Raw genomic sequence first — 72,089 nt, 5'->3', positions numbered from 1 at the left:
CCCGGATTGAGAGATATGAAGTCTCCAATAAGTTCTACAGCTGCAAAATGGAGGAGAATAGTTCTGTTAGTGAACATATACTCAAAATGTCTGGGTACCACAACCACTTGACTCGGCTGGGAGTTAATCTTCCTGATGATAGTGTCATTGACAGAGTTCTTCAATCACTGCCACCAAGCTACAAGAGATTCATGATGAACTATAATATGCAAGGGATGGATAAGACTATTCCCGAGCTCTTCGCAATGCTAAAGGCTGCGGAGGTAGAAATCAAGAAAGAGCATCAAGTGTTGATGGTCAACAAGACCAGTAGTTTCAAGAAAAAGGGTAAAGTGAAGAAGGGAACTTCAAGAAGAAGAACAAGCCAGTTGCTGCTCAATTGAAGAAACCCAAGTCTGGACCTAAGCCGGAAATGAGTGCTTCTACTGACTGGTCACTTGAAGCGGAACTGCCCCAAGTATTTGGTGGAGAAGAAGGATGGAAAAGTGAAAGGTATATTTGATATACATGTTATTGATGTGTACCTTACTAATGCTTGCAGTAGCGCCTGAGTATTTGATACTGGTTCTGTTGCTAATATTTGCAACTCGAAACAGGGGCTACGGATTAAGCGAAGATTGGCTAAGGACGAGGTGACGATGCGAGCGGGAAATGGTTCTAAAGTCGATGTGATCGTCGTTGGCACGCTACCTCTACATCTACCTTCGGGATTAGTTTTAGACCTAATTAATTGTTATTTGGTGCCAGCGTTGAGCATGAACATTATATCTGGATCTTGTTTGATGCAAGACGGTTATTCATTTAAATCAGAGAATAATGGTTGTTCTATTTATATGAGTAATATCTTTTATGGTCATGCACCCTTGATGAGTGATCTATTTTTACTAAATCTTGATAGTAGTGATACACATGTTCATATTATTGAAGCCAAAAGATGCAAAGTTGATAATGATAGTGCAACTTATTTGTGGCACTGCCGCTTGGGTCATATTGGTGTAAAGCGCATGAAGAAACTCCATTCTGATGGACTTCTGGAATCACTTGATTATGAATCACTTGGTACTTGTGAACCATGCCTCATGGGCAAGATGACTAAAACCCCGTTCTCCGGAACAATGGAGCGAGCAACAGAGTTATTGGAAATCATACATACTGATGTATGTGGTCCAATGAACATTGAGGCTCACGGCGGATATCGTTATTTTCTTACCTTCACAGATGATTTGAGCAAATATGGGTACATCTACTTAATGAAACATAAGTCTGAAACATTTGAAAAGTTCAAAGAATTTCAGAGTGAAGTGGAAAATCATCGTAACAAGAAAATCAAGTTTCTACGATCTGATCGTCGAGGTGAATATTTGAGTTATGAGTTTGGACTTCATTTGAAACAACGCGGAATAGTTTCGCAACTCACGCCACATGGAACACCACAACATAATGATGTGTCCGAATGTCATAACCGAACTTTATTAGATATGGTACGATCTATGATGTCTCTCACTGATTTACCGCTATCGTTTTGGGGTTATGCTTTAGAGACGACCACATTCACGTTAAATAGGGCACCATCAAAATCCGTTGAGACGAGACCTTATGAACTGTGATTTGTCAAGAAACCCATGTTGTTGTTTCTTAAAGTTTGGGGTTGCGATGCTTATGTGAAAAAGCTTCAACCTGATAAGCTCGAACCCAAATCGGAGAAATGTGTCTTCATATGATACCCAAAGGAAACTGTTGGGTACACCTTCTATCACAGATCCGAAGGCAAGATATTCATTGCTAAGAATGGGTCCTTTCTAGAGAAGAAATTTCTCTCGAAAGAAGTGAGTGGGAGGAATGTAGAACTTGATGAGGTAATTGTACCATCTCCTGAATTGGAAAGTAGTTCATCACAGAAATCAATTCTAGTGATTCCTACGCCAATTAGTGAGGAAGCTAATGATGATGATCATGAAACTTCAGATCAAGTTACTACCAAACCTCATAGGTCAACCAGAGTATGCTCCATACCAGAGTGGTACGGTAATCCTTTCTAGAAGTCATGTTACTAGACCATGATGAACCTACGAACTATGAGGAAGCGATGATGAGCCCAGATTCCGCGAAATGGCTTAAGGCCATGAAATCTGAGATGGGATCCATGTATGAGAACAAAGTATGGACTTTGATTGACTTTCCCGATGATTGGTGAGCCATTAAGAATAAATGGATCTTCAAGAGGAATACGGACGGTGATAGTAGTGTTACTATCTACAAAGCTCGAATTGTCGCAAAAAGGTTTTCGAGAAGTTCAAGGAGTTGACTACGATGAGACCTTCTCACCCGTAGTGATGCTTAAATTCGTCCGAATCATGTTAGCAATTGCTGCATTTTATGATTATGAAATTTGGCAAATGGATGTCAAAACTGCATTCCTTAATGGATATCTTAAAGAAGAGTTGTATATGATGCAACCAGAAGGTTTTGTAGATCCAAAAGGTGCTAACAAAGTGTGCAGCGATCCATTTATGGACTGGTGCAAGCCTCTCAGAGTTGGAATATACGCTTTGACAGTGTGATCAAAGCATATGGTTTTATACAGACTTTTGGAGAAGCCTATATTTACAAGAAAGTGAGTGGCAGCTCTGTAAGAATTCTGAGATTATATGTAGATGACATATTTCTGATCAGAAATGATACTGAATTTCTGAATAGCATAAAAGGATACTTGAATAAGAATTTTTCAATGCAGGACCTCGGTGAAGTTGCTTATATATTGGGCATCAAGATCTATAGAGATGGATCAAGATGCTTACTTGGACTTTCACAAAGCACATACCTTGATAAAGTTTTGAAGAAGTTCAAAATGGATCAAGCAAAGAAAGGATTCTTGCATGTGTTACAAGGTGTGAATTTGAGTCAGACTCAATGCCCGACCACTGCAGAAGATAGAGAGAAAATGAAAGTCATTCCCTATGCTTCAGCCATAGGATCTATCATGTATGCAATGCTGTGTACCAGACCTGATGTGTGCCTTGCTATCAGTTTAGCGGGGAGGTACCAAAGTAATCCAAGAGTGGATGACCGGACAGCGGTCAAGAACATCCTGAAATACCTGAAAAGGACTAGTGATATGTTTCTCGTTTATGGAGGTGACAAAGAGCTCGTCGTAAACGGTTACATCGATGCAAGCTTTGACGCTGATCCGGATGACTCTAAGTCACAAACCGGATACATATTTTTATTAAATGGTGGAGCTGTCAGTTGGTGCAGTTCCAAGCAGAGCGTCGTGGCAGGATCTACGTGTGAAGTGGAGTACATAGCTACTTTGGAAGTAGCAAATGAAGGAGTCTGGATGAAGAATTTCAGATCCGATCTAGGTGTCATACCTAGTGCATCGGGTCCAATGAAAATCTTTTGTGACAATACTGGTGAAATTGCCTTGGCAAAGGAATCCAGATTTCACAAGAGAACCAAGCACATCAAGAGGAGCTTCAATTCCATCCGCGATCAAGTCAAGGAGGGAGACATAGAGATTTGCAAGATACATACGGATCTGAATGTTGCAGACCCGTTAACTAAGCCTCTCTCACGAGCAAAACATGATCAGTACCAAGACTCCATGGTTGTTAGAATCATTACAATGTAATCTATATTATTGACTCTAGTGCAAGTGGGAGACTGAAGGAAATATGCCCTAGAGGCAATGATAAAGTTGTTATTTATATTTCCTTATATCATGATAAATGTTTGTTATTCATGCTAGAATTGTATTAACCGGGAACTTAGTACATGTGTGAATACATAGACAAACAGAGTGTCACTAGTATGCCTCTACTTGACTAGCTCGTTGAATCAATGATGGTTATGTTTCCGGACCATAGACAAGAGTTGCCACTTGATTAACGTGATCACATCATTAGAGAATGATGCGATTGACTTGACCCGTCCTTTAGCTTAGCATGATGATCGTTTAGTTTGTTGCTATTGCTTTCTCCATAACTTATACATGTTCCTATGACTATGAAATCATGCAAATCTCAATACCGGAGGAACACTTAGTGTGCTATCAAATGTCACAACATAACTAGGTGACTATAAAGATGCTCTAAAGGTGTCTCCAATGGTGTTTGTTGAGTTGGCATAGATCGAGATTAGCATTTGTCACTCCGAGTATCGGAGAGTTATCTCTTAGCCCTCTCGGTAATGCACATCACTATAAGCCTTGCAAGCAATGTAACTAATGAGTTAGTTGCTGGATGGTGCATTACGGAACGAGTAAAGAGACTTTTCGGTAACGAGATTGAACTAGGTATTGAGATACCGATGATCGAATCTCGGGCAAGTAACGTACCGATGACAAAGGGAACAACGTATGTTGTTGTGCGATTTGACCGATAAAGATCTTCATAGAATATGTAGGAACCAATATGAGCATCCAGGTTCCGCTATTGGTTATTGACCGGAGATGAGTCTCGGTCATGTCTACATAGTTCTCGAACCCGTAGGGTCTGCACGCTTAACGTTCGGTGACGATCGATATTATGAGTTTATGTGTTTTGATGTACCGAAGGTAGTTCGGAGTCCTGGATTTGATCACGGACATGACAAGGAGCCTCAAAATGGTCGAGACATAAAGATTGATATATTGCAAGCCTATGTTTGGACATCGGAATGATTCCGGATGAGTTTGGGCATTTTCCAGAGTACCGGGAGGTTATCGGAACCCCCCGGGGAGTATATGGGCCTTATTGGGCCTTAGTGGAATAGAGGAGAGGAAGGGAAAAGGTGGGAGGCGCGCCCCCCTAGCCCAATCCGAATTGGGTGGGGCCGGCCCCCCGTTCCTTCCTTCTCTCCTCCCCTTCCTTCTCTCCTACTCCTACTACTTGGAAGGGGGAATCCTACTCCCGGTGGGAGTAGGACTCCTCTAGGGCGCGCCATAGAGGGCCGCCACCCTCCACTCCTTTATATACGGGGGAGGGGGGCACCCCATAGACACACAAGTTGATCATTGTCCTAACCGTGTGCGGTGCCCCCCTACACCATAATCCACCTCGGTCATATCGTAGCAGTGCTTAGGCGAAGCCCTGTTCCGGTAGCTTCATCATCACCGTCATCACGCCGTCGTGCTGACGAAACTCTCCCTCGACACTCAGCTGGTTCTAGAGTTCGTGATACGTCACCGAGCTGAATGTGTGTAGATCTCGAAGGTGTCATACCTTCGGTGCTAGGATCGGTCGGATCGTGAAGATGTTCGACTACATCAACCGCATTGTCATAACGCTTCCGCTTACCGTCTGCCAGCAGATGGCAAAGATGCAAAGGTCTTTGCCGTCTGCTGGCAGATGGCAAAGCACGCCATTAACCCCCTAACGGACCTACGCTGCCACGTGTGCCGTCTAGGTCCTTTGTCATCTGCTGGCGGATGGCAAAGACCATTTCATCTTTGCCGTCCGCCAGCAGACGGCAAAGTCCCTTTGCCGTAGCTTATTCAGCCGGACCTTTTGCCGTCTGCTGGCTAACGGCAATGGTCTTTGCCGTCCGTGATCCATGCCTTTGCCGTCCGCCATGGCGGACGGCAAAGAAGCTGATTCCAGTAGTGAACCGCGTTGTCATAACGCTTCCGCTTACGGTCTACGAGGGTACGTAGACAAGACTCTTCCCGTCTCGTTGCTGTGCATCACCTAGATATATCTTGCGTGTGCGTATGAAAATTTTGAAATTACTGTGTTCCCCAACACCATGGCCTACCACGGCCGGCTGCTCTTGGGCAGCCATCACTAGTAGAAAAAGGGTCAATCGTGAAGCACATTAGTGCCGGTTTGTATTTGAGCCGGCACTAATGTATACATTAGTGCCGGTTCCAACGGCTAGCCGGGCCGCTTTCATTAGTACCGGTTCGTGGCGAACCTTTAGCACCGGTTCGTGCCATGAACCGGTACTAATGAGAGTGGTGGCAGGATGTTGTCAGAGTGGGGCCCCTCCAACACCTTTAGTACCGGTTCGTGCCACGAACCGGTACTAAAGGTCGTCCTATATAAACCCTTTGTCCACCAGCACTCTGTTCTTCCCCCTTTCCCCTCTCCGGCCCTCTCCTCTGTTCTTCCCTTCTTCCTCTCGAGTTCATCACAAAATTTGCCCAAAATTTGTCAAGATTTAAAGGCCCTCATCCATTCAAATGATCACAAAGGTTAGCAACTTTGTCCTTTCATCTCTCATTTCTAGATTAGCTCTTGCATTGGTTTATATAGTGATTAATGTGTGAGTTTAGTAATTTGGGAGGATATATATATATGTGCTAGTATTTGATTTATATGCAATTTGAGGTCAAAAATAACACTTAGTTTGCATATGTAGGTGTGGTTTACTTAGTGCCTTCTAAATCTCCATCGTAGCCACCGTCGATCGCCCGCACCGTCCCATCGCCGGCACCACCTTGTGGTGAGCCTCTTGTTCATGACATTTTATATAAAAATTGATGTGTGTGATTTGGATATATAGTTACTCGTATAATTATCTTACCCGTACGTTGTTTGTTATACATATAGTGCCATGGTTTTGATATCCGTCCCCGTCGGCCCTAGTCCTTGTTATGATTCGGATGTGGTATGTATATTCTCTTTTAAAACTAGTTGCATTTCGTGTTTATGACAAATTATGCCCATCAAGTTGACATAGAAATTTTTTCTAGGAGGTATCTGAACCTGAAATTCCAACCGACCCTATTGCCGAGAGGTTAAATTTAGTTGAAAGAGAAAACGAGTACTTGAAAGAAAAATTGAAAAGAATTGAGGGGGAGAAGATGGAATTGGAGTTGCATGTTGCCGATGTCGTCAATGATCACAAGATCAAGATGGAGAAAATGCGCTTGAAGATTAGAAAGATTAGAAAATATGCCATCGATAGTGAGGCTTGGTATCATTATGCTGTTGGATCCATTGTTACCTTAGTTGCGATCTTGATCGTATTTGTTGTTGCATTTAAATGCTTTAGCTAGAGAGTTATTTGTTTGTTGCATTTAAGTGTTGTATGAACTTTATGTATGAACTTGTATTAATTTGGTCTATTCGGTGTTGTGTAATGAAGATGAGCCGGCAATGGATGTACGATGACCGATGCTCTCCCCAGTTCGTTGAGGGCGTGCGTACTTTTCAGCTTGCAGCTGAGGCAAACAAGCGGGGGGATGGTTTTATGCCTTGTCCATGTGCTCGCTGTAAGAATGGTCACAATTACTCTACGTCAAGAACCATTCACGTCCACCTGTTTAAGACCGGTTTCATGCCCCATTATAATGTTTGGACCAAGCACGGAGAAAGAGGGGTTATGATGGAAGACAATGAAGAAGAAGAGCACGACGACGGCTATCCTGGCCATGGGTTCCCTGAATACGATGATACAACAATGGGGGAAGAAGCTGAGCCGGTAATGCGGGAAGAAGCTGAGCCGGCAATGCGGGAAGAAGCTGAAGAAGAGGCATCAGATGAGCCCGTTGATGATCTAGGTCGGGCCATTGCCGATGCAAAGAGAAACTGCGCAAGTGATTTGGAGAAGAAGAAGTTTCAGCGCATGTTACAGGATCACAAAAAATTGTTGTACCCGAATTGCGTAGGTGACAAGAAAAAGCTGGGCACCACACTGGAATTGCTGCAATGGAAGGCAGAGAATGGTGTATCTAACAAGGGATTTGGAAAGTTGCTGGTAATGATAAAGGATATGCTTCCAAAGGACAACGAATTGCCCGAGAGTACGTACGAAGCAAAGAAGGTTGTCTGCCCTCTAGGGTTAGAGGTGCAGAAGATACATGCATGCCCTAATGATTGCATCCTCTACCGCGGTGAGTACGAGGATTTGAACGCTTGCCCGGTATGTGGTGCATTGCGCTATAAGATCTGCCGTGATGACCCTGGTGATGTCGAGGGCCGGCGCCCCAGGAAGAAGATTCCTGCCAAGGTGATGTGGTATGCTCCTATAATACCACGGTTGAAACGTTTGTTCCAAAACAAAGAGCATGCCAAGGCGATGCGATGGCACAGAGAAGACCGTAAGAAAGACGGAAAGTTGAGAGTACCCGCTGACGGGTCGCAGTGGAGAAAAATCGAAAGAAAGTACGGGAAGGAGTTTGTAGATGACGCAAGGAGCGTATGGTTTGGTCTAAGCGCAGATGGCATTAATCCTTTTGGGGAGCAGAGCAGCAACCATAGCACCTGGCCTGTGACTCTATGTTTGTATAACCTTCCTCCTTGGTTGTGCATGAAGCGGAAGTTCATTATGATGCCAGTGCTCATCCAAGGCCCTAAGCAATCCGGCAACGACATTGATGTGTACCTAAGGCCATTAGTTGAAGAACTCTTACAACTGTGGAATGGAACAGGTGTACGTGCATGGGATGAGCACATGGGGGAAGAATTTGACCTAAAGGCGTTGTTGTTCGTGACCATCAATGATTGGCCTGCTCTCAGTAACCTTTCAGGACAGACAAACAAGGGATACCGCGCATGCACGCACTGTTTGGACGATACCGACAGTATATATTTGGCTAATTGTAAGAAGAATGTGTACCTGGGACATCGTCGATTTCTTCCGAGCAGTCATCCCGTAAGAAAGAAAGGCAAGCATTTCAAAGGTGAGGCAGATCACCGGACGAAGCCTCGCCACCGTACTGGTGCTGATGTACATGATATGGTCAAGGATTTGAAGGTGGTCTTTGGAAAGGGTCCTGGTGGACAACCTGTTCCGAATGACGCTGACGGACGCGCACCCATGTGGAAGAAGAAATCTATATTTTGGGACCTGCCCTATTGGAAAGACCTCGAGGTCCGCTCCGCAATCGACGTGATGCACGTGACGAAGAATCTTTGTGTGACCCTGCTTGGCTTCTTGGGCGTGTATGGGAAGACAAAAGATACACCTGAGGCACGGGAGGACCAGCAACGTATGCACGGAAAAGACGGCATACATCAGGGTCATGCAAGCTACGCTCTTACCAAAGAAGAGAAGGAAATCTTCTTTGAATGCCTGCTCAGTATTAAGGTACCGTCTGGCTTCTCGTCGAATATAAAGGGAATAATAAACATGGCAGAGAAAAAGTTCCAGAACCTAAAGTCTCATGACTGCCACGTGATTATGACGCAACTACTTCCGGTTGCATTGAGGGGGCTTCTACCGGAAAACGTTCGATTAGCCATTGTGAAGCTATGTGCATTTCTCAATGCAATCTCTCAGAAGGTAATCGATCCAGAAATCATACCAAGGTTACAGAATGATTTGGTGCAATGTCTTGTCAGTTTCGAGTTGGTGTTCCCACCATCCTTCTTCAACATCATGACGCACGTCCTAGTTCACCTATGCGAAGAGATTAACGTTTTGGGTCCTGTATTTCTACACAATATGTTCCCCTTTGAGAGGTTCATGGGAGTCTTAAAGAAATATGTTCATAACCGTGCTAGGCCAGAAGGAAGCATCTCCAAGGGCCGTCAAAATGAGGAGGTCATTGAGTTTTGTATTGACTTTATTCCTAACCTTAAGCCGATTGGTGTTCCTGAATCGCGGCATAAGGACAGACTGGATGGAAAAGGCACGCTAGGAGGGGAACAAATAATATGTATGGACGGACATTCTCTCACTGAAGCACACTACACAGTTCTACAGAATTCCGCCTTGGTGGCTCCGTATATGGATGAACACAAGAATTTGCTACGCTCCAAACACCCGGAGCGGTCTGATGACTGGATTACACGTGAACAAACCAGGAGTTTCGCCAGCTGGTTGCAAGCACGTACCATGCATGACACCTCTATTGAAGATGACCTGTACTTGCTGTCCCAGTTACCATCTTCGAATATAATGACTTTCAAAGGGTACGAGATAAATGGTAATACATTTTACACGATCGCCCAAGATAAGAAGAGCACCAACCAAAACAGTGGTGTCCGCTTTGATGCAGAAACCAAGACGGGAAAGGAAACATATTATGGTTACATACAGGACATATGGGAACTTGACTATCGACGTGGTTTGAAGGTCCCTTTGTTTCGGTGCAAATGGGTCAATATGACACGAGGCGGGGTAACGGAAGACCCGCAGTACGGAATGACAACAGTGGATCTCAACAATCTTGCGTATGCAGACGAACCATTCGTCCTAGCCAATGATGTGGCACAGGTTTTCTATGTGAAGGACATGTCTACCAAGCCAAGAAAAAGAAAAGATAAGGAAGCGAATGCATCGTACGATGAGTCAAAGCGGCACATAGTTCTTTCTGGGAAGAGAAACATCATGGGAGTGGATGACAAGACAGACAAGTCAGAAGATTATGAAAAGTTTGATGAAATTGCTCCATTCACAGTGAATATTGACCCGAGCATCCCGTTAAATGATGAAGATTTTCCATGGCTACGACGCAAAGGGACACACGCGAAGAAAAAGTTTCACACCCAAAGATCTGGGATGTGATCGGCTTAGCTATCATCACTTTCTTCTGTGTTTCACACCCAGGAGGGAATCTCTGTAATAGTTAGGGTAGCTAGTTATGTGTTTTGGCATTTGAAACGCGAAGAAATTTTATGTGCAAGCAAATTCTTTCATGCATTTATTGATTTTTTCAGCTAAATGACCCTGAAATTGAAAAGCATTTCAAATGAACTCAGAAAAGGATGAAAGTTGGCATGGTATCATAATTTCACCCACATAGCATGTGCAAAAAAGTAGAGAGGGTTACCGCAAAAACTGGATACACTTCGTGTACAAAATGGACAATCTGTTTTGAAGTATCAGGGTTTCGGACGAAAACTCATCCGTTACAAAGGCATTTCATTTTTAAATAACTTAAGCATTACCAAATTGAATATAATGATAAAACATACTAATATTAAACATAAGAAAAAAGAATCACTGGAAAATGTATTTTTAAAGTTAAGTTATTCACAAACTAGTGATTCACACAAATTTCAAATAATTCAAATAAAACAAAATAAATAAAGCAGAAAAGAAAAAACTAAATGAAAAAAGCCCACCTACCGGGCAACAGCGGCCTGCATACGACTAGAAACCCAACCTGTTGTTGGGCCAGGATGCAGACCCGCAAGCCCAATAGGCCCCACAGGGCAGAGTAGAAGAGGTAGGCCCAGAAGGCCTGCTTTAGAGAGGAGCTCGAGACAGCAGCGGCGGCGGGGCTTATAAGCAGGTGTGAGCGCCCTTCGGCTAGCGAGGTGGGACTAAACTTCTGCGCCCCTCGCCTGGCAGCGCACCCCCTTTAGTACCGGGTCGTGGCACGAACCGGTACTAAAGGGGGGGCCTTTAGTACCGGTTGGAGCCAGGAACCGGTACTAAAGTGGGGTGCTCCCCCCCCCCCCACTTGGGCTGGCCAAAACAGGCCTTTAGTACCGGTTGGTGGCTCCAACCGGTACTAAAGGTGTCCCCTATATAAGAAACACTTCGAAATTTTTCAGTTTCTCATCTCCCACTTCTCTCTGCCGCCGCCCCGTCACGCCGTCCCCGTCGACTCCGCGACGCCCTCGTCCTCGTCGCGTCGTCCCCGTCGACTCCGCGGCACCCCCGTCGCCGTCCCGGTCGCCGATCCCCTTGCTTCGCCGTCGCCGTCACCTTTGGATCGACCTCGCCCTCGCCGTCGCCGTCGCCTCGACCTTGCCCGCGCGCGCTGTGAGCCCCTCCCCCGGCCCCTCTCCTCCCTCCAATCGATCGTAGCGCACACCGGCGCCGGCGCCGACCGTAGCGCACACACACACACTACATGCACACACACACACACACACACTACACACACACTAGACGCGCACACACACACAATTTTTCTGTTTTTAGCTTTTAGTTTTTTCTGTTTTTCATACAAAGTTTTAGATGAATTAATTAATTAGATTAGATTAATGTCAAATAGTATGTAGAAATGTCAGTTATAATATATATAATGTCAAATGTTATAGAAATGTTAGTTATATAGAAATGTTAGAAATTTTGGAAATGTTAGTTTTAGCTAGCTAGATGAATTAGATTAATTTCAAATTGTTAGACGATGATCGATGTTTTTTTAGTTTCTTATATTTTTAGTTATAAAATTTAGAATTTGCATATATGAAATCATCACAATCCATCATTTAAAAAATGTTACTTTACTTTTGCGGCATATAGTATTTTGTTGTCGACGATGCCCGGCCCGCATCCTCGCCGTCGACACGTCCGCGACGACGTCTTGCTTCAGAGGACCCATGTCCGGGACTGGGCTCCGCCGGGCTGGCACTGGGAGGTGCTACCTTCAGGGGCGCGACGCTTGGTGAGGAACCCGGCCCCGGGTCCCGTCGTCGACCCTCATCTCCTTTGGTGGCATTCATGTGGGCCACTTTCGGTGCGGAGGGAGCCGGCCCCGCCGGAGGTGGTACGTCACCGTGTCAGGGGGGAGGACGAGCACGTCCATCGCTACATGGCTGCTATGGACGTCAGGTTCTCCAATACCTGGCAGGTTCTTTGGGGAGATCACCCGAGCTATGATCCAGTGATGGTTCCTTCTCTTTGGGTGTCCACCGCCCGCACCTCAGGAACCGCGAGTGGCCTAGATTACTCTGTACTATTCGATCTTTATTAGCTTGCTAGCTAGCTAGCTAGTGATGTATTCAATATTATATCTATTATTCGAGATGATGTATTCGAGATTATATCTATTATTCAAGACGATGTATTCGAGATTATATATATTATTCGAGATTATACTAAATTGTTTTATATTTCTTTTGGCATAGTTAAATAAAAGCTATGGCGGACAATACCGACAGAGAGAGAGAACAGACCATGCTCGATATCATACGCGGGCCAGATGATGATCAGAATGAAGAAGATTTTGACGGCTCCGAATTTCTAAACAACACCGGAGAGGGTGATATGATATTCGATCGCGACGACCGAGAAGATGAAGTCATGAACTACGATGAAGAACATGTTGATCCTGAAACAACAAACACCGGCGAGGTATATATATTTATATAAGCAGGAATCTGGTGATCATCGCATGTTTTAAATGAGTTGAAGATATATTAACGAATCGATCTTTCTTCTTTCAGCCATCCGGATCGAGCAAATCTTCAGGCAAAAGGACGAAACGAGGCCCGAACAAAAAGTTGAAGGAGGGCGTAAAGTACAATATCGAGGCAATCAGACCTAATGGAGAACCATTAGCGCCTAAGAAGATTGCGGACAAGTTCGTTCGTCAGTGCGGAGTTATTGTGAAGGACCAACTCCCGATCTCCCTTCAAGAATGGAGAAAGCCAGCAAATCCACGTCCAGATGTTACTTTTGTCGACGAGAATCAAAAAAATCTGCTTTGGGATACTCTCATGGAACATTTCACCTTACCAGATAATTTCACAGAAGCAGACATGCGGAAAGTCAAGGACGCTGCTCTTAGGAAGATGGCGGTTGCATTCAAGAACCACAAGAGAATGACGTGGGAGAAGTACGTCAAGGGAGGAAGGAAGACTCCAGTATTCGAGGGGATACTAGAGAATCAAAGTGCTCATTGGGACGATTTCGTGAAATTAAGGATTCAGAATTAGCTAAGGAACGGTCGAGAATAAACAAGAAGAATGCCGAAAAAAGGATAAGTTCCATAAGCTAGGGCCAGGTGGCTACGCGGTGGCAATGCCTAAGTGGGATAAGTCTGAGAAAGAGATGGAGGATGCAGGTGTCACTCCGGTTAGTAAGAGCTGGCCCCCCAGGTGCAGGACTTGGTTCTATGCGCATGGGGGGGAGTTGGACCCGAAGACAGGCAATGTTTCGACGAAGGCATGTCTGAACGGAGCCGACGATGCGCTACTTGTTGCAATAGAAGAGGCTCGATCGGGGGTGTTCCAGCCCAACAGAGAGAACGACGAGCTTACGCGTGCCCTGGGAAATCCTGAACACCCGGGAAGAACACGAGGCAAGGGCGCTATTCCGTGGTATGAGGGGTTTTCAGACTGGAACGCCGACTACAGAACCCGTGCGAGAAAGAAGATTGTGGAGGAGAAGAAGAGGAAGATGGAGGAGGAGCAAAGGAAGCTCGACTATGAACGCCTTCAAGGCCTAGAAGCAAGTCAAGCGGAATTGGCAGCTAAATTCCAGCGGCAGCAGGAGCAGATCGACTCACTTAGCCAGCAAAGGGGGTCTCAGCAGCTGCAGCAGCTAGCGGATGATCCAGCATTGGATACCACCGCCCCATCCATGCCGAGAAGCAGCGTGGGTTCCGCCCCGGGCGACGCAGTAGTGCTGGATAGTTACCCCGTGGATGACATCACGGAGAACACTAACTGCGAGCAACACTTCAAAATGAAGAACATATCCATGAAGGTGGCGGACGCCATTGCTTTTTCAAATTCCCCCGAGGCAACCTTCCATTGCAACCCGATTCCAGCGGGCTATGCTCGTGTCTTGGTTGATGAGGTGGTGGACCAATATTCGGGGCTAGAGCTTGACATTCCTGGAGGTGATGAGGAGCACACACTCGGAGATGCCAAACATCGTATCATCCTATGGAGAAAGGATTGCATAATTTTTCGAAGGCCACCGACACCGCGTCACCCGACTCCTCGTCGAAGTCCGCCACCGAGTCAGCAGACTCCCGCTCCTCCAAGTCCACCAATGCGTGAGGCCACTCCTCCTCCTCCAAGTCCAGCAAAGTGTCAAGCCACTCCTCCTCCAAGTCCGACACAGCGTCAGACGTCCACTCCTCCTCCAAGTCCGGCACAGCTTCAGGCCACTCCTCCTCGTCCAACTCAGCCCCGTCAGTCGTCTCCGCCGCCTCAGCAATCGCAGAAGAGACACCCCGCAGCTATGGTGCATAGCGGTACCAGTCGAGGTCATAGTACAGGAAGTACAGGCGGAGGCAAGCGATATAAATATGGTCCAAACCTCACTACTCCTCTTCCTGTGAGGGCTTACGACAGGACCGAGGAGCAAACCGATGCCATAGTGCGGGCAGAAGTCAACGCCCATTTTGGACCGAAGCCGCCACCGCCGCCAAGGGAGAAAGTGCCTGTGGAAGTAGTTGACCACTTCATTCGTATGGCTCAAGCACCAGCTCCTAAGCCTGTTGACACAGACTATGAGCGCCACATCAGGAAGTTACATCGACAACGTCTACAGAAGGAGGCGAGCTCGAGCTCGAGCAAACAACAAGCAGCTGTCGAAAAATGCGGGAAAACCGTTGCCCAGCTGGGAGAACAGGCGGCGCAATCGACCCCCCCGCTTGTTGTGCCGACAACACGTGACAGTACGCGCGCCCAATATTATTGTGGCCAAACAGTTTACGTTCCCGAGGTGGGCGATGTGGTAATAACCCAGGAGCATATAATGCAGGCTGAAGAACTCAAGATCACTGTTGGACAACTCCTCGAGATCGAGGACATGCCTGTGATTACAGAGGAGGAAATAAAATGAAAATATGTCCGGGGCCAACCTTTGATCAAGCCAGAAGATGTCAAGAAGCTCTCAACGAGAATGTATGAATTGCATCAATGGTACATGGACATTACCAAGAGATCCAATCGAGAGTCCCTCATGGTGTACGTCAAGAAGGATGATTACTACCATGAGAATGCTGTGGCCGTTGAGTACTCTGAACTGTTTCAGTTATACAATCAAGACGCACTCGACAAATCTATCGTCACTTGCTATTGTCTGTAAGTGATTTCTTTCTGTAATTTAAGTCTCAAGCTAGCTGTAGTGATCCTTTTGATCAATCATTACCTGTAATTATCCTCACTATATTCTTTTCTGTGGTATTATGCAGGATGAAGATGTATGAAATGAGAAAAGGTGGACGCTATGGCATTGGGTTCATTGACCCAAACACCGTTAATCAATACACATGGAAAATGAGCAAGTATTATGAAAAGCAGGTAGAGGACAGCATGCTAGAGTTCTTGAAGCGCCTCAAATACAATGAAGATATACTACTTCCTTACAACTTCGAGTGAGTCACACTTTCTTGTACTACAAATTCTCTGTTTTTGCCTACTAGCTAGCTACATGTTTTTGCTTACATATGCCCGCTTAATTAAGACATGCAAACGTGTGTGCATGCAGATTTCACTGGATCTTGTGTATCATTAAAGTTGACACCGGAACAGTTGAAATACTGGACTCGCTACTCAAAGCAAATAGTGACTACAACATCTTGTATGGGATAGTCAACAGGTAATTTCAATCATTATTAACTATATATCTCGGCCTATTTAGTTCGTCATTTCATGATATGAACTATTTAATAACCCCTTTATTCATTTTCTTTGTCGGCGGGCAGGGCTTGGGCAAGGTTCATCAGCGTCACGGAAAGCGAATGGAAACCACAGCTGAAATGGTTTCGATCCAAGGTAAGTAATTAAGTAGTACTAGCTAGCTAGCTAGCTGCCATCTTTTTAATTATCATGCTTGATTAATTATTATCTGATCAAATTAAATTCCATTCTTGTAATAAAGGCCCTGAAGCAGGCGCAGGGGACTAATCTGTGTGCATACTGCGTTTGCGAGAACATTCGCATGATGGCGTCCGAAAGGAGCAGATCTCAAAGACAGGAATGGGTACGCTTGTCAGAACACTATTCACAATTTTTACACCATTATCGATATCTAGTCACACAACTAATACACATGCATATTGATCTCCTTCTTAACAGTTCAAAGAGGTGCGGGACAAGCTCCTAGAAACGGAGCGCGTAGAAGCACTTCAAGAGGAAATAGCGGGATTTTTGCTCGACCAGGTCATAAATCCGAAGGGAGAATACTATTACCCGCTACCGCCTCCATCGAACATGTCATGAACCACTTCCAATTGTCATCGTGTGCTCCGAAGGCACCAATTAGGCTAATGCCACTGGCTCCGAAGGCAACATGCATATGTAGGAGAAATTGTATATAGCTATACATGTGTGTATGTGTAAATTAATATGGTGGTTTGTGAGACATTGATGATATATATATATGATTGGTTCTACTAGAAATTCTATTTATATATATATATATATATGCATAACGTGTACAATGTGTAGTACCGTAAAATACCAGCAAACGAAAAAGAATTAAAATGGAAAACACAAAATTAAATGAAAAAGAAATCATAAAACCAAAAATCCCCCCAAACATTTTAGTACCGGTTGGTGTTACCAACCGGTACTAAAGGGCTCCCGGCCCCCGGAGCTGGCTCGTGCCACGTGGTTGCCGTTTAGCACCGGTTCGTGCTGAACCGGTACTAAAGGGGGGGCCTTTAGTGCCGAAATGTTAGTGCTGGTTCCGAAACCGGCACTAAAGGGCCTTACGAACCGATGCTAATGGCCGGTTTTCTACTAGTGCATGGTGATCGGTTGCACCCAAGCTAGCCATGGTGGCCAGCTCCCCTTTGCCATGGTGGTCGGCTGCCTCCTCTCTACTTGCACCAGCTGTGCAAAGTCAACATGAGGCGTCCCATCGGACACAAGTAGAAGACAATATGGCCGACAGACTGTCTAGACAGCCATACCGCTACAGTCGGGCACTATTGATAAATAGTATCACCCACTACGTGACCTCGCGGGACAAGACGAAGCAGTCAACCGGGTCCCATGGACCCCCTTTTTACTCTCTCCCTCACTCTTTTGTTTGTTGGGCATCATGCTTATAAGGTGATCCATGGAGCCTTCACGGGGGGCCCAGCTGATCATTCATTCACACACACACACACAAACACACACACACACACACACACACACACGAGGGAGAGAGCTGAGTCCTCTTCTTCCTCCTCTGATACAGTTCCAGGAGCAATCTTGTACACCATCTGTTCAACATCGAGATCCTTGCAGGAATAGGAGTGTTACCTCCACACGAGGGCCCTGAACCTGGGTATATCATAGTGTGTTGTTGTCCAATACCATCCCGGATCTACACCGTAGCCTTGCTCTCATCTCTCTTAGCAATACCATGGCATCTACCACCATGCAAATACCACAATAGTATCCATCATCGCGTGTCCATACACACCATGATATGATCACGGGGATGCCGGAATACCTAAACGAGAAAAGAAAACAAAATTGGTAACGAGGATAACTCGGTTTAATGATCAAGAGTTACTCCTCCGTTCCGAATTACTCGTCACAAAAATGGATGTATCTAGATGTATTTTAGTTCTAGATACATCCATTTCTGCGACGAGTAATTTGGAACGGAGGGAGTACTTCACATGGATACCGATACATCTCGCGTCGAGTTTTGTAAAGTATCACGAAGCAAAGGAATTTTGTATGAGAAACTAAGGTTCACATGATGAATAATTTGTAAGTGTAGGGGTCAACATGGATGTCTAAGGTTTCGCTATTGATCATTGACCGAAGGAGTTCTGGGTCATTTCTGCACTTCACGAAACTTGCGGGGTCACATGCTTAAGGTTCACTAGTTTGTTAATATTTTGGTGAAGAGCCAAAAATGTTTCGGAGAAAACCAGAGAAGTTTCGAAAAACCGGGAAAGTCCTTGGATCCTGAAAAAATCACCGGTATATCAAGGAGGGTTTCAAAGTGTTCTGGAACCTCTGAGAAAAATATATATGGTGTCGTGGGGTTGCCAACTTGGCAATCCCAAGAGGGGGGGGGGGGTGCGGCCACATGGGCCTAAAAGGCCCAAATAGTGCGCGACCCCTTTTTGCTTGGGGGCAAAGCCACTTGGGAGGCTAAGCTTTGGTGGGGCGCCCACCTCTTGGTTCGCCGGCCCTAGGAGGAGGTGCCTCGTCCTCCAATGCAGCCCTACCTCCAACACTCCTATATATATGTGAGGGGGCAGCCCCTAAATTGCAACCAATGTGATGCAAGGGCTGCCCCTCTCTCTCTCTCTCCGTGGAAATTGCTCCACCTTCCAATGGCTACTCCACCTTATCTTCTGTTCTCCAGCATATATTAGCTTTGGACGGTGAAGTTATGCTGAACTGTAAATTCCTTATGCGTTGATATCGACAGAGATATCACGTTTTCCATATTTTTTAAAGGGGGGAAATTCCCACGGTTGTGAGGTCATAGATCCTAACTGTGGGAATCTACATGAACGATCTACACTAGCATATCTTTTGTTGCACTCTTGTTGGTAAAGACCAGATCCAATCTAACCTGCATCTTCATACTGATCTCAGGAGTCTGATTCGTAGGACAAAATATGTTTTCTACTACATTTCCCAACATTATGTTTTTGATAGATCTCGAAAATTTTCCAAAACTGAGTTTTCAAAGTACTATCACCAACCCAAAGGTCATGCGAAAAACTAATGGCATTTCCATTACCAAGAACTCACTTATAAAAAGGTCTAACAACAACAAAAGCCCATGTAAAATCCTTCCAAATCGAGAACCAACACCTTGTTTGGACCAAACAATGTTGGGATTAAAAGTGCTATATTTATGATCCACAAGGATCTGCTAGTTCTATTTCTACAAAAAAAATTCTTTTGGCCCAAGAAGATAATAAAGAAAAATTAATTTCTCTCAAATTGGAACACCCAATCGCCGAAACGATTTTTCTCCTAGACAACAATGCCATGTTCTTCGAGTGGTATATATGATTATCATCAATGTTTCCCCAAAGAAAGTGAGCCATCTGGTAGTAATGGCATTAATAGCCCATTTAGGGAACCTAATGATGAGCATCAAATACATGAAAATACTTGATGCCTGTTCTTAGTAAAAACAAGTTTGGCCTCATTACTGAACAGTTTACCCCTCCATCCACAAATTCTTCAAATGAGTTTATCAATAATAGTTTGGATGTATTCTCCTTTAAGTTTAGCATAGTGTAAAGGCACTCAAAATACATAAGAGGAAAATAACTTTTCTAGCAAGAAAAAGATTTGAGATAACATTTTAGAAACTTCCTCTGCAACCCGAACTCTGGGAAAATGACTTTAATTATAGTAAATATCCATACCACAAAGCTAGTTAAAACAAGGGAGTAAAAATTTAATGTTTCTAGCATTATCACAAGAAAGATCTAGGAAAAAGATAGTGTCTTCAACAAACTAAAGGTTGATGACACCATCTAGTATGATATTAGAAAGTGCCTCAGAGATAATGTCAGCACAAGAAGATTTAGCAAGAATTCTAGAGAAAACACATCCGCCACTAAGTAAAATAAAATTGGAGGGGAGAGGTCCCTGTTTTAGGCCTTTTCCCTTTAAATAAGGCCCAATAACACCATTTAATTTCAAACAAAAGGAACTTTGTTGAATAGTACCCGCTAATCAATCAGATAACATGTGCATCATCTTAACAACATTCGGCCGCCGTAGGGAGCGCTACTAGAGTTGAATAATTTGGCAGCATGTCAGATGGAAACGCTGCTGAGGTGGTGCTCGCTAGCAGCGTTCAAACTGAACGCTGATACATGGGACATAGTAGCAGCGTCCAGAGGGAACACTGCTACTCTGAGATGGCTGCTAATAGGTTACTTGCAGCGTTCGGATTGGAAGCTGCTAGATGGCACATCTGATCGATGCTAATGGGGGGGGGGGGAGGGGGTCATGTACTAGTGGAAGGGTCTTGAAAGACCCAAAATCCATTAGATAAGCATAATTGTATATTTTACAAAAGGACCCAATAGAACTGGAAATTCCAATAGTATCATTCATGAGTCCTGGCCTAAGGATGGTGCTATCTATTGTTTTCCTTTCTATAGTGCACACATAATATGTTTCATAAGTTAGTTTGTGCTATGTGTGTATAAGAGTTGTGGCTAGCCCATATCATGACATGCCTAGTCTATAAATTATGTTGCACTATATCAGTGGCTCTCATGGGTTGGCGTCTATTGTGAAGTCTCATTACCTAAAACTTTACTCCATGGTCCAAAAGGCTGGAGCCACTCATGCATCCTGGAGGGTGAGCCTATCATATTATTCTCTCTCTCTCTCTCTCTCTCATGCACCGCTTGTACATTGTTTGCACATGTCGGCACTGTTGTACTCATTAACAAGAGGTTGGATGTTGCAGTCAATGAGGCTAGAAATACTTTATAGTCTTGAGCGGCGAGGCTAGTCTCTACCTCCCCCCACCCGGTATCCCCCCTCCAGTACTTTTCTAAACAGTGGAAGGGTCTCGAAAGACCCAATAGAAGTGGAAATTTCAATACTATCACCCTTGCGCCCTGGCTAGTGAGGGCGGTGCCATCTGGTGTTTCCATTTGTTGTATAGTGCACACATAATAATTTTTTAAGTTAGTTTTTGTCTATATGTGTATAAGCGTTGTCGCCAGTTCATGCCATGACATGGCTAGTCTATAAATTATGTTACACTATATATCAGTGGCTCTCGTGGCTGGCGTCTATTGTGAAGTCTCATTTCCAAGAACTTTACTCCATGGTTCGCGAGGCTGGAACCACTCATGCATCCTAGATGGCGAGCCTATCATATTACTCTCACTCTCTCTATATCTCTATCTCTCTATCTATCTATCTATCTACTTTGTTTGCATCCTTAGACTTTGTTGTACTCTTCAATGGGAGTGTTGGATGTTGTTGGAACCACTCACTAGTCTTGAGCGGCGAGGCTGGTACTCTATCTTGTTTTCTTCTATGTAGTGCACATAACATGTTAATAACTCGGTTGTCTCATGTTCACACCTACTGGATTTGTTGTACTCTTTAGTTGGTGTGTTGGATGTTGTGATCAATGAGATTGGAACCACTCATTAGTTTTGAGCGGCGAGGCTAGTACACTATCTTGTTTTCTTCTATGGTGCACGCATCATCTTCATAACTCTATTTTCTCCCCTCAACCGCTCCCCCCCCCCCTACCCCCCCACACACAAACCGTTTTCAGCACGAGTAGGGTCCTGACCCAAAATCCAACAAATAAGTATGAAAATATATCTTACAAAAGGACCCAACAAAACTAGAAATTGCAACTCGCTCCTAATATTTTATAGAAAGGACCCGAAATCACCATAATAGATTGCAATTCGGTCCTGCCTAACATACTTTGCCAAGATCCAAGACAACCTCGCGATGGACGAACCACTTGGGATGGAAGTAGTAGTAACGTTTCCTCTTGAGGATAGAAGGAACACGTGATACGGCACTCGTGGCCGCGGGGCTCTACATACATACATGGCTCCTCCTCGGGACCGCTGGACGAGCCGATAAAGAAAGTCCCTTTCCAGTTCCGAAGCATCGGCCGTGGCGATGAAGTCACGCGGCGCTAGCGCTGTCCCCGACACGCCGCCGGTCATGTCTGGGCACGCGCTGCAGCAGCACCAGCGGGGCGGCGGCGGCGGCGGCGGCGGCACCAGGTGGCGCGAGTGCGCCGCCGTGCTGGGCGCCGTGGCCGTGGTGGTGCTAGTCGTCACCCATGCGCTCCTCAACGTGGGCGACAATCTCGACGACGTGGCTGACCCGGTAGCCCGTCTCCGGGCAGCCACCGACGAGAAAGCGGCCGTTCTGTCGAAGAAGACTCCCGGGGAGGCCCAAGCGGAGCAGGACATCAAGGCCGCCGCCGGCGCCGATGCCGACCGGTTCCTGTGGAGCAAGGAGATGCTGCAGTGGCAGCGCAGTGGTTACCATTTCCAGCCGGATGGGAACTTCATGAACGGTATATATGCAGTCGATTCCATCATTCCACTGACTGATTTTTCAGATCCAGATCTTATTTTTGCCTTCATGTTTGCATTACATGGTTTGATCTAGTATCTTTCACACTTTCGCTCTGTTTTTGTTTGTTTGCTTGCTTGCTTCCTAGAAAACACAAACTGACTGTCTTTTGCTTGCTGGCGGACTGACGTGGCTACCTACTCCACGACATGCATGCATGCATGCAGATCCCAATGGTTAGTACGTACTACTTCATCACTTGCTGCTGTACCAGCTGTCTGTTTGTATGTATGTATGTATGTATGTATGTATGTATGTATGTATGTATGCATGCATGCATGTTGCTTACGTGGAACTCAATAATGTGCAGCTCCCATGTATTACCGTGGACTGTATCACTTCTTCTACCAGTACAATCCCAAAGGCGTCATCTGGAACAAGATCGCCTGGGGCCACGCCGTGTCGTCGGACCTGGTCCACTGGCGCCATCTCCCCGTCGCCATGGTGCCCGACCAATGGTACGACATCAACGGCGTCTTGACGGGATCCGCCACCATGCTCCCCAATGGCACGGTCATCTTGCTTTACACGGGCAACAGTGACACCTTTGCCCAAGTTCAGTGCCTCGCCTTCCCTGCAGACCCTGCAGACCCCCTCCTCCGTACCTGGACCAAGCACCCTGCCAACCCCGTCATCTTCCCGCCCCCTGGCATTGGCGACAGGGACTTCCGCGACCCCATGGCCGCATGGTTTGATAAGTCCGACAACACATGGCGCACCATCATAGGGTCCAAGGATGACCATGGTCATGCCGGTATTGCCCTCATGTACAAGACGAAAGACTTCATCAAGTACGAGCTCATCCCGGACCCGGTCCACCGTGTCGAGGGCACCGGCATGTGGGAGTGCATCGACCTCTACCCCATTAGCGGTGGCAGCGACTCATCAGAGGAGGTGATACACGTGATGAAGGCGAGCGTGAACGATGAGTGGCATGACTACTACGCGTTGGGGAGGTTTGATGCAGAGGCCAACAGGTGGACGCCGTTGGACCCGGAAGCTGATGTGGGTATCGGCATGAGGGTCGATTGGGGTAAGTTTTATGCCTCTACATCCTTCTATGATCCGGTCAAGCAGCGGCGTGTGAGCTGGGGGTTTGTTGGCGAGACCGACTCACCCAACACCGACATAGCCAAGGGATGGGCAAGCCTCCAGGTATGTTATTGTTCATCGAAATTATTGTTTTACATTGTGTTTACCATCTATCATTATGTTATTGTATCATGCATCTCGTCTTGAGAATTGAGTATGTCAGTGCATACATGTTTCATTCAATAGATCAACACATGTCGATCAAATGTCATTTACATCTTCCAAGATCTTAATTTATTTTGTGCTTTGCTAACCACACAAAATAATTAAGGACATTTTCCTTCTTCCATGTCTGCTGTTACAGTACATGTCAAGCCTTTATTAGTTAAACAAGAATCATATGATTAGTTCTCGATGTCAATGTGCATTCATAGTTGTGGGACTTATATTATTAATAAACAAACTAATGAACCGTGTATGATGAGCCTGCAGGGGATTCCAAGGAAAGTAGTGCTAGACGAGAAAACCCGGACGAACATCCTCCAATGGCCAGTGGAGGAGATCGACACCCTCCGCTACAACGCCACCAACTTCAGCGGCATCACCGTCGAGTCTAGCTCTGTCATAACCCTCCCTCTCCGCCAAGTTTCTCAACTCGATATCGAGGCATCCTTTCGCCTCAACGCTTCAGCCATCGCCGCCCTCAACGAGGCCGATGTCAGCTACAACTGTAGTACAAGTGGTGGTGCCACCGAACGAGGCGCGCTCGGCCCCTTTGGTCTTCTCATCCATGCCACCAACAGCGGCAGCGAACAACTGGCAGTGTACTTCTACATTTACAAGGGTCTTGATGGGGGCCTCCGGACCCAGTTCTGCCATGATGAGTCAGGGTCATCGCGAGCCAAGGAACTGCTGAAGCGCGTGGTGGGAAGCACCGTGCCCGTGCTCCATGGAGAGGCTTTATCCGCAAGGGTGCTTGTGGATCATTCGATTGTGGAGAGCTTTGTGATGGGTGGGAGGATGACGGTGACATCGCGCGTGTACCCTATGGAGGCCATCCATGCGGCTGGTAGGGTGTGCGTTTTCAACAACGCCACCGGGTCCGCCGTTACCGTCGAGAAGCTCGTGGTGCACGAGATGGCCTCAGCACCAATACAAGCATACCGTGATGCATGAGATTCATGTTGATGTCCAATATGTTCTGGTTCTTTCAGATTGATCTGGTTAATCAGTATTATACCAGACATACATGAAATTGTTCTCAGTATTACCGTCTGAAACCTTTATGCAGCAGATTTGATTATTTTTCATGCATGTCCATCATCATGAAATAAAAGACTGTCTTTAAAAAAACTAGCACATATGTCCGTGCTTTGCAACGGGAGAAAAATTGATATACCCACCAAAACTTCTACTGTTGCATCTAAATTATATGCAGTTGTACCCACGACACAGGTGACGCTAGGTGTAAGCTGTGATTGACTCCGAAGAAGAAGTTTGTTGCAATAGTGGCATCCGACTTTACAACAATGGTGGTCGAGCTTTGTAGCATGCGGTCCACCTTAGGGCAACAACAATGGTCTAGCTTTGCAGCATTGCATACGGCTGTCCTTGCTTTAATTGGACGGTATTAAATTCCTTCGTTTCCCATAAGGCTGGTCATAATGGAGTGTAACTTATATTAGTGTCATGCATATGACATTAGTCTAAATTACTATCTTTATAGTGTAAAGTAACATACTAGTAGTGTTATATATGGCTTTATTTAATGACTTGTAGACTCATTTTATTTTAGGAATGGCTATGTTACAGTAATATATTATGTTACCACTTCTCATTAACTACATGCCATATAAGCAAAAATTTCTCAAAATGTACTATGTTAGCAGCTAAGTTACTCCCACTATGACTAGTCTAAGCATGTCCTTCCTTCCTCAATCTTTCTCAGGCAGATAAAGTCGTTGGTTTCCCACCATACCATCACAGCGTCCACCCTCACCCTGCATTTCTTAGTACTACTTGAGGCGGCTCCTTGATTGCTCCTTGATTTTCCAGACAACTTACAGACGTATATAAAGCAGTAGGATTTGTTGGAAAGGAACGGTGTGGGACTATTCAATTGTTAAATGAATCGTTCATACCAACACAAATAAAAGCGAAAATGTTAACGCCCACACGTGTGGGCGTTTGCCAACTCATCCACACGCCTTCATCACCGTTCAGACTTCTACACGAATCTTGGCATGAATTAGCTGATTTTGTATGCCACGTAGGACAACTCGCGTGTGTGGTGTGTGAGAGAGGTCGTTCACACATCCTTTTTACCACACAGAGGAGCCGGTGTGTAGGCGTTTAGCAGTTCGCCCACACACCAGTTTTTCAGTCACGCACAAGGGCTGGTGTGTGGGCGTTTACCATCTCGCCCACACACCCGCCTCCTCTCCCACACCTAAGCTGCCAGTTTCCATGCGTTTTGCAGTGTACATGACAACTGCCCTACTATTATTGCAAGAAGATGGCAACTCTTTTTTTTTACCCGAACATGTCAGTTGCCATATGTTTTGCATGGTACATGGCAAACTGCCCTAGCGTGCACGTAAGCAGATGGCAATTCTTTCTTTTTAAATGGCAACTGCCCTAGCGTGCTTGTGAGCACATGGCAACTCTCTTTTACCCGAACATGTTTTCTGTCATGCCTTTTTTTTTGTAGCGTTACATGACAACTGCCTAGTGTTAGTAGGTGGCAACTCCTAAAGTTTTGAAATCATGGCAACTGCACTAGACCAGACCACACATGGCAACAGCCGTAGTTGTCCAAAAAATGGTAATCTGGAACTTTGACCTGAGATGGCAACTGCAGTTGAGCAAACATGGCAACTGTAGTTGTCCGACATGGCAACCGTAGTTCAGCGACATGGCAACTGCACTTAAACGAACATGGACGAGGATCTGGCCCATGGCAACTGCGGGGCGCGCGGTAAAGTGTCACGTGGGACGTGCGGGACCCCGAGGTACGAGGCCTGACGTACCGGGCATGTGGGCGTTATCTATTTCGCCCACACACACGCGTGTAAGAGGGATCGGGAGGGAAAAAAAGAGGCGGGTGGGTGCTAATTGTTTTGCCCACAGACAGACGTGTGGGCTGGTCCTCTTAAGCACCACACAGAACGTGTGGACAGATTTCTTAATACCCACACGTGTGGTAGTTATCAATGTTTAACAAAAGCTAGGTTAGCTGGTTGTAGTCTTATCGTGGGGAACAAAGGTCATGAGTTCGATGTCCAACCCAGGCAATTATTTTTCGGTGATCCTTGGAATCCTAGGAGCAGGCCCAATATTTTTTGGTGATCCTTGAAAGCCCAGTACCAGTATGAACAGTTTTTGTCTTTTATCACGAGGATTGCGGGGTGATCCTTGAAAGCTCAGTACCAGTACGAACCGTTTTTGTCTTTTATCACGAGGATTGCGGATTTGCTCTATGGATGAACTGCGGGTTGAAATTAGTACCACCTTGGATACAAAAATAATACGGACAGATGAAATTGCGGTAGTAAGAAGCAATAGCCCCTTTATTAATAGAAAAAGATAAAGATAGATAGATAGATAGATAGATATAAATATAGATATAGATAGATATAGATATAAATGTAGATATAGATATAGATACAGAGGTATAGATATAGATATAGAGGTATAAATAAAACAATTTGATTGCTGGGTGCTCTATTAGGCTGGTACTGGACTGGACTGGAGAGAGGAGTCCATCTCGTCCCGTAAGGCCGAAAGTAATATAGAGAACAGAAAACGTGCCTCCTCATGCAAGCATGTATATACATACAAAACCATAAAAAAAAAAGAACCGCACGCATACAATGCTAGGCAAAGCGATCCCCAACAAGGCAACAACCGATCGAAGGAGAGGAAACAAATCGTGTTGGGGAAGACAATGGCGGCGCAGCTGGTGCAGGTGGTGAGGAGGCTTGGCTATCGCTTAGCAGGGACATCAACGGTATTACTTTCTCTCTCTCTCACTCCTACATTTGGATCAAATCATCGTATGTATGTAGAGCAATTTCCCTTTGTTCTCGCTCTCTCCCTAAAGCGGTGACTGGAGAGAGGAGTCCATCTCGTCCCGTAAGGCCGAAAGTAGTATAGAGAACAGAAAATGTGCCTCCTCCTGCAAGCATGTATATACATACAAAACCATAAAAAAAAAAAGAACCGCACGCGTACAATGCTAGCCAAAGCGATCCCCAACAAGGCAACAACCGATCGAAGGAGAGGAAGCGAATCGTGTTGGGGAAGACAATGGCGGCGCAGCTGGTGCAGGTGGTGAGGAGGCTTGGCTATCGCTTAGCAGAGACATCAACGGTACTACTTTCTCTCTCTCTCACTCCTACATTTGGATCAAATCGTCGTATGTATGTAGAGCAATTTCCCTTTGTTCTCGCCCTCTCCCTAAAGCGGCGTCTGGCTTTGTTCCCGGATCTACTAGGCTTCCATGGCACAGCCGACGCTGTAGATTCCTCCATATCCTTGAAACTTGACGACTTCTGATTTTGCGTGTGTTATTGCAGGCTCTTTTCAAGCCAACGTCTGCCGAGAGCAAAGCGGAGGTCCAGGCTTTCCTGCAATCACTTCCTATTGACTACAATAATATCCATGGTGAGGCTGCGAGGATCTATGAGGGTCTCAAGAGGAAAGGTCCAGAAATACCCTTGGATACTGTGACCCTTTGTCTCAAGTCAGCGCGTGACATCATCACGAGCAAATGATATTTAGATCTATGCTAGTATGCAAGTATCTTCTTGCTTAATTTGTAAGGTCGAATAGTTCTCCATATTTAGAAATACCTGACAGCCTACCAGATTGGAGTGTAAGCTTTGGTGCCGGTATTTATAGCGGCCTGTGAACCATCTCGTTCTACATTATGTTTTGTTGGATGCCTGTACTTCGTTTCCTTCAATTATGGGAAAAGCTTCCCGTCAGCCGGCTGATTACTGCTTGTCCCATGAGTCACACATCGTTGCTGAACCTTATCTCTTCAAAGGTTCGTCTTCAGAAAATTTGTCTCGTCGCTCTTCTTTCTCAGCAGCCAATCACTTGTTTCTCAATAGCAGCCAATCTTCACTTTTCCCCGCTACCCCCCCCACCCACCCCCCCCCCCCCCCCACTCTCATCTAGAGCCGCCGCCACTCAGCCAAGCAACATATGCGCGCACGATCTCCGCCCCGCCGGAGGACGCCGCCACCGGCCCCCTTTCTCCTTCCCTCCTCCTCTCTCCTTCCCTTCTGTCCCCCGGATGATCTCCCATAGCACTCTGTTGCGAGCCCATTTCTCCTTCCCTCCTCTCTCTCTCCTTACTCACCTCTCTCTCTCCACCCACGGCCCTCTCTCTGATTCTCTTGTTGGGTGTTTTCATGCAACAAGCTCTTTGTTGCAAAAAAAATTCTACAACAAGAGCTCTCTTGCAAAAAAATTGTAACAATACCTTTGTTGCAAAAAAAGTCTGCAACGAGATTTCTGTTGTGAAAAAAAAATCTACAACAGGACCTTTCTTGCAAAAAAATTCCACAACTGGACCTCTATTGCAAAATTTCTGCAATAAGACCCGTGTTGCAATGGTGAAGGTGCCATTCGGCCGGTCTTTTAAAAAGATCATCCAGTGGACCCGTAGCACGCCCCTTCAATTATTATTAAGATATGAACTATCTAAATTGTGAAAAGAGAAATAAAGTGATGGATTTGGAGATGGGAGAGGAGAGATAATGCGAGAGACATGCATGTCATAGTCTGTACCATGAACAGTAAAAACAGAGAAGCAAGACTATATCTGGCCAAACGGGCCGATTTTTTCGGGCCGGCCCGGCAGCACGGCACACGACGGTCCAGGCCCGGCACGGGCTAATCGTGTCGTGCCAGGCACGAGGCACGCACTGGGCCGTGCCTGGGCCGCCACCCTCAGCCCGCGTGCCAGCACGGCACGACACGAATACTAGCGGGCCGGCCCGTGGCACGGCACGACACGCAGCACGGCGGCACGGCCCGATTGGCCCGCCTCAATCGTTGGGGAGCGGGGGAGGAATCCTGTCGGGCCGACTGCCGACGCGCCTGGGTCATGAGGACAGCGGGGGCAGCAGGCATCAGGGGGGTAGCGTCACAGCGGGCAGCGGGGCCCAGACGCCCAGTCCTTGATCGATGGGGACCGGGGGGTTCGCTCGGCTCGACACCCAGGCGAGGCGACCGTTGGGAGGGGTTTAGGGGGAGGTTAGGGTGGATTTAGAGCGGTTTAGGATAGGGTTTGGGTAATTATTTAAGAAAATTCATATATTCGAAAATTTGATCGTTAGAGGGTCAAATTTGTCCGAAAAATGACCAATTTTTTGCTATAAATAGGGCTGCCCAGCCCACATATTTCTCACACTCAAACATGGATGACCATGACAATACTAGCTTCCCACTCTCCGATTTCGGTCTTGGGGATATGGAGTATAGTCTCTACCCTAGTAGCACCGATCACAGTACCATGCCCCCACCCGAGCAACATGCCTATACCATGCCCCCACCCGAGCAACATGCCTATACCGATCATCACACTCTCGAACCCCATACCGATCCTAGTGCCGAAGCCGATGGTCACACCAATTCGAGTAGTGGGACGGGTTCCTCCACCACCATTGGTGTAAAGCAAAGAGGTCGTCGTAGAACCTCCGTGGTGTGGGAATCATTCGATGAAGAAATCCCCATGGTGGACGGTGTCCGGAGGGTGGTTGCAAGGTGCAAAAGGTGCAAGAAGGAGTATACTGGAGAAGCCAAGGGAGGAACCGGCCACCTAAAGAGGCATGTGGAAAGCCACACCAAGGCGGATGAAAAGAGCGCGTCGGGCTCGGCAGCTGTGCAAACGCAGCTCTCCTTCAATCCTGACGGTACGGTACGCAATTTCACCTACGATGCTAATGTTCAGCGAGAAGGTCTATGCCGTCTTATTGCTTCTAATGATTTACCACTAGGTTTTGGTGAATCTGATGGTTTCGTAGAATATATTCAAACTTGTCATAATCCTAATTATAGACCAGTTTCTAGACAAACTACAAGTAGGGATATTAAAAAAGCTATACAAAACTGGTAAAGAGAAAATAAAAGAAGAATTTTCTATGTGCACTTTTTTAGTGTCGTTAACATCTGATATCTGGACTGGTCGAGCAAAGCAAGACTATATTAGTGTGGTAACTCATTATGTTAACGAACATTGGCATCTACAAAAAAGAGTCATAGGATTTGAATTAATTGATGTAGCACATAGTGGTCCAAACATTGCTGAAGCTGTACTCAAAGTTGTGAATGATCTTAATCTTGCCGACAAGGTTTTCTCAATAACTTTGGATAATGCTTCAGCAAACACGAGTGCAATGAATACTCTGACTCCTATATTCTCCATATATGTTGCATCCTTTTTAATGCATCAACATTGTGCTTGCCATATCATTAATCGTATTGCTAAAAGTGCGTTACATTTATGTGAACCACATGTTGAAGTCATACGCATTGCAATATCTTATTTTTCGCATTCAACTCAACGAATTACAAACTATAAGAGATATTGCCTTGCTATAGGGTGCGTTCCTCATAAGTATAATTCAGACATGCCTGTTAGATGGAACTCTACATATATGATGCTTAAGGCAGTTATCCGAGACAGAGTTCAGCTCAATGGCTTTATTAATGCATATTATGGGGTTGAACCTCTAATTAGCGAAGAAACTTGGCATGTTATTACAACATTGACTGCATTTCTTGAGTTGTCCTATGATGCAACAGTTACTTTGTCTGGGGTTTATTACCCGACATATCCTTTGATGGTGCATACCCTATTAGACATTGCTAGTCATCTGAAAGCATATGAAGGGGATGCATTGTTACTTAATGTTGTTGCTGACATGAAAACCAAGTATTTAAAATATTGGCAGCAAATTCCACTGTTGTATGCATTTGCATTTATCTTGGATCCTAGAGCTAAACTTGAAGGGTATCGTAGTGCACTCAATGTACTATCTGCATCCCTAAGTTTAGATTATACTGACGACTTCAATAAGGCTCGTGAGAAGATTTTTGAAGTTTTTGCTAAGTATGAGGGAAAATATGCCGGAGTTCGAATGCAACGACCTCCACCAGCACCTACTGCAAGTAAAAATAGAGGAGCATGGATCAAGATCTTTGGTTCTTCATCCTCCTCGACCGCCGGAAGCTCTTCCACGTCAACATTTGTGCTTCAAGGTGGCGGGGAGTTAGCGAAGTACCTCAACAGTGACAAAGTCATGTACGATTTAGATAGTGAGGAAGACTTCAACTTACTACAGTGGTGGCAAGAACACAAGCTTACATTTCCGGTGCTCTCCATATTAGCACGTGATGTGTTATCGGTGCCTGTTTCTAGGGTGTCATCGGAGTCTGCTTTCAGCCTAGCTGGAAGAATAATTGAGGAGAGAAGAACTAGTCTCGCCCCTGATATGGTGAGAACACTGATGTCCGTCAAAGATGGGGAGTTATCAAGAAGGAGAGCGCAACACACTGCAGAAAACATAGAACTACTTGCCATGTTTGAAGAAATGAACTTTGAAGAAGAGCCGGAAGATTAGTCGAAGACTGGTAGTGTAGTCATTTTCTTATCATTTTGTAATTTTCTTCTCTTTTTGTAATTTTCTTTCCCTTTTGTAATTATAGAGCATGGCTTTGTACTCTTTTACTTCCCAGGGATGAAAGGTTTTAATGAGGCAGCCACTAATAAAGCTCAACATTTATCCCAGATGATACATTGCCTCAATTTTTTCCCATGGATGCATTATTGCTGCCGTGCCTAACGTGCCTAACGTGACATTTTTTCCTATAAAAAGGGATGCCCACTTTCTCATTTCTCACACTCAAACTCCATCTCATTTTCCACACACAAACATGGCTGCTCCTCTTCAAAACGTTGTTCGGAGACAACCTAGTCCCATCTGGAGGTACTACGATGAAGAATCCGTTACAAATGATGAAGGTCTCACCAAGCTTTTTGCAAAGTGCAAAGAATGCGGTAAGAAGTTGAGCGTGCACCTAGATGATGGCAGGTATGCTGGAACCGGCCACCTGATGAGGCACAAGACGACGCACGTCAAGGCAGCCGAGGCGGCGGCTATAGCTGCGGCTGCGGGGCAAGGTTGAAAGGATCCCATTAGTAAGTTGTAGTATTTGTATTATTTTTTCTTTCTCTATCTTTAATCTTTTAGTATTTCTAGAGCATGGCTTGTACTCTTTTACTTCTTTGAGATGGAACGTTTTAATGAGACGGGCGCTAAGAAAACTCTAGATTTATCCCATATAATACTCTAACCGTCTAGCGTGCCTAACATGCCTAGCATGTCTAACGTGTCATCTTTTTCCTATAAAAAGGGATGCCGGCCCTTCTCAAGTTCTCATTTCTCACACTCAAAAGTCTCAAACTGCATCTCATTTTACACACACAATACAAACATGGATGAGAGAGGCTCCAGAATCTGGGACTACTACGATGCTGAAGTAGTTATGGACGGTAGAAAATCCGAGCTAAAATCACAGTGCAAAAGATGTGGTAAGTTGCTGCGCATTGCCTGCCACGGTCCAGTAAACATCCTTACTAGGCACAGAGCAGCACACATCAAGAGAGACGAGCTGGCCGCAGCTGCCGGGCAAGGATGAACGATCCAAATTAGTTCAGTTCCAGTTTTGTAATTTATTTAGTTCAATTCTAGTCTTGTAATCTTTTTATTTCTACTTCTTTTAATCTTTTAGTATTTCTAGAGCATAGCTTGTACTTTTTTACTTCTTTGGGATGGAAGGTTTTAATGAGGCAAGCGCTAATAAAATTCTAGATTTATCCATATAATACTCTACATTTTTTGCAATTTTCTATAAAAAAAATTGGTATTTTTTTCGACATTTTATCGCTGTATAAACTTCTCATCTAGCTCGGCTAGTATTTGGCCAGATATAGCAATAGCAGCGTGCAGCGTGCAGTGTGGCAGCGAGGCAGCGTGCAGCGGTGCAGCGTAGCGTGGCGTAGCGTGCAGTGTGGCACACTGCAGCGATGCAGCGTAGCGTGGGCGTGCAGCGAGCCAGCGAGCCAGGCAGCCAGCGCGCAGCGACTCAACGAGTCAGCGAGCGGCGACTGCGAGCGCCAGGCCAGGCGGGCCAGCTAGTGCCAAGCGGGCCGGCGGGCCTGGGGGGCCGCGTGCCGGGCCAGCTATGCCGTGTGCCGTGCCTGCGCTGCGACCCCCCGCCCGTGGGCCGGCATGGCACGGCCCGGCTAGTATTCGTGCCGTGCCAGGCCGGGCCGGCCCGTTTGGCCAGCTATAAGCAGGACCATGCATGTCATAGTCTGTATCATGAACAGTAAAAACAGAGAAGCAAGACCATGCATGTGTCCTTTGCATATGCATGATGGGACCCAAGATAGGGAAATACAAACTCAAAATGCAAAGATTTTCAAATACTCTATGCGGTGACGCATTGTGGTTGGGTGTAGTTCGCTGGTACCTCCCGGAACCGGTAAAAAGAGGTTTGCGCGGGGAGGGAGAGCAGGGGAGGAATGTATACGGTAGCCTCCACTACACACACACACTCAAAAACTGAAGAAAAAAAATAGATCGCTGGGTGCTCTATTGGGCAGGTAGTGGGCTGGACTGGAGAGAGGCGTCCATCTCGTCCCGTAAGGCCCAAAGTAGTATAGAGAACAGAAAACATGCCTCCTCATGCACGCATACAAATCCTTAAGAAAAAACGAACGCGTACAACGCTAGGCAAAGTAATCCCAACCCCAATAAGGCAACAACCGATCGAAGGAGAGGAAGCGAATCGCGTCGACGAGGACAATGTCAGCGCAGCTCGTGCAGGTGGTGAGGAGGCTTGGCTATCGCTTAGGGACATCAACGGTACTACTTGCTCTCTCTCTCTCTCTCCAACCTTCGATTGGATTCCTCTCATTGCAAGCGATCTGTGGCTTTTGTTCCCGGATCCACTAGCTAGCTAGGGTTGTCCACCATGGCACAGCCGTTGCTGCCGATTCCTCCAGCCCCTTTGCTCGATCTCGCTAAATAAAATCGACACCCCCTTTTTTTTGTCCCCCCTTACCTGATCCTGCGCAAATCTTAACCTCTGCGACTTCTCTTTAACATGTTTTTTTAGGAGCACTGAACCTTGACGACCTACTATTTTGTGTGTGTCATAAATTGCAGGGTCTTTTCAAGCCAACGCCGGCCCAGAGCAAAGCTGAGCTCCGGGCTTTCCTGCGCTCGCTCAACATTGACTACAACGATCTCGATGGTGAGGCTATGAGGATCTACTGCCACTAGTAGAAAAAAGGTTAAACGTGAAGCACATTAGTGCCGGTTTGAATTTGAGCCGGCACTAATGTGTGCATTAGTGCCGGTTCCAACGGCTAGCCGGCCGCTCTCATTAGTACCGGTTCGTGGCGAACCTTTAGCACCGGTTCGTGCCACGAACCGGTACTAAAGTGAGTGGTGGGAGGATGTTGTCAGTCCGGGGCCCCTCCAGCACCTTTAGTACCGGGTCGTATCACGAACCGGTACTAAAGGTCGTCCTACATCACTAGTAGAAAACAGGGCTTTGGTCCAGGCCGGGTCAGCCCATTAGTCCCGGTTCAGTCTAGAACAGGGACCAATGTGGGCATTGGTCCTGGTTTGTGAGCCTAGGGGGCCGGCCGGGCCACGTGGGCCATTGGTCCCGGTTCATCTGGACCTTTTGGTCCCGGTTGGTGGGATGAACCGGGACAAATAGGCCTCGCTCCTGGCCCACCACCATTGGTCCCGGTTGGTGGCTTGAACCGGGACCAAAGGCTCCCCTTTAGTCCCGGCTCATGTCACCAACCGGGACCAATGAGGTGCCTATATATACCCCTCGCTCGCGAGCAGAGCACCCCAGTGCTCTGTTTTTCTCTGGCCGAGGGGGAGAGGGCTTTGTGGTGCTGTAGCTCACCTCCTATGCACATGAGGTGTTCGATGGAATGCCCGAGCCACACTACTTAAGCTTTCTCCTCTCGAAGCTCGACCTCCAAGCTCCATTTTCCTCGAGATTTGTCTAGATTTAGCGGTCCGTCACGCCCCGTCCCCGTCTTCACCGCCGTCGATCACCCGCGCCGATCTCATCACCGACACCACCGTGGTGAGCCTCTTGTTCTTATCTTCTTTCTGAAAGGAAAAATATTCTTACTTGTATGTTTAGATAGATACTTGTATCATTTTCTTACATTTATTATTGCATCTTATATAGTGCGATGGTTTTGGTATCCGCCCCCGTCTGCCCTCGTCCTGTCTATGATTCGGATATGGTATGTATATTATCTTTATAACTATTGGTTCATTTATTGTTTATGAAAATTATGCCGACCAACGTGACATAGATTTTATTTATCTAGGATGTATGTGAATCGGAAATGCCAACCGACCCTATTGTCGAGAGGTTAAATTTAGTTGAAGAAGAAAACAATTTGTTGAAGGAAAAAATAAAAAAAATTAGGAGAAGAAAATGATATTGGAGTTGCATGTTGCGGATGTCGTCGATGATCACAAGATCAAGATGGATGCAATGCGCTTGAAGATTAGAAAGATTAGAAAATATGCCATTCATACCGAGGCTTGGTATCATTATGCCGTTGGATCAATTGTTACCTTGGTTGCGATTATGATCGCATTTGTTTTCGCATTGAAATGTTTTACATAGTTTCAATGTATGGTTTAATTAATTAGATGCTCTAGAGAGCTATATGTTGTTAGATGAGAACTATGTATGCACTTTGGTTTTAATGTGATGATGAACCTCTATTAATTTGGACACTTAATTATATATAATGCACGCAGATGAACCGGCAATGGATGTATGGTGACAGACACACCCGCGAGTACATTAAGGGCGTGCATGAGTTTCTCGATGTGGCCGAGGCAAACAAGCAGAATGGTTTTATGTGTTGTCCATGCACTGAATGTGGGAATACGAGGTCTTACTCTAACCGGAAAATCCTTCACTCCCACCTGCTTTACAAGGGTTTCATGCCACACTATAATGTTTGGACGAGGCACGAAGAAATAGGGGTTATGATGGAAGACGGCAAAGAAGAAGACTACGATGACAACTATGTGCCCCCTGAATACGGTGATGCTGCAACGGGGGGAGCTGGTGAAGATCAATAGGAACCAGACGATGTGCCCAATGATGCTGCAACGGGTGAAGCTGCTGAAGATCAAGAGGAACCAGACGATGTGCCCGATGATGATGATCTCCGCCGGGTCATTGTCGATGCAAGGACGCAATGCATTAGTCAAAAGGAGAAGCTGAAGTTCGATCGCATGTTAGAGGATCACAAAAAAGGGTTATACCCCAATTGCGAAGATGGCAACACAAAGCTCGGTACCGTACTGGAATTGCTGCAGTGGAAGGCAGAGAATGCTGTGGCTGACAAAGGATTTGAGAAGCTACTAAAAATATTGAAGAAGAAGCTTCCAAAGGATAACGAATTGCCCGACAGTACATACGCAGCAAAGAAGGTCGTATGCCCTCTAGGATTGGAGGTGGAGAAGATACATGCATGCCCTAATGACTTCATCCTCTACCGCGGTGCATACAAGGATCTGAATGCATGCCCGGTATGCGGTGCATTGCGGTATAAGATCAGACGAGATGACCCAGGTGATGTTGACGGCGAGCCCCCCAGGAAGAGGGTTCCTGTGAAGGTGATGTGGTATGCTCCCATAATACCACGGTTGAAACATCTGTTCAGAAACGAAGAGCATGCCAAGTTGATGCGATGGCACAGTGAGAACCAAAAGAAAGATGGGAAGTTGAGAGCACCCGCTGACGGGTCGCAGTGGAGAAAAATCGAGAGAAAGTACTGGGATGAGTTTGCAAAGGACCCAAGGAATTTATGGTTTGCTTTAAGCGCGGATGGCATTAATCCTTTCGGGGAGCAGAGCAGCAATCACAGCACTTGGCCCGTGACTCTATGTATGTATAACCTTCCTCCTTGGATGTGCATGAAGCGGAAGTTCATTATGATGCCAGTTCTCATCCAAGGCCCTAAGAAACCCGGCAACGAAATTGATGTATACCTAAGGCCATTAGTTGAAGAACTTTTACAGCTGTGGAATGAAAACGGTGTACGTACGTGGGATGAGCACAGACAGGAGGAATTTAACCTTAAGGCGTTGCTGTTTGTGACCATCAACGATTGGCCCGCTCTCAGTAACCTTTCAAGACAGACAAACAAAGGATACCATGCATGCACGCACTGTTTAGATGACACTGAAAGTATATACCTGGACAAATGCAGGAAGAATGTGTACCTGGGCCATCGTCGATTTCTTCCGACCAACCATCAATGTCGAAAGAAAGGCAAGCATTTCAAAGGCGAGGCAGATCACCGGAAGAAGCCCGCCATACGCACCGGTGATCACGTGCTTGCTATGGTCAATGATTTACACTACGTAATCTTTGGAAAGGGTCCCGGTGGACTAGCTGTTCCGAATGACGCTGAGGGACACGCACCCATGTGGAAGAAGAAGTCTATATTTTGGGACCTACCCTACTGGAAAGACCTAGAGGTCTGCTCCTCAATCGACGTGATGCACGTGACGAAGAACCTTTGCGTGAACCTGCTAGGCTTCTTGGGCGTGTATGGGAAGACAAAAGATACACCTGAGGCACGGGAGGACCTGCAACGTTTGCACGAAAAAGATGGCATGCCTCCGAAGCAGTATAAAGGTCCTGCCAGCTACGCTCTTACGAAAGAAGAGAAAGAAATCTTCTTTGAATGCCTGCTCAGTATGAAGGTCACGACTGGCTTCTCGTCGAATATAAAGGAAATAATAAATATGCCAGAGAAAAAGTTTCAGAACCTAAAGTCTCATGACTGCCACATGATTATGACGCAACTTCTTCCGGTTGCATTGAGGGGGCTTCTACCGGGAAACGTCCGATTAGCCATTGTGAAGCTATGTGCATTCCTCAATGCAATCTCTCAGAAGGTGATCGATCCAAAAATCGTACCAAGGCTAAGGAGTGATGTGGCGCAATGTCTTGTCAGTTTCGAGCTGGTGTTCCCACCATCCTTCTTCAATATCATGACGCACGTCCTAGTTCATCTAGTCGACGAGATTGTCATCCTGGGGCCCGTATTTCTACACAATATGTTCCCCTTTGAGAGGTTCATGGGAGTCCTAAAGAAATATGTCCGTAATCGCGCTAGGCTAGAAGGAAGCATCTCCATGGGCCATCAAACAGAGGATGTTATCGGGTTTTGTGTTGACTTCATTCCTGGCCTTAACAAGATAGGTCTCCCTAAATCGCGGTATGAGGGGAGACTGACTGGAAAAGGCACTCTTGGAAGAGACTCAATAATATGCAGGGAGGGATATTCTTGGTCTCAAGCACACTACACAGTTCTATAGAACTCTACCTTGGTGACCCCGTATGTCGATGAACACAAGAACAGTCTGCGCTCCAAACACCCGGAGCAGTGCGACGACTGGATTACATGTGAACACATCAGGACTTTCAGCAGTTGGTTGGAAACACGTCTCAGAGGTGACAACACTATTTGTGATGAGTTGTACTTGTTGTCCAGGGGACCATCTTTGATTGTATTGACTTACAAAGGATACGAGATAAATGGGAATACATTTTACACGATCGCCCAAGATCAAAAGAGCACCAACCAAAACAGCGGTGTCCGCTTTGATGCAGCAACCGAGAGCGGAAAGGATACATATTATGGTTACATAGTGGACATATGGGAACTTGACTACGGACCTGATTTTAAGGTCCCTTTGTTTAAGTGCAAATGGGTCAATCTGTTAGGCGGCGGGGTACAGGTAGACCCACAGTACGGAATGACAACAGTGGATCTGAAAAATCTTGGGTACACTGACGAACCGTTCGTCCTAGCCAATGATGTGGCACAGTTTATCTATGTGAAGGACATGTCTACCAAACCGAGAAAAAGAAAAGATAAGGAAGCGAATACATCATACGATGAGCCAAAGCGCCACATAGTTCTTTCGGGAAAAAGGGACATCCTGGGAGTGGACGGCAAGACAGACATGTCTGAAGATTATGAAAAGTTTCATGAAATTCCTCCCTTCAATGTCAAGGCTGACCCAAGTATCCTGATAAACAATGAAGATTATCCATGGTTACGGCACAATAAGCAAATGACACAAGCGAAGAAAAAGTGAAGACTTTCTCCTGCAACTTTGTAACACACGAACATGCTACCATTGTCCGTTTTGTACATGCACATGCTATGTGGGTGAAATTATGATACCATCCCAACTTTCAACTTTTTCAGAGTTCATTTAAAATGCTTTCATGTCTTATGGTTCGGCCCTCGTAATACCATGACCATTAGTCCCTGGCCCATGCCAACTTTCAAACCGGGACTAAAGGGTTGGTCCTCGTTGCGGGCCGAGTTTAGTCCCACCTCGCCAACCGAAGGGGGCTCACACCGGTTTATAAGCCCTTCCCTCTCTGCCTTGTTGAGCTCCTCTCAAAGTGAAAATAGATGCCCTAATAGAGAAAAGTTTAACCTAAATTCATAGTGAATTTCTCTGAAATTCATAGAAATTTACTAGGAATTTAACTATTCAAATTTGAAAACTAATGGCACTAACAGAAAGTTTATAATTTTTCTAAAACTAATGGCACTAACAGAAAGTTTATAATTTTGCTAACCTAAAAGCAAACAGAATAAAAAATTAAAGCAAAAAACAAAAGAAAATAAATAATGCAAAAAACAAATCAAAAAAACAGGAAAAAACTATTTTTATAGTAAAGTTAATCACAAAATAAAATAAATAAAGCAACAAAGAAAACAAAAAAACTAAAAAAGTGTTTTCAAATTTGAAACTAATGGCACTAACAGAAAGTTTATAATTTTTCTAAAAATAATGGCACTAACAGAAAGTTTATAATTTTGCTAACCTAAAAGCAAACAGAATTAAAAATTAAAGCAAAAAACAAAAGAAAATAAATAATGCAAAAAACAAATCAAAAAAACAGGAAAAAACTATTTTTATAGTAAAGTTAATCACAAAATAAAATAAATAAAGCAACAAAGAAAACAAAAAAACTAAAAAAGTGTTTTCAAATTTGAAAACTAATGGCACTAACAGAAAGTTCATAATTTTTCTAAAACTAATGGCACTAACAAAAAGTTTATTATTTTGCTAACCTAAAAGCAAAGAGAATTAAAAATTAAAGCAAAAAACAAAAGAAAATAAATAATGCAAAAAACAAATCAAAAAAACAGGAAAAAACAAATCAAAAAGTTTATAATTTTTCCAACCGTGACCAATGCCCCCTTTAGTCCCGGTTGGTGCCACCAACCGGGAATAAAGAGGGGCATTAGTCCCGGTTGGTTTCACGAACCGGGACTAGTGCTCTGGCTATATAAGCCAACACTTGTGAAATTCTCGATTCAGTTCGATCGATCTCCTCGTCCTCTCCTCCGACGACGCCGCCAGGCTGCTCCTCGTCTTTGTCGCCGCCGAGCCCTCTGGACCACGTCGTCACCTCCCTGAGCCCGCGTCGTCCTCGTCGCCGGCATCCCTGATCCCGCCTCCCTCGTCCCCGTCGCCGCGTGCCTCCCCGAGCCCGCCTCCTTGTCCCCGTCACCGCGTGCCGCCCCGAGCCCGCCGTCCTCGTCGCCGGACTCCAGTCGTCGCCGCCCCCCTCAAAGTGAGCCCCCCTCTCGAGTGCCACTCTTGCGCCCGAGCGCCCCTTGCTCCGCCCCTGCTCCATGGTCGCCGCCGGCCCCGATGCATTGAAGAGCAGAAGGAGAGGAGAAGTAGAGGAGAGGAGAAGTGGAGCAGCAGCAATGCGCTGTCCACTTTTCTGAATTTTTTGGAATTTATGAATTTTTTTGTCCATATAGAAGGTGTTTGATGAAATGCTAGATGGCTTTGGGCATTTTTGGAATTTTTAAAATTTTTTTGTGGTGAGGTACTGATGCAAGACAAAGGGGATGGCAAAATTTCAAAATTTTTGGAGTGGTTTAGAATAGGTTTTCAACAAGTTATTTGAATCCGATTCAAATTTCATTTGAATGAAATTTGGAAATTTTGAACTATGGATCAGAATGTTTTTGGTGAAACGGATTGTGGGTACTTTCATGAAGTTGGAGTAATTTTTCTGGTTGTAAAAGAGTTAGGAAAATTTAGAATATGCTAAATATGTCAAAAATGTTTTTTTCATATGATGTTTTTTTTCATATATGTATTCATTTTTTTTATTTAGGTTGTTAATTAGTAGATATCGACTTTAGGTTAGTGTAGAGGAAAAAGTAAAATAAGGAAAAGGAAGAAAAGAGGAAGAAGGAAGAAGAAGAAGAAGAAAAGGAAGGAGTGGAAAAAGGAAAATAAGAAGAGGAAGACTTCTTCTTTTTCTTCGATCTTCTCCTCTATTCCTTTCTTCTTCTCCTCTATTTTCTTCTTCGATCTTTTTTCCTCTTCTTACATGAGGGTGGGGGGTCGATATACCCCCTCTCTGATAACTTCGACATGAGGGGGGGTCACAAAGAGTTCGAGGGGCGAGGGTTGGAAACTATAGGGTAGAGGTTCAAGGGTCACCGAGGGTTCGAGGGGCGAGGGTCGGGAACTAGGGTAGAGGTTCGAGGGTCACCGAGGGTTCGAGAGGCGAGGGTCGGGAACTAGGGTAGAGGTTCGAGGGTCACCGAGGGTTCGAGGGTCGTCGAGGGGTCAAGATGTTGCCTAGTGTCAAAGTATTAAAGATCCATGGCTTCATCATTAGACGGAAGTAACCGGGGCATGATGGTACAAAGTTGTGCAAAGTTGTTTTGGAACGGAGTTCCGGATAGAATAATTCGCCATTTTGTACGAATTTCAGCAAAGGCCTTCCAAATAGGGATATTCGGAAGGCTCTTGCTGAACTTTGTACGAAAAAGCGAATTATCCTATCCAGGACTCCGTTCCAAAACAACTTTGTAGACTTCGTACCATCATGCGCCTGTTACTTTCCTAGTGTCAAAGTATTGAAGAAATCCATGGCTTCATCATTAGCCGGAAGTAACCAGGGCATGACGAAGTCCTCCAAAGTTATTTTGGAATGGTGTCCCGGATAGGATAATTTGCCTTTTTGTATGAATTTCAGCAAAGGCCTTCTAAATAACGATATTTGGAAGGTGTTGCTGAACTTTGTACCAAAAAGCGAATTATCTTATCTGGGACTCCATTCCAAAATAACTTTGGAGAGCTTCATACCATCATGCACATGTTACTTTCGCCTAATGATGAAGACATGGATTTGTTGAATCCTTTGACACTAGGCAACCTTCCGACCCCTCGACGATCCTCTCGAACATGAGAGGAAGAACAGGATAAAAAAAGAAGAGGAAGAAGAAAAAAAAGAGGAGAATAAAGAATAGAGGAGATCTTCTCCTCTATTCTTTATTCTCCTCTTTTTTCTTCTTCTTCCTCTTTTTTTATCGGGAACGAGGGTCGTCGAGGGACATATAGATGTAGTGTCGTCGTTGTCGATATATACCCCCTCCCGATAGCTTCAACACGTGGGGGGGGGGTCGAGGCCACTAATTAATATATATGATTCCTTACTATGATTAGGTAGCTAGTTCTACATTTGGCACTAATATATCCATCTGTCATGTTTGAATAATAATTGCCATGTTGTAAATATTTGTAGAAACTATGGACACCGCCCTAGACGAAGCAAAAGAAGCGTTGTTGAGGGACATAACCGCAGAAGGAAGTGATGCCGTCTCGTTGTTTCTCAACGACACCGATGGTCTGGAAGGAGAGGCTGAACAAGCTGGCTACGGTGACCTAATGCCGGTGCAAGAAGAAGAACATGAGGACGGCTCCGGTGACCCAATGCTGGTGCAAGAAGGAGACCGTGATGACGGCTCCGGTGACCGAACTGAGTCCGGCCAGGTATATATATTAGTTAAGCCTGTGCTAACTAGCTGATTGATGCATTCATTGTTTTGGTATGTACACATATTAATTAAGTCTTTGTTCTTTTTTCTAGCCCTCCGGATCGAGCACAACTTCGGTAAAGAGACGAGGCCCGAAGAAAAAGTTGAGCTCGGATGAAAAGTTTGAGATCATAGCAATCGCGCCCGACGGCCAACCGATTGAGCCCCTCCGGACAAAGAGCGCATTTGTTGCTCAGTGCAGGGTTCTGGTTAGGGACAAGATCCCGATAAGCATCCAGCAATGGATTAAGCCGACTACAGAAGACCCTGAGGTGTCTTATGTCAATGATATGCAGAAAAATGATCTTTGGACTGAGCTGAAGTCAAATTTCACCCTACCGCCAGAGGATAATCCAGAGAACCCAGTTAAAGAGCGACTAAAAGTCTTTTGCTCTTAAGAGGATGGCAGAACTATTCAGGAGGTGGAAGAAAGAGCTGAATAAGTTTGTCGACAATAATGAGACACCAGAATTCAAGGGAAGATATGAGAAGATCAGAGATCACTGGCCCGCATTTGTGGCCCACAAGACATCGGAAAAGAGTAAGAAGATGTCGGCGACAAACAAGCAAAATGCTGCGAAGAAGATACTTCACCATCGCACGGGGTCAGGTGGCAACCTCGTAGCCCGGCCTAAGTGGGCCAAGACTGAGAATGATCTGGATGATAAAGGGATCGAACCAGAGACAATTAGCTGGCCAGACCATTGCCGGACTTGGTTCTTCGGGGCTGGCAGAACCTTGGACCCTGTAACAGGGAAGTGCATTTGGACGAACGATCAAATGGACATACCAGTCAGGAAGCTTAAGCAGTATATCGAAGCAGCGCAGCAAGGGAAGTTCTTTCCAGACAGAGAGAACGACGAGCTCACAATGGCCCTCGGGAATCCTGAGCACCCTGGACGGACACGAGGCACACCAGGCTCCATTCTGTGCAAGGTTGGGTTTCCGGACGCAGGCGGTTACAAATCCCATGAGAGGAGGAAAAAAGTGCAGCAGACCCAAATGCAGGCGCTGCAAGCAAGGGTAGACGTGATAGGGGAACGAGAAGCAAATCGCAGCAAACGTACTGCCGAAGCCTCCCCCGAAGCTACCCCGCCATCTCAGCGCAGAAGCAGCGTGGCTTCCACCAAGCTGCTTCAGCCGGAGCATGCCTTGATGGCTCCTGCCAGCTATCCCGTGGATGCTATCACGGAGTCTCAAAATTGCCACCTTATGACGCAATGGATGAATTTGAAGGTCAAGGCGGCTGTTGGCTCTGTTTATCCTACTGAACCCGGCGCAACTTTTCACTGCCGGCTGATTCCAAAAGGATATGCTAGGTGATGGTGGATGAAATAACAGAGGGATTTGAGGACCTCCAGCTTGACCACCCTACTGGTGAAGGGGAGACTCGGCTGGGGTCTGCTCTGAAGACTCCATGCCTATGGTGGAAGGAGGTCATCAACCTTCCGAACTGGACGCCTCCGCCTCCTCCTCCTCCTCCGGCGAGTCAGGGCACTCCGCCTCCTCCACCGCCTCCTCCTCCGGCGAGTGACGATCAGGGCCCTCGACCGGCTCCTTCTCCGGCGCGTGGCGGCACTCCGCCTCCTTCTCCGCCTGCGCCGACGCGCCCGAGCAGCCAGCTGTTGGGGAACGTTGCAGAAAACAAAAATTTTCCTACTCGTTTCACCAAGATCATCTAGGAGTTCATCTAGCAATGAGTCATCGGATGCATCTACATACCTTTGTAGATGGCGCACGGAAGCGTTCAAAAGAACGGTGATGATGTAGTCGTACTCGACGTGATCCAAATCACCGATGACCAGCGCCGAACGGACGGCACCTCCGCGTTCAGCACACGTACGGGACGGGAGACGTCTCCTCCTTCTTGATCCAGCAAGGGGGGAGGAGAGGTTGATGAAGATCCAGCAGCACGACGGCGTGGTGGTGGATGCAAGGCGTCACAGAAGCAGGGCTTCGCCAAGACTACGAGGGAGAGACGTAACGGGGGGAGATGGAGGCGCCAGGGGCTGGTGTAAAATCCCTCCTCTCCCCCCCACTATATATAGGGGTGCCAGGGGGGTTGGTGCGCAGCCTAGGAGATCTGATCTCCTAGGTGCGGCGGCCAGGGGAGGGTTTCCCTCCACCCCAAGGCACCTCGGGGTGCCTTCCACCACTTGGACTCCTCCTTGGTGGAAACCCTAGGCGCATGGGCCTATAGGGGCTGGCGCCCCAGCCCACTATGGGCTGGGTTCCCTCCTATTTCAGCCCATGGGGCCCTCCGGGATAGGTGGCCCCACCCGGTGGGCCCACGGGACCCCTCTGGTGGTCCCGGTACAATACCGATAACCCCGAAACTCGTCCCGATGCCCGAAACAGCACTTCCTATATATAATTCTTTACCTCCGGACCATTCCGGAACTCCTCGTGACGTCTGGGATCTCATCCGGGACTCCAAACAACATTCGGGTTACTGCATATACATATCTTCACAACCCTAGCGTCACCGAACCTTAAGTGTGTAGACCCTACGGGTTCGGGAGACAAGCAGACATGACCGAGACGACTCTCAGGTCAATAACCAACAGCGGGATCTGGATACCCATGTTGGCTCCCACATGCTCCACGACGATCTCATCGGATGAACCACGATGTCGAGGATTCAATCAACCCCGTATGCAATTCCCTTTGTCAATCGATATGTTACTTGCCCGAGATTCGATCGTCGGTATCCCAATACCTCGTTCAATCTCGTTACCGGCAAGTCACTTTACTCGTACCGTAATGCATGATCCCGTGACCAGACACTTGGTCACTTTGAGCTCATTATGATGATGCATTACCGAGTGGGCCCAGCGATACCTCTCCGTCATACGGAGTGACAAATCCCAGTCTTGATCCATGTCAACCCAATAGACACTTTCGGAGATACCCGTAGTCTACCTTTATAGTCACCCAGTTACGTTGTGACGTTTGGTATACCCAAAGCACTCCTATGGTATCCGGGAGTTACACGATCTCATGGTCTAAGGAAAAAATACTATGACATTGGAAAACTCTAGCAAACGAACTATACGATCTTGTGCTATGTTTAGGATTGGGTCTAGTCCATCACATCATTCTCCTAATGATGTGATCTCGTTATCAATGACATCCAATGTCCATAGTCAGGAAACCATGACTATCTGTTGATCAACGAGCTAGTCAACTAGAGGCTTACTAGGGACATGTAGGTGTCTGTTATTCACACATGTATTACGATTTCCGGATAATACAATTATAGCATGAATAAAGACAATTATCATGAACAAGGAAATATAATAATAATGCTTTTATTATTGCCTCTAGGGCATATTTCCAACAGTCTCCCACTTGCACTAGAGTCAATAATCTAGTTACATTGTGATGAATCGAACACCCATGGAATTCTGGTGTTGATCATGTTTTGCCCTAGGGAGAGGTTTAGTCAACGGATCTGCTACATTCAGGTCCGTATGTACTTTACAATTCTCTATGTCTCCATCTTGAACATTTTCACGGATGGAGTTGAAGCGACGCTTGATGTGCCTTGTCTTCTTGTGAAACCTGGGCTCCTTGGCAAGTGCAATAGCTCTAGTGTTGTCACAGAAGAGCTTGATCGGCCCCGACGCATTGGGTATGACTCCTAGGTCAGTGATGAACTCCTTCACCCATATTGCTTCATGTGCTGCCTCCGAGGCTGCCATGTGCTCCGCTTCACATGTAGATCCCGCCACGACGCTTTGCTTGCAACTGCACCAGCTTACTGCCCCACCATTCAAAATATACACGTATCCGGTTTGTGACTTTGAGTCATCCAGATCTGTGTCAAAGCTAGCGTCGACGTAACCCTTTACAACGAGCTCTTCGTCACCTCCATAAACGAGAAACATTTCCTTAGTCCTTTTCAGGTACTTCAGGATATTCTTGACCGCTGTCCAGTGTTCCTTGCCGGGATTACTTTGGTACCTTCCTACCAAACTTACGGCAAGGTTTACATTAGGTCTGGTACACAGCATGGCATACATAATAGAACCTATGGCTGAGGCATAGGGGATGACACTCATCTCTTCTATTTCTTCTGCCGTGGTCGGACATTGAGCTGAGCTCAATTTCATACCTTGCAACACAGGCAAGAACCCCTTCTTAGACTGATCCATATTGAACTTCTTCAATATCTTATCAAGGTATGTGCTTTGTGAAAGACCTATGAGGCGTCTCGATCTATCTCTATAGATTTTGATGCCTAATATATAAGAAGCTTCTCCAAGGTCCTTCATTGAAAAACTCTTATTCAAGTAGGCCTTGATGCTGTCCAAGAGTTCTATATCATTTCCCATCAAAAGTATGTCATCTACATATAATATGAGAAATGTTACAGAGCTCCCACTCACTTTCTTGTAAACGCAGGCTTCTCCATAAGTTTGTGTGAACCCAAACGCTTTGATCATCTCATCAAAGCGAATGTTCCAACTCCGAGATGCTTGCACCAGCCCATAAATCGAGCGTTGGAGCTTGCACACCTTGTCAGCATTCTTAGGATCGACAAAACCTTCCGGCTGCATCATATACAATTCTTCCTTAAGGAAACCATTAAGGAATGCCGTTTTGATGCCCATTTGCCATATTTCATAATCATAGAATGCGGCAATCGCTAACATGATTCGGACGGACTTCAGCTTCGCTACCGGTGAGAAAGTCTCATCGTAGTCAACCCCTTGAACTTGTCGATAACCCTTAGTGACAAGCCGAGCTTTATAGATGGTCACATTACCATCCGCGTCTGTCTTCTTCTTAAAGATCCATTTATTTTCTATGGCTCGCCGTTCAACGGGCAAGTCAGTCAAAGTCCATACTTCGTTTTCATACATGGATCCTATCTCGGATTTCATGGCTTCCAGCCATTTTTCGGAATCCGGGCCCGCCATCGCTTCTTCATAGTTCGAAGGTTCACCGTTGTCCAACAACATGATTTCCATGACAGGGTTGCCGTACCACTCTGGTGCGGAACGTGTCCTTGTGGACCTTCGAATTTCAGTAGGAGCTTGATCAGAAGTATCTTGATCATTATCATTAACTTCCTCTCTAGTCGGTGCTGGCACCTCAGGAACATTTTCTTGAGTTGCGCCATTTTCCGGTTCAAGAGGTAATACTTCATCAAGCTCTACTTTCCTCCCACTTACTTCTTTCGAGAGAAACTCTTTCTCTAGAAAGGACCCATTCTTGGCAACAAAGATCTTGCCTTCGGATCTGAGGTAGAAGGTGTACCCAATAGTTTCTTTTGGGTATCCTATGAAGACGCATTTTTCCGACTTGGGTTCGAGCTTTTCGGGTTGAAGTTTCTTGACATAAGCATCGCATCCCCAAACTTTTAGAAACGACAGCTTAGGTTTCTTCCCAAACCATAATTCATACGGTGTCGTCTCAACGGATTTCGACGGAGCCCTATTTAAAGTGAATGCGGCAGTCTCTAAAGCATAGCCCCAAAAAGATAGCGGTAAATCGGTAAGAGACATCATAGATCGCACCATATCTAATAGAGTGCGATTACGACGTTCGTACACACCGTTACGCTGAGGTGTTCTAGGTGGCGTGAGTTGTGAAACTATTCCACATTTTCTTAAGTGCGTGCCAAATTCGCGACTCAAGTATTCTCCTCCACGATCTGATCGTAGAAACTTGATTTTCCTGTCACGTTGATTTTCAACCTCACTCTGAAATTCCTTGAACTTTTCAAAGGTTTCAGACTTGTGTTTCATTAAGTAGATATACCCATACCTACTTAAATCATCAGTGAGGGTGAGAACATAACGATAGCCACCGCGAGCCTCAACACTCATTGGACCGCACACATCAGTATGTATGATTTCCAATAAGTTGGTTGCTCGCTCCATTGTTCCTGAGAACGGAGTCTTGGTCATTTTACCCATGAGGCATGGTTTGCACGTGTCAAATGATTCATAATCAAGAGACTCTAAAAGTCCATCTGCATGGAGCTTCTTCATGCGTTTGACACCTATGTGACCAAGGCGGCAGTGCCACAAGTATGTGGGACTATCATTACCAACCTTACTTCTTTTGGTACTCACATTATGAACATGTGTAGCATCACGTTCGAGATTCATAAAGAATAAACCATTCACCATAGGAGCATGACCATAAAACATATCTCTCATAAAAATGGAACAACCATTATTCTCATATTTAAAAGAGTAGCCATCTCGAATTAAACGAGATCCCGATACAATGTTCATGCTCAAAGCTGGCACTAAATAACAATTATTAAGGTTTAAAACTAATCCCGAAGGGAGATGCAGAGGCAGCGTGCCGACGGCGATCACATTGACCTTGGAACCATTCCCGGCGCGCATCGTCACCTCGTCCTTTGCCAGTTTCCGCTTATTCCGCAGCCCCTGCTTTGAGTTACAAATGTGAGCAACTGCACCGGTATCAAATACCCAGGAGCTACTACGGGCACTAGTAAGGTACACATCAATTATATGTATATCACATATACCTTTTGTTTTGCCGGCCTTCTTATCCGCTAAGTACTTAGGGCAGTTCCGCTTCCAGTGACCGCTTCCCTTGCAATAAAAGCACTCAGTCTCGGGCTTGGGTCCATTCTTTGGCTTCTTCCTGGCAGCTTGCTTGCCAGGCGCGGCAACCTCCTTGCCGTCCTTCTTGAAGTTCTTTTTACCCTTGCCTTTCTTGAACTTAGTGGTTTTATTGACCATCAACACTTGATGCTCCTTCTTGACTTCTACCTCCGCTGATTTCAGCATTGAGAATAACTCAGGAATGGTCTTTTGCATCCCCTGCATGTTGAAGTTCATCACAAAGCTCTTGTAGCTTGGTGGAAGCGACTGGAGGATTCTGTCAATGACCGCATCATCCGGGAGATTAACTCCCAGCTGAGACAAGCGGTTATGTAACCCAGACATAGTGAGTATGTGCTCACTGACAGAACTATTTTCCTCCATCTGACAGCTGAAGAACTTATCGGAGACTTCATATCTCTCGATCCGGGCATGAGCTTGAAAAACCATTTTCAGATCTTCGAACATCTCGTATGCTCCATGTCTCTCAAAACGTTTTTGGAGCCCCGGCTCTAAGCTGTAAAGCATGCCGCACTGAACGAGGGAGTAGTCGTCAACACGTGTCTGCCAAGCGTTCATAACGTCTTGGTTCTGTGGGACGGGAGGATCACCTACGGTGCTTGTAGGACATAATCTTTCTTGGCAGCTATGAGGATGATCCTCAGGTTCCGGACCCAGTCCGTATAGTTGCTGCCATCGTCTTTCAGCTTGGTTTTCTCTAGGAACGCGTTGAAGTTGAGGACTATGTTGGCCATTTGATCTACAAGACATATTGTAAAATATTTTAGACTAAGTTCATGATAATTAAGTTCATCTAATCAAATTATTAATGAACTCCCACTTAGATTAGACATCCCTCTAGTCATCTAAGTATTACATGATCTGAGTTGACTAGGCCGTGTCCGATCATCACGTGAGACGGACTAGTCAACATCGGTGAACATCTTCATGTTGATCGTATCTTCTATACGACTCATGCTCGACCTTTCGGTCTTCTGTGTTCCGAGGCCATGTCTGTACATGCTAGGCTCGTCAAGTCAATCTAAGTGTTTGCATGTGTAAATCTGTCTTACACCCGTTGTATGTGAACGTCTGAATAAAACACCCGATCATCACGTGATGTTTTGAAACAGCGAACTGTCGCAACGGTGCATAGTTAGGGGGAACACTTCTTGAAATTAGTATGAGGGATCATCTTATTTACTACCGTCGTTCTAAGTAAACAAGATGCAAAACATGATAAACATCACATGCAATCAATTAATAAACGTGACATGATATGGCCAATATCACATAGCTCCTTTGATCTCCATCTTGGGGCTCCATGATCATCTTGTCACCGGCTTGACACCATGATCTCCATCATCATGATCTCCATCATCGTGTCTCCATGAAGTTGCTCGCCAACTATTACTTCTACTACTATGGCTAACGCGTTTAGCAATAAAGTAAAGTAATTTACATGGCGTTCCTCGATGACACGCAGGTCATATAAAAGAATAAAGACAACTCCTATGGCTCCTGCCGGTTGTCATACTCATCGATATGCAAGTTGTGATTCCTATTACAATAGCATGAACATCTCATACATCACATATAGATCAATCATCATTCATCACAACTTTGGCCATATCATATCACAAACCACTTGCTGCAAAAACAAGTTAGACGTCCTCTAATTGTTGTTGCAAGTTTTACGTGGCTGAAATTAGGGTTCTAGCAAGAACGTCTTCTTACCTACGTTAAAGCCACAACGTGATTTGTCAACTTCTATTTACCCTTCATAAGGACCCTGTTCATCGAATCCGCTCCAACTAAAGTGGGAGAGACAGACACCCGCCAGCCACCTTTATGCAACTAGTGCATGTTAGTCGGTGGAACCGGTCTCACGTAAGCGTACGTGTAAGGTTGGTCCGGGCCGCTTCATCCCACAATACCGCTGAAGAAAGAAAAGACTAGTAACGGCAAGAAAGTTGACAAATCTACGCCCACAACTAATTGTGTTCTACTCGCGCAAGAAGAACTACGCATAGACCTAGCTCATGATGCCACTGTTGGGGAACGTTGCAGAAAACAAAAATTTTCCTACTCATTTCACCAAGATCATCTAGGAGTTCATCTAGCAATGAGTCATCGGATGCATCTACATACCTTTGTAGATGGCGCACGGAAGCGTTCAAAAGAACGGTGATGATGTAGTCGTACTCGACGTGATCCAAATCACCGATGACCAGCGCCGAACGGACGGCACCTCCGCGTTCAGCACACGTACGGGACGGGAGACGTCTCCTCCTTCTTGATCCAGCAAGGGGGGAGGAGAGGTTGATGAAGATCCAGCAGCACGACGGCGTGGTGGTGGATGCAGGGCGTCACAGAAGCAGGGCTTCGCCAAGACTACGAGGGAGAGACGTAACGGGGGGAGATGGAGGCGCCAGGGGCTGGTGTAAAATCCCTCCTCTCCCCCCCACTATATATAGGGGTGCCAGGGGGGTTGGTGCGCAGCCTAGGAGATCTGATCTCCTAGGTGCGGCGGCCAGGGGAGGGTTTCCCTCCACCCCAAGGCACCTCGGGGTGCCTTCCACCACTTGGACTCCTCCTTGGTGGAAACCCTAGGCGCATGGGCCTATAGGGGCTGGCGCCCCAGCCCACTATGGGCTGGGTTCCCTCCTATTTCAGCCCATGGGGCCCTCCGGGATAGGTGGCCCCACCCGGTGGGCCCACGGGACCCCTCCCGTGGTCCCGGTACAATACCGATAACCCCGAAACTCGTCCCGATGCCCGAAACAGCACTTCCTATATATAATTCTTTACCTCCGGACCATTCCGGAACTCCTCGTGACGTCCGGGATCTCATCCGGGACTCCGAACCACATTCGGGTTACTGCATATACATATCTTCACAACCCTAGCGTCACCGAACCTTAAGTGTGTAGACCCTACGGGTTCGGGAGACAAGCAGACATGACCGAGACGACTCTCAGGTCAATAACCAACAGCGGGATCTGGATACCCATGTTGGCTCCCACATGCTCCACGACGATCTCATCGGATGAACCACGATGTCGAGGATTCAATCAACCCCGTATGCAATTCCCTTTGTCAATCGATATGTTACTTGCCCGAGATTCGATCGTTGGTATCCCAATACCTCATTCAATCTCGTTACCGGCAAGTCACTTTACTCGTACCGTAATGCATGATCCCGTGACCAGACACTTGGTCACTTTGAGCTCATTATGATGATGCATTACCGAGTGGGCCCAGCGATACCTCTCCGTCATACGGAGTGACAAATCCCAGTCTTGATCCATGTCAACCCAACAGACACTTTCGGAGATACCCGTAGTCTACCTTTATAGTCACCCAGTTACGTTGTGACGTTTGGTATACCCAAAGCACTCCTACGGTATCCGGGAGTTACACGATCTCATGGTCTAAGGAAAAGATACTATGACATTGGAAAACTCTAGCAAACGAACTATACGATCTTGTGCTATGTTTAGGATTGGGTCTAGTCCATCACATCATTCTCCTAATGATGTGATCTCGTTATCAATGACATCCAATGTCCATAGTCAGGAAACCATGACTATCTGTTGATCAACGAGCTAGTCAACTAGAGGCTTACTAGGGACATGTAGGTGTCTGTTATTCACACATGTATTACGATTTCCGGATAATACAATTATAGCATGAATAAAGACAATTATCATGAACAAGGAAATATAATAATAATGCTTTTATTATTGCCTCTAGGGCATATTTCCAACACCAGCCTCCTCCTTCTCCGCCTCGTCAGCAAGGGCGGAAGAGACCTGCCGCCGCTCTAGCTGCTCCGGCGCGTCGTAGTCCTTCTCCTCCGCCTCGTAAGCAAGTAAAGAAGACAACCGCTCCGTCTGCTCGGTCGGCGTCTAGCAGTACAACCAGAGGCGGGAGGACATACAGATTCGGTCCTTCTCTGAAGACTCCACAGAAGTTACCATATGAGAGGACCCCGGAGGAGAACGCCGAGATCGCGCGAACCGAAGTGGATTACTGGTTTCAAGGGTTGAGAGCAAAGAGACATCCACCTCCGGAGGAGAAGGTAGATCCGGTGAAAGTGAAGCGCACTCTGGCTGCCCTGGCAAAACCACCCAAGTCTCTGCCGAAAGGCAACTATGAGCGCATTATTGCAAAGACATGGGCCGAAGCGGAGCGGTCGGGAAGTACAGTCAGTGATCAAAGGCTGAAAGAATGACGAGCAGCTGGGAAACAAATTGCCCAGCTCGGCGAACAAGCGAAGCAATCGTGCCCCCCCTCTCAAGGTGCCTAGCGACATCGTCGATCTGAGGATGGTGCCCGGTTATGGCAATGTTGACGATTACCTGCTCGACGATGTACATTATGATCCCATGGAGGTGCAGATACACAGATACGAGTACGGGAAGCCTCTCGTCAAAGATGAAAAATCTTTAACAACGATGATGCGAAGATTACATGATTGGTACTTGAAAATCTGCAGAGAGTCTGGGGGGAGGAGTACTTTGTATGCGAGAGTTAAACCGGAGCATGACCTCGTTGGAATTGAACTGTTGCCTATTCCATTTGAGGAGTTCTATCAGTTTTTCAATCAATTGGCCCTCGATAAAACAACGATCACCTGCTACTATCTGTAAGTACTACTACTTCTGTCATTAAGTCTCTCTATATAGCTATCTCTTTCATTGCATGTATTTATAATTATCCTCACTATATTATGCAGAATGAAGATCGCCGAATTGAAGAAAAGACAAATCAGTGATATTGGGTTCGTTAACACATATCTCATAGATGCAACTGAGGTTCAACATCGTCCTGGAGATACCGAGGCCAACTTGCTACGATCATTCAAAAAAATGAAAACAAAGATATAATACTCTTTCCTTACAACTTCAAGTGAGTGTTACTGTCTTGTGCATATTCGGTTTCCCTTATATATTAGTCCGTGTTATAGTAATGTAATTGATGAGTTATGCATGCATGTGCAGTTTCCACTATATTCTCCTAGAGATTAGGCTTGAGCAGGGAGTAGTAACCGTCTTGGACTCTAAACGAAAAGATCCCCAGGAGTATGCGGACATGACTGAAATCCTCAAGAAGTAAGTTAAATCGATCATTATCCACCATATCAGCAACTTTGTTCATTTCCTGATATCAAGTAATTGTTTTCTTTGTCCGGCAGGGTTTGGAGAAAATTCTCCATAAAAGTTCCGGGACTGCCGAAGGAGCTGGAATTTAGACACCCGAAAGTAAGTACTATAGTAGCATGTTCCGTGCATCTCCTAGTGATTCAAGCGCTAGTTTCATCAATACCATTTAGCATTCTTGCTTATCAGTTTGATTGACCTCTATTTCTTGTAAAGTGGTTGTGGCAGGAAAAAGGGAATGATTTCTGTGGATACTACGTCTGCGAGTCCATCCGCCACACGACCTGTGAGCGGGGCGGGTACTCTGACGAACAATATGAAGTACGTAAATAACAACATTTACAATTTTATTTTATTACCATCATTTGTATTGAGTTTCATTCATTCATATATATATGTATTGACCCCCTTCTTCAAATTAGATGTTTCGGAAGCGGGATGAACTCCTAGCACCAGCTCGCATGCGAGAAATTCAAGAGGAATTGGCAGCATTCTTTCTTGACCAAGTGATCGCTGAAGACGGAGAATACTATGTGTACCATGAGTCCGTATGATTATATTTGTAAGAGATAATTATTGTATATATGTAGCCGGTAGTGTCGGATAGATATACGAGAACTTGTTGTTCGATCAATCTCTCGGAGAAGGAGAGGTGGTCGATATCACTTCTCTCTGTATGCATATATGTTCATGACGATCTTCTGTTTCCTTCGTTTGCTTACTAGCTAACTAGCGTGTCTAGTCCTCTCTATACGTATGTATAGTACGTAGCGTCGACCAAGCACGGACATAAGAGAGGACACTTCTCTCTATTAATTATAGCTAGCTAACACAATATATGAAACACCTAAATTAACCCCCCAAAACCCCCAACCCCCCCCCCTTTCAAAAAAAAACAAAAACCCCAGCCACAGAAATGCTGACGCGTGGATGCCTATTGGTCCCGGTTGGTGCCACCAACCGGGACCAAAGGGTCTCCTGCCTGGGCTCCGCGCACAGGCCACGTGGAGGCCCATCAGTCCCGGTTCTGGATTGAACCGGGACTAAAGGTACAGGGCATTAGTACCGACAATTTAGTCCCGGTTCAGGAACCGGGACTAAAGGCCCTTACGAACCGGGACAACATGCCCTTTTTCTACCAGTGCATAGACCCTTCGTCCACCCGAGCTCGCTCCGTTCTTTCCCTTTCCCCTCTCCTCTCTGTTCTTTTCCCTCTTCCTCTCAAGCTCATCACACATTTTTCCCAAAATTTGTCAAGATTTGAAGGCCCCCATCCATTCAAATAATCACAAAGGTTAGCAACTTTGTCCTTTCATCTCTCATTGCTAGATTAGCTCGTGCAATGCTTTATATAGTGATTGATTTTTGAGTTTAGTAATTTGGGGGGAATTATATATATGTGCTAGTATTTGATTTATATGCAATTTGAGGTCAAAAATAACACTTAGTTTGCATACGTAGGTGTGGTTTACTTAGTACATTCTAAATCTCCGTCGTAACCACCGTCGATCGCTCGCAACGTCCCGTCGCCGGCACCACCTTGTGGTGAGCCTCTTGTTCATGAAGTTTTATATAAAAAATTGATGTTTGTGTGATTTGGATATATAGTTACTCGTATAATTATCTTACCCATACGTTGTTTGTTATACATAGTGCCATGGTTTTGATATCCGTCCCCGTCGGCCCTCGTCCGGGTTATGATTCAGATGTGGTATATTCTCTTTTAAAACTATTCATCGCATTTCGTGTTTATGACAAATTATGCCCATCAAGTTGACATAGATATTTGTATGTAGGAGGTAGTTGAACCGGAAATTCCAACCGACCCTATTGTCGAGAGGTTAAATTTAGTTGAAAGAGAAAACGAGGATTTGAAGGAAAAATTGAAAAGAATTGAGGGGGAGAAGATGGAATTGGAGTTGCATGTTGCCGATGTCGTCGATGATCACAAGATTAAGATGGAGAAAATGCGCTTGAAGATTAGAAAGATTAAAAAATATGCCATTCATAGTGAGGCTTGGTATCATTATGCTGTTGGATAAAATTGTTACCTTAGTTGCGATCTTGATCGCATTTCTTGTTGCATTTAAATTCTTTAGCTAGAGAGTTATTTGTTTGTTGCATTAAAGTGTTGTATGATCTTTATGTATGAACTTTATGTATTGTATTAATTTGGTGTTTTCGGTGCTGTGTATTGAAGATGAGCCGGCAATGGATGTACGATGACCGATGATGTCCCGAGTTCATTAATGGCGTGCATACTTTTCTACTTGCGGCTGAGGCAAACAAGCGGGCAGATGGTTTTATGCCTTGTCCATGTGCTGGCTGTAAGAATGGTCACAATTACTCTACGTCAAGAACCATTCACGTCCACCTGTTTGAGTCCGGTTTCATGCCCCACTATAATGTTTGGACCAAGCATGGAGAAAGAGGGGTTATGATGGAAGACAATGAAGAAGAAGAGGACGACGACAGCTATCCTAGCCATGGGTTCCCTGAATACGATGATACAACAATGAGGGAAGAAGCTGAGCCGGTAATGCGGGAAGAAGCTGAGCCGGCAATGTGGGAAGAAGCTGAAGAAGAGGCATCAGATGAGCCCGTTGATGGTCTAGGTTGGGCCATTGCCGATGCAAAGAGAAACTGCGCAAGTGATTTGGAGAAGAAGAAGTTGCAGCGCATGTTAGAGGATCACAAAAAATTGTTGTACCCGAATTGCGTAGGTGACAAGAAAAAGCTGGGCACCACACTGGAATTGCTACAATGGAAGGCAGAGAATGGTGTATCTGACAAGGGATTTGGAAAGTTGCTGGTAATGATAAAGAATATGCTTCCAAAGGACAACGAATTGCCCGAGAGTATGTACGAAGCAAAGAAGGCTGTCTGCCCTCTAGGGCTAGAGGTGCAGAAGATACATGCATGCCCTAATGATTGCATCCTCTACCGCGGTGAGTACAAGGATTTGAACGCTTGCCCAGTATGCGGTGCATTGCGCTATAAGATCAGCCGCGATGACCCTGGTGATGTCGAGGGCGAGCGCCCCAGGAAGAAGATTCCTGCCAAGGTGATGTGGTATGCTCCTATAATACGACGGTTGAAACGTTTGTTCCAAAACAAAGAGCATGCCAAGGCGATGCGATGGCACAGAGAAGACCGTAAGAAAGATGGAAAGTTGAGAGTACCCGCTGACGGGTCGTAGTGGAGAAAAATCGAAAGAAAGTATGGGAAGGAGTTTACAGATGACGCAAGGAACGTATGGTTTGGTCTAAGCGCAGATGGCATTAATCCTTTTGGGGAGCAGAGCAGCAACCATAGCACCTGGCCTGTGACTCTATGTTTGTATAACCTTCCTCCTTGGTTGTGCATGAAGCGGAAGTTCATTATGATGCCAGTGCTCATCCAAGGCCCTATGCAACCCGACAACGACATTGATGTGTACCTAAGGCCATTAGTTGAAGAACTCTTACAACTGTGGAATGGAACAGGTGTACGTGCGTGGGATGAGCACATGGGGGGAAGAACTTGACCTAAAGGCGTTGCTGTTCGTGACCATCAATGATTGGCCTGCTCTCAGTAACCTTTCGGGACAGACAAACAAGGGATACCGCGCATGCACGCACTGTTTGGACGATATCGACAGTATATATATGGCTAATTGTAAGAAGAATGTGTACCTAGGACATCGTCGATTTCTTCTGAGCAGGCATCCCGTAAGAAAGAAAGGCAATCATTTCAAAGGTGAGGCGGATCACCGGACGAAGCCTCGCCACCATACTGGTGCTGATGTACATGATATGGTCAAGGATTTGAAGGTGGTCTTTGGAAAGGGTCCTGGTGGACAACCTGTTCCGAATGACGCTGACGGACGCGCACCCATGTGGAAGAAGAAATATATATTTTGGGACCTGCCCTATTGGAAAGACCTAGAGGTCCGCTCCGCAATCGACGTGATGCACGTGACAAAGAATCTTTGTGTGACCTTGCTTGGCTTCTTGGGCGTGTATGGGAAGACAAAAGATACACCTGAGGCACGGGAGGACCAGCAACGTATGCACGGAAAAGACGGCATACATCAGGGTCATGCAAGCTACGCTCTTAGCAAAGAAGAGAAGGAAATCTTCTTTGAATGCCTGCTCAGTATTAAGGTACCGTCTGGCTTCTCGTCGAATATAAAGGGAATAATAAACATGGCAGAGAAACAGTTCTAGAACCTAAAGTTTCATGACTGCCACGTGATTATGACGCAACTGCTTCCGATTGCATTGAGGGGGCTTCTACCGGAAAACTTTCGATTAGCCATTGTGAAGCTATGTGCATTCCTCAATGCAATCTCTCAGAAGGTAATCGATCCAGAAATCATACCAAGGTTAGAGAATGATTTGGTACAATGTCTTGTCAGTTTCGAGTTGGTGTTCCTACCATCCTTCTTCAACATCATGACGCACATCCTAGTTCACCTATGTGAAGAGATTAACGTTTTGTGTCCTGTATTTCTACACAATATGTTCCCCTTTGAGAGGTTCATGGGAGTCTTAAAGAAATATGTTCATAACCGTGCTAGGCCAGAAGGAAGCATCTCCAAGGGCCATGAAAATGAGGAGGTCATTGAGTTTTGTATTGACATTATTCCTGACCTTAAGCCGATTGGTGTTCCTGAATCGCGGCATAATGGTAGACTGGATGGAAAAGGCACGCTAGGAGGGGAACAAATAATATGTATGGACGGACATTCTCTCACTGAAGCACACTACACAGTTCTACAGAATTCCGCCTTGGTGGCTCCGTATATGGATGAACACAAGAATTTGCTACGCTCCAAACACCCGGAGCGGTCTGATGACTGGATTACACGTGAACAAACCAGGAGTTTCGCCAGCTGGTTGCAAGCACGTACCATGCATGACACCTCTATTGAAGATGACCTGTACTTGCTGTCCCAGTTACCATCTTCGAATATAATGACTTTCAAAGGGTACGAGATAAATGGTAATACATTTTACACGATCGCCCAAGATAAGAAGAGCACCAACCAAAACAGTGGTGTCCGCTTTGATGCAGAAACCAAGACGGGAAAGGAAACATATTATGGTTACATACAGGACATATGGGAACTTGACTATCGACGTGGTTTGAAGGTCCCTTTGTTTCGGTGCAAATGGGTCAATATGACACGAGGCGGGGTAACGGAAGACCAGCAGTACGGAATGACAACAGTGGATCTCAACAATCTTGCGTATGCAGACGAACCATTCGTCCTAGCCAATGATGTGGCACAGGTTTTCTATGTGAAGGACATGTCTACCAAGCCAAGAAAAAGAAAAGATAAGGAAGCGAATGCATCGTACGATGAGTCAAAGTGGAACATAGTTCTTTCTGGGAAGAGAAACATCATGGGAGTGGATGACAAGACAGACAAGTCAGAAGATTATGAAAAGTTTGATGAAATTGCTCCATTCACAGTGAATATTGACCCGAGCATCCCGTTAAATGATGAAGATTTTCCATGGCTACGACGCAAAGGGACACACGCGAAGAAAAAGTTTCACACCCAAAGATCTGGGATGTGATCGGCTTAGCTATCATCACTTTCTTCTGTGTTTCACACCCAGGAGGGAATCTCTGTAATAGTTAGGGTAGCTAGTTATGTGTTTTGGCATTTGAAACGTGAAGAAATTTTATGTGCAAGCAAATTCTTTCATGCATTTACTGATTTTTTCAGCTAAATGACCCTGAAATTGAAAAGCATTTCAAATGAACTCAGAAAAGGTTGAAAGTTGGCATGGTATCATAATTTCACCCACATAGCATGTGCAAAAAAGTAGAGAGGGTTACCGCAAAAACTGGATGCACTTTGTGTACAAAATGGACAATCTCTTTCGAAGTATCAGGGTTTCGGACGAAAACTCATCCGTTACAAAGGCATTTCATTTTTTAAATAACCTAAGCATTACCAAATTGAATATAATGATAAAACACACTAATATTAAACATAAGAAAAAAGAATCACTGAAAAATCTATTTTCAAAGTTAAGTTATTCACAAACTAGTGATTCACACAAATTTCAAATAATTCAAAATTTAAACTATTCAAATTTGTAAACTACCGGTACTAACAGAAAGTTTGTAATTTTTTGTACCTAAAGCAAAAATATTCACAAACAAACTCTAAATAGAGCAAAAAACAACTCTAAAATAAATAAAACAAAAATAAATAAAGCAAAAAAAAAGAAAAAATATGCCCACCTACTGGGCCACAGCGGCCTGCATACGACTAGAAACCCAAATTCTAGTTGGGCCAGGATACAGGCCCGCTAGCCCAGTAGGCCCAACAGGGCATCGCAGAAGAGGTAGGCCCAGAAGGCCTACTTAAGAGAGGAGCTTGAGACAGCAGCGACGGCGGGGCTTATAAGCAGGTGCGAGTGCCCCTCGGCTAGCGAGGTGGGACTAAACTTTTGCGCCCCTCGCCTGGCAGCGCATACCCTTTAGTACCGGTTCGTGGCTCCAACCGGTACTAACGGGGGGTCTTTAGTACCGGTTGGAGCCACCACCCGGTACTAAAGGGGTGCCGTTCCTGCCGCTTGGCCTGGCTAAAACAGACCTTTAGTACCGGTTGGTGGCTCCACCCAGTACTAAAGGTTGTTCTATATAAGAAAACACTTCAAAAAAAATTGTCAGTTTCTCATCTCTCTCTGCTTCTTTCTCCTCTACCCCGTCGCCGCCGCCCCTCGTCGCCGCCCCCGTCGCCGTCCGTCGCCATCCCCGTCGCCGTCCGTCGCCGTCGCTGTCCCCGTCCCCGTCCCCGTCGCCGCGCCGCGCCCCGTCTTCCCGTCGTCCCCGCCCGGCCTGTCCCCGTCCCTGTCGTCGCCGTGCCGCGCCCCGTCCTCCCGTCGTCCCCGCCCGGCCTGTCCCCGTCCCTGTCGTCGCCGCCCCGTCCCTGTCGTCGCCGCCCCGTCTCCGTCCCCGTCCCTGTCCCCGTCGCCGCCCACCGTCGTCGCGCCTCGCCGGTGAGCTGTGCCTCGGCCGCCAACCCCACACACACACACACATTGTTATAGAATTGTTAGCAATCTTTCTGTTTTTTAGTTATAGAATTATTAGAAATGTTATTTTTAGTTATAGAAATGTTAGTTATATAGAAATGTTAGTTATATAGAAATATTAGAAATGTTAGTTATATAGAAATGTTTTTTAGTTACAGAAATATTAGAAATGTTAGTTTTAGTTATAGAAATATTAAAAATGTTAGTTTTAGTTATAAAATTTAGAATGTGCATATATGAAATCACAATCCATCATTTAAAAAATGTTACTTTACTTTTGCGGCATATAGTATTTGTTGTCGACGATGCCCGGCCCGCATCCTCGCCGTCGACCCGTTCGCGACGACTTCCTACTTCAGAGGACCCACGTCCGGGACTGGGCTCCGCCGGGCTGGCACTGGGAGGTGCTACCTTCAGGGGCGCGACGCTTGGTGAGGAACCCGGCCCGGGTCCTGTCGTCAACCCTCATCTCCTTTGGTGGCGTTCGCGTGGGCCACTTTCGGTGCGGAGGGAGCCGGCCCTGCCGGAGGTGGTACGTCGCTGTGTCAGGGAGGAGGACGAGCACGTCCATCGCTACATGGCTGCTAGGGACGTCAGGTTCTCCAATACCTGGCATGTTCTTTTGGGAGATCACCCGAGCTATGATCCAGTGATGGTTCTTTCTCTTTGGGTGTCCACTGCCCGCACCTCAGGAACCGCGAGTGGCCTAGATTACTCTATAGTATTCGATCTTTATTAGCTTGCTAGCTAGCTAGCTAGTGATGTATTCAATATTATATCTATTATTCGAGACGATGTATTCGAGATTATATCTATTATTCGAGACGATGTATTCGAGATTATATCTATTATTCAAGATGACGTATTCGAGATTATATTCGATGATGCTTATTATGTACTATGATTGATTTAGTTTTTCCTTATTAATTGATTGCATCCATGCATTGTAATTTGAATATATTTCTTTTGGATTAGTTAAACAAAACCTATGGCGGACAATACCGGCAGAGAGGGAGAAGAGGCCCTGTTCAATATCATACGCAATCCTCGCAGGCCAGATGATGATTAGAATGAAGAAGATTATGACGGCTTCGAATATCTAAACAACACTGGGGAGGGTGATATGATATTCGATCGCGATGACCGAATTGATGAAGTCATGAACTATGAACATGACGAAGAAAATGTTGATCTTGAAACAACAAAGACCGGTGAGGTATATATATTTATATAAGCAGGCATCTGGTGATCATCACATGTTTTAAATGACTTGAAGATATATTAACGAATCGATCTTTCTTCTTTCAGCCATCCGGATCGAGCAAATCTTCAGGCAACAGGAAACGTGGCCCGAACAAAAAGTTGAAGGAGGGCGTAAAGTACAATATCGAGGCCATCAGACCTAATGGCGAACCATTAGCGCCTAAGAAGATTGCGGACAAGTTCATTCGTCAGTGCGGAGTTCTTGTGAAGGACCAACTCCCGATCTCCCTTCAAGAATGGAGAGAGCCAGCAAAGCCACGTCCAGGAGTTACTTTTGTCGACGACAGACAAAAACTTCTGCTTTGGGAAACGCTCATGGAACATTTCACCCTACCAGATCATTTCACAGATGCAGATGTGGAGAAAGTCAAGGACGCTACTCTTAGGAAGATGGCGGTTGCATTCAAGAACCACAAGATTCGTGAATGGGCCAAGTACGTCAACGGAGGAAGGAAGACTCCAGTATTCGAGGGAACACTAGAGAAGCAAAGTGCTCATTGGGATGATTTCGTGAAATTCAAGGATTCGGAATTATCTAAGGAACGGTCGGGAATAAACAAGGCCAATGCTGCAAAAAAAAGGATAAGTTCCATAAGCTGGTGCCAGGTGGCTATGCGGTGGGAATGCCTAAGTGGGATAAGTCTGAGAAAGGGATGCTGGATGCAGGTGTCACTCCAGAAACATTGAGCTGGCCCCCCAGGTGCAAGACTTGGTTCTATGCGCATGGGGGGGAGTTGGACCCGAAGGCAGACAAAGTTTCGAAGAAGGCATGTCTGGACGGAGCCGAAGATAAGCTACTTGTTGCAATATAAGAGGCTCGATCGGGGTTGTTCGAGCCCAACAGAGAGAATGACGAGCTTACGCGTGCCCTGGGAAATCCTGAACACCCGGGAAGAACACGAGGCATGGGCGCTATTCTGTGGTATGAGGGGTTTTCGGACTGGAACGCCGACTACAGAACCCGTGCGAGAAAGAAGATTGCGGAGGAGAAGAAGAGGAAGATGGAGGAGGAGCAGAGGAAGCTAGACTATGAACGCCTTCAAGGCCTAGAATCAGTGCATGCGGACTTGGCAGTAAAATTCCAGCGGCAGCAGGAGCAGATCGACTCACTTAGCCAGCAAAGGGGGTCTCAGCAGCTAGCGGATGATCCACCATTGGATAGCACCGTCCCATCCATGCCGAGAAGCAGCGTGGCTTCCGCCCCGGGCGACGCATTGCTGGATAGCTACCCAGTGGATGACATCATGGAGAACACTAACTGCGAGCTACACTTCAAAATGAAGAACATATCCATGAAGGTGGCGGACGCCCTTGCTTTTACAAATCCCCCCGAGGCAACCTTCCATTGCAACCCGATTCCAGCGGGCTATGCTTGTGTCTTGGTTGATGAGGTGGTGGACCAATATTCAGGGCTAGAGCTTGACATTCCTGGAGGTGACAATGAGCACACACTAGGAGAGGCCAACCATCGTATCATCCTATGGAGAAAGGATTGCATCATCTTTCGAAGGCCACCGACATCGCGTCATCCGACTCCTCCTCGCAATCCGCCACCGAGTCAGCAGACTCCCGCTCCTCCAAGTCCACCAACGCGTCAGGCCACTCCTCCTCCATGTCTGGCACAGCTACAGGCCACTCCTCCTCCTCCAAGTTCGGCAAAGCGTCAGGCCACTCCTCCTCCAAGTCCGGCACAACTTTAGGCCACTCCTCCTCCAAGTACGGCACAGCTTCAGGCCACTCCTCCTCCTCCAACTCAGCCACGTCAGCCGTCTTCGTCGCCTCAGCAATCACGGTAGAGAGCCGCCTCAGCTATGGTGCGTAGCGGTACAAGTCGAGGTAGTACTGGAGGTACAGGCGGAGGCAAGAGATTTCAATATGGTCCAAGCCTCGCGCCTCTTCCGCAGAGGCCTTACGACAAGTCAGAGGAGGAAAATGTAGCCATATCGAAGGCCGAGGTGAAAGCCCATTTTGCACCGAAACCGCCACCGCCGCCAAGGGAGAAAGTGCCTGTGGAAAAGATTGACCACTTCATTCGTATGGCTAGAGCACCAGCTCCCAAGCCTGTAGACACAGACTATGAGCGCCACATCAAGAAGTTAAATCGAGCACGTCTACAGAAAGAGGCGAGCTCGAGCTTGAGCAAATCAGCTGGCAAAAGGAGCGGTAAAATCGTTCCCCAGCTGGGAGAACAGGCGGCACAATCAATCCCCCCGCTTGTTGTGCCAACAACACATGAGAGTAGGCGCGCCCAATATTATTGTGGGCAAACCGTTAACGTTCCCGGGGTGGGCGATGTGGTAATAACCGAGGAGCATATTACGCAGGCTGAATCGATCGGGATCACTGTTGGACAACTCCTCGATATCGAGCCCATGTCTCCGACTAGAGAGGAGGAAATAAAACAGAAATATGCCCGGGGCCAACCTTTGGTCGAGCCAGAGGAGGTCCATAAGCTCCCAATGAGAATGTATGAATTGCATCAATGGTACATGGACATTAATTCACACACACACACACACACACAGATATATATATATATATATATATATATATATATGAATTGCATCAATGGTATATATGTGTGAACTAATTAATGGTGATTGTGAGAAATTCGATGATATATATATTTATATATATTATGATCGGTTCTACTAGAAATTCTATTTATATATATGCATAACGTGTACAATATGTAGTATCGTAAAATACTAGCAAACAAAAAATAATTAAATGGAAAACACAAAATTAAATGAAAAAGAAATCATAAACCCACCCCCCCAACCTTTTAATACCGGTTGGTGACATCAACCGGTACTAAAGGGCTCCCTGCCCCCGAAGCTGGCTCGTGCCACATGGTTGCCCTTTAGCACCGGTTCGTGTTGAACCCATACTAAAGGGGGGGCCTTTAGTGCCTACATTTTAGCGCCGGTTACCAAACCGGCACTAAAGGGCCTTACGAACCGGTGCTATTGCCCGGTTCTGCACTAGTGTGGGGTCTCAAGAACGAAGGTCAATATCTACCCTTCGATGTTGTCACCAATGTGCTCAAGGGCATGCATGTGATTGTTACTAGCAAATGATATTTGGATCTATGCTATTCTCTTGCTTAATTTGTAAGGTCGAATACTTCTCCATCTTCAGCAATACAACACATCCTAACCATCGCGTTCTAGCTAGTTTATGTTTTGTTGGATGATGATACTTTGTTTCCTTCAATTATCAATAAAAGTAATGCAACATAATGCAATGGCTCGTTTGGACGGAAAAGAAAAAATGCCTACCACTTTTGAGTGATTGTGCAAGCCAGCTGCATTCGATGAGAGGAGACGTCCCCATCGACGACGAGGTGCCTACGGTGACTTCGTAAATTTCAAGATGATATGCCGACTCTGTCTTTCGGAGGTGCTCATAGGGGTAGGGTGTGCATGTGTGCATTCATAGAGGTGAGTGTATGCGTGTGTATATGAGCACTTGCGTCTGTACTGTGTTAAAAAAAGTATCGGTCGTGTTATTATAAATGCTCTGGCTAATCCTGTTGATGGAGAAGCAAAAACTATAGCTTTGGATTCTCGCTTAATCTGATCTCCTTCTTAAAGTATGATTTTCAGGCGTTTTGTATATGAACCTCTTCAAATAGGGCAATTGCTATCAATTTGGAGTTATGAATCTAAGATTTCAATATATATTACACGCATACAAAACAAATCCAAAATAGTGAAAAAATGATATTTCGTACTTTTCTTATTTCATATCTTCAAGGCAAATCGACCCAATTCAGTCCCTGGTGAAGTTATGAAACTTTTTTTCTAATATAAAAAATAAAGAACCCCTGCAAAAAAAAGAACTCTATTACTGAACTATAGAGATGAATTTTTTTGCTTTCTCGGAAACAAGTGAGTCATTCACAACCACCGATGAATGATTCCTTGAAGAGTTAAGGATTAGTAGTTCTTTTACAACATCAATTTCAAAAAAGAATGGATTTGATTTTATACATACGGAAGGAAGATAATCAAAAAAGAGAGAAGGCGAGTTCTTTTTTTATCACTTAGGAGCCATGCGAGATGAAAGTCACATGCACGGTTTTGCATCACAGAAAGAAGCGGGGATCCTCTTTTCGACTCTACCCCCACTCCAGTAATATATAATGGTGTTTCGGTATTTACCTTTGTCGTAGGAGACAAATTCTGCACCTATTTTATATTTACTATTGCACTTCTCCTATTTTTCACAGTCACTCGGTCTTGTTGTGGTCTTGAATCTAGAAGATTGTATCCTCAGTATTGCCTTTTATGGATTTGTTTTCATTGTTATACATAATTCTTTGCCTCTATAATGCATTGTATTCTCTAGAGTTATATTAGTACCTAAAATAATTACAATTAATTTATTAATGTTTAATTGAGTAGTTCAATTTTATCCTTGCATGGTTGTTGCAATACTTTTATTTATTCATCAAGCTTCTGTTTTGAGGAGCACAAACATTCAACATGCAGTATAGCACGATAGGGCGTTTGCTCCAGAAGGATTATCGTTGTCTGTTCTATCTAAGTTGCTTGCTCCTATCACATATGTAAATCTAATGCTTCACGCCTGTGCTATTTACTGTTCTAGTGTTGTGTCCCTTTTGAGAAAAGTTGTGGAAACCATGATATGGTTCATGTGCTCGTACCTTAGTAGCCTGACCTTCGAAAAATCATATTGTCTTTTGGTTATGTTTTTCCAATTATAAATTATATTTGATGGTGCATCTCCTTTCAAGATCTATACCCCAACCAAAGTTCGCAGATTGCCTCCCTCGATGCTCCTTCTCTCACCAAGACGTTTACGATGCCATTTCGTATGTGAATACACTCGCTAACCCTGGCTCCGATGGTTTGTGTCGCGGTATTTTCTCGACAATACTCATATGGCGTAGTGCATGTGTTAGGACTGAGAATATATTTATTAGAGGTGGGGTGAATAGGAGTGAGGGAGTCCTGGATTAGGGGGTCTCCGGACAGCCGGACTGTTGGACTATGAAGATACAAGATTGAAGACTTCGTCCGGTGTCCGGATGGGACTTTCCTTGGCGTGGAAGGCAAGCTTGGCAATACGGATATGTAGATCTCCTCCCTTGTAACCGACTCTGTGTAACCCTAGCCCCCTCCGGTGTCTATATAAACCGGAGGGTTTAGTCCGTAGGACAACATACAATCATACCATAGGCTAGCTTCTAGGGTTTAGCCTCTACGATCTCGTGGTAGATCAACTCTTGTAATACTCATTCATCAAGATCAATCAAGCAGGATGTAGGGTATTACCTCCATCTAGAGGGCCCGAACCTGGGTAAACATCGTGTCCCCTGCCTCCTGTTACCATCCGCCTTAGACGCACAGTTCGGGACCCCCTACCCAAGATCCGCCGGTTTTGACACCGACATTGGTACTTTCATTGAGAGTTCCACTGTGCTGTCACCATAAGGCTCGATGGCCCCTTCGATCATCGGTAATGATGTGGTCCAGGGTGAGGTTTTTCTCCCCGGACATATCTTCGTATTCGGCGGCTTCGCACTGCGGGCCAATTCGCTTGGCCATATGGAGCAGATCGAGAGCTATGCCCCTGGCCATCAGGTCAGGTTCGGAAACTTAAACTACACTGCCGACATCTGTGGAGACTTGATCTTCGACGGATTCGAGCCCATGTCAGGTGCGCCGCACAATCACGATGAGCATGATGTAACTCTGTCGTCGGACAGTGTTCAGGAGATCGCATCTGCAACTGCTCCGGCCTTCAATCCAGAGCAAATTACGCCATCCGACAACGGAGGGATAGACCCCGCCGTGGAGGCCGCACTCTTGGTGGCGATGGAGCCGGATACTGACTTCACCCCTTACGAGAGCCGTGTTGCCGAACCACTGGATTCGTCTCTGGCCGCGGACTCCGAGCCGCCTGCATCCATGCCTATCGAATCTGATTCGGCGCCGATCATGGAGTTCACCTCCGCGGATATCTTTCAGCACTCGCCTTTCGGCGATGTGCTAAATTCATTAAAGTCTCTCTCCTTGTCAGGGGAACCTTGGCCGAACTATGTCCGTCTAGAATGGGATGCTGACGACGAAGAAATTCGCTGCCCACCCACCACCCACTTAGTAGCCTCTATCGACGATTTAACCGACATGCTCGATTTCGACTCCGCAAACATCGACGGCATGGACGACGATGCAGGAGAGGAAAAGGAACTAGTGCCCGCAGGACACTGGACAGCCTCTTCATCACATGACATATACATGGTGGATACACCGAAAGAAAACAATGACGAGGAACGGGAGGAGACAGCGGAGGATGAACCCTCCAAGAAGCAAACAAAGCGTCGGCGTAGGCGCCGCTCCAAATCCCGCCTCGGCAAAAACAGCGATAACAACGCAAGAGAAAATGACACTCCAGTCGACTCCAGAGGAAACGACAACCACATTGCCCCGGCGACAGAGCACGATGAAGCTGCAAATGGCGAACACAGTACGGATCCGACGTCCAAACACGGCGACGCCGAGGATAAACCTCATCAAACCCCCTCTGGGGAAGAAAACAGTCCGGACGAAGATGCACACATCATCCCGGAAATGCACTTGGAGCAAGAGAACCTCCATAGAAGGCTTATTGCCACAGCGAGGAGTCTGAAGAAGCAGAAGCAAAGGCTTAAGGCCGAACAAAATACGCTCAAAAACAGGTGGAACAAAGTGCTCGACAACAAAGAAAAGTATGGTGGAGGTTACCACACAAAGAGCTATCCAAAGCGTACGCTTTTACCCGAATTCGACGACGAGGCCTTAGACCCCATACAGACGAAAAATAAAACGGCCAACCGGCCGGATCAACCACCTTGTGACCGCGATAGAGCGGCTAACAAGGTCGCACATAAGTCAACACACGACCTACGTGAGGACTTGGGCCAAAAATCCAGTATGACCAGATCCATCTAAGGATCTAGGAAGCGTGCTCCGGCACAAAATCAAAACCGACTACTACAGCAGTCCGAACACCATGATACATCCAAATACAGGGGTGCCGCACACCCCCTATGTTTCACCGATGAGATGCTGGACCACGAATTCCTGAAAGGATTCAAATCAGTGCACATAGAGGCATACGACGGGACCACAGACCCTGGGGTCTGGATTGAGGACTTTATCCTCCACATACATATGGCTCATGGAGATGATCTCCATGCCATCAAGTACTTGCCCCTCAAGCTTAAAGGACCAGCTCGCACTGGCTGAAAAGCCTCCCCGAAAACTCAATTGGAAGTTGGGAGGAGCTCGAGGACGCTTTTCGGGCTAATTTTCAAGGGACCTATGTCCGACCTCCGGATGCAGACGATTTAAGTCATATAATTCAATAGCCTGGAGAGTTAGCCCGAAAGCTTTGGAACAGGTTTCTCACTAAGAAGAACCAAATCGTTGACTGTCCGGACGTCGAAGCCTTAGCAGCTTTCAAGCACAGCGTCCGAGACGAATGGCTCGCCAGACACCTCAGCCAAGAAAAACTGAGAACAATGGCAGCCCTGACAAGCCTCATCACCCGCTTTTGTGTGGGTGAAGATAGCTGGTTAGCCCGCAGCAGCACCAGCGACCCAAGCACAACCGAAGTCAGGGATGGCAATGGAAAACCACGACGCAGTAAAAACAAGCGTCAAAATAAAGAAGACAGCCCAGATAATATGGCGCTCAATGCTGGATTCAGGGGCTCTCGACCAGGTCAGCGGAAAAAGCCTTTCAAAGGCAGCAGAGATGGACCATCTAGCCTAAACAAGATTCTCGACAAACTATGTCAGATTCATGGCACCCCCGACAAACCTGCAAATCACACCCACAGAGAATGCTGGGTCTTCAAGCAGGTCGGTAAACTAAACGCCGAACACAAGGGGGGGAGACACCAAGCGAAGACGAGGACGAACCTCGCCAACAAAGCACTGGAGGATAGAAAAAATTCCCTCCAGAGGTTAAAATAGTAAACATGATCCATGTGACGAAGAGGAGAAACAAACATGCACTCCGAGACATACGCGCCATAGAGCCCCTCACCCCTAAGTTCAACCCCTGGTTGACCTGCCCGATCACTATTGATCGTGGGGATCACGTGACAAGCATCCGGCATGAAGGATTGGCTGCCTTCGTGTTAGACCCAATAATAAATGGATACCACCTCACACGAGTCCTTATGGACGGAGGCAGTGGTCTAAATCTGATATATCAGGACACGGTCCGCAAAATGGGGATAGACCCAACAAAAATAAGCCACAGTAATACTACCTTCAAGGGAGTAATACCAGGCCCAGAGGCCCGCTGTACGGGCTCTCTATT

At 46.0% G+C, this 72,089-nt stretch overlaps 1 protein-coding gene and 1 long non-coding RNA gene across 2 annotated transcripts; both read left to right on the top strand.

Moving 5' to 3' along the window:
- The first annotated feature begins 22,041 nt into the window (after positions 1 to 22,041).
- LOC125524705 (sucrose:sucrose 1-fructosyltransferase-like) lies at positions 22,042 to 24,964 on the top strand. Its single transcript, XM_048689739.2, has 4 exons — positions 22,042 to 22,563; positions 22,790 to 22,798; positions 22,933 to 23,777; positions 24,147 to 24,964. The coding sequence occupies exons 1-4, from the start codon at positions 22,158 to 22,160 to the stop codon at positions 24,828 to 24,830; spliced, it is 1,944 nt and encodes a 647-aa protein (XP_048545696.2). The 5' UTR covers positions 22,042 to 22,157; the 3' UTR covers positions 24,831 to 24,964.
- A 2,409-nt stretch (positions 24,965 to 27,373) lies between these two features.
- Positions 27,374 to 28,654, top strand: LOC147956805 (uncharacterized). The gene is made up of 2 exons (XR_015611507.1): positions 27,374 to 28,025; positions 28,232 to 28,654. It is a non-coding gene; the product is annotated as an uncharacterized LOC147956805 (long non-coding RNA).
- The last annotated feature ends 43,435 nt before the right edge of the window (positions 28,655 to 72,089 follow it).

This window comes from Triticum urartu, chromosome 7A, assembly GCF_056163025.1.
Source record: "Triticum urartu cultivar PI428250 chromosome 7A, HENAU_Tu73, whole genome shotgun sequence".
In the NCBI taxonomy this organism is placed as follows: domain Eukaryota; kingdom Viridiplantae; phylum Streptophyta; class Magnoliopsida; order Poales; family Poaceae; genus Triticum; species Triticum urartu.
Note: the sequence above shows the minus strand (reverse complement) of the source record. Positions and strands in the feature narration are given on the sequence as shown.

What these genes read in the sequence shown, in the direction of transcription:
- LOC125524705 (XM_048689739.2), top strand. Translation starts at nt 22,158, where the DNA reads ATGAAGTCACGCGGCGCTAGCGCTGTCCCCGACACGCCGCCGGTCATG. An exon ending in AGGGATGGGCAAGCCTCCAG is followed by an intron (nt 23,778 to 24,146) that starts GTATGTTATTGT and finishes ATGAGCCTGCAG; the next exon opens with GGGATTCCAAGGAAAGTAGT.